The 72,089-nt window shown below is 33.8% G+C and overlaps 1 protein-coding gene across 1 annotated transcript; it reads left to right on the top strand.

Annotated features, from left to right (window-relative positions):
- The first annotated feature begins 23,573 nt into the window (after positions 1-23,573).
- LOC138305993 (probable serine/threonine-protein kinase kinX) lies at positions 23,574-49,460 on the top strand. Its single transcript, XM_069246303.1, has 11 exons — positions 23,574-24,009; positions 32,584-32,618; positions 33,637-33,682; positions 34,261-34,359; positions 34,714-34,898; positions 39,982-40,107; positions 44,925-45,032; positions 45,287-45,506; positions 45,750-45,845; positions 46,240-46,566; positions 46,999-49,460. Exons 1-11 carry the CDS (start codon positions 23,916-23,918, stop codon positions 47,034-47,036), a joined length of 1,374 nt encoding a protein of 457 aa, XP_069102404.1. The 5' UTR covers positions 23,574-23,915; the 3' UTR covers positions 47,037-49,460.
- The last annotated feature ends 22,629 nt before the right edge of the window (positions 49,461-72,089 follow it).

The following is a 72,089-nucleotide window of genomic DNA, read 5'->3' as shown; positions in this document are numbered from 1 at the left end:
ATGTCAATACAGCATACTGCCTACATACACGAAATAGACTTTAATAGTCGTCTAAAACTCACCATCGAGGCGGTAACATGATTGGTCGATTTGAAAAGTTACCAGAACTTGACTTCTATTAAGATGTTGTTGAATTCTCTATGAAACGAAGTGAGAAAAAGGATATGGTTTTTAATCAAATTGGTGACATAATAACATGACTTTACTATACAGGAAAATAATGTAACACCTATTGTACGCAATCACACGTAAAGACGGCGATTACCATGTAAGTAGCTTCAACAGTGCCTAAAACATCCGTCGGATATTTTTGGTTCATCTTGAGAGGTTGATTTAAAATATGAAGTTGACACGTCATCTCATTTGGTAGTTTTTATGGTTGAATATATCAACATTCCATTAATAGCTGGAGTTATCTTATGATACCTTTCCGTGTATATGATGTACTGAGTGTGGCATGCGAGGTGTGTGGTTTAGAAGACTGCGCTAAGCTCGTCGTAAAAGTAGATTTTTAGGAGAAATCTATACAAAGCAATGTAAATATGGTAAAACAGTAGAAACCTAGCTCGATTGGTGATGTTTCCGTCTACTGAGATAACCATGCGACGCCATATTTTTATCATGACGGCAAAACTACATGTAACGTCAAAATAGTGTTATTACACATTTGCTTAAGATATTTATGATGTTGCTGTATGACATGGCTGGGCAGGTCAATTACATCATAAAGCGTGTTGGGCGACCGCGGTCGATTTTCCCGTTCAGTATAATGTAACCGGATAGGCTGTGTTTGTACTAGGTGTTTGGCCGTATAATTCAGTAAAATAGCACTATACAAAAGGAAGGCAAGCTAGTGTTCCGCTATCACAAGGAGCAACAATAAGGACAAACGACAGTCTCCCAAAACATAAGTCATTTACATACCACAACACATTGCACGCATGCGAGGCCGTTCGCCACTCACAACATGTCTACTGCGTTTGAAAATCGCCTGAAGTAGCCTTAACGCCTAATAGGAGGCCGATACAATTGTACACTAAAAGTATATGGCATTTTGTTTTTTTCAATAGTGCAATTCAAATCCGGGTTGGATGGCCTAAATTCTTTGTTATTATTGGTAACACATTCCCTGTGTCATAAAGCAAAATATAATGTCGTGATGGTAATAATATGCCATAAATTTATCCTTTGATCATCAACAATAAGAACCGTGATGGCAAGTACACGTTAATTGTACCCAATGTCATGATGGAACTCGACACTTATTTGAAACTGTGAGAACATTTGTAGACTATCTATTGACGTCAAACAATCTATATTTACCTGTGATATCGATCACAATGATTGGTACATTACTGGGATGTTTAAAGTGCGTTGAAGTATATTCTTGCCTTTTTTAAAGCTATTGAAAAAATAAGGTACGGTACCAAATAATTGAATACGCTTGAGTTTCTTCTGAGATAGAGTATAGTTATATTTTTCTAAATAAATATCACGCATATAAATCAATACATTTTAATGTAACTAGCAACGGTATGCATGAAAAGATTCTTTAAACGAAAAAAAAATAAAGTCACATGATATGTTCGACTGTGATTTCGCCCTTTTATGTCACACTGGTAAAAAAACGAAAGTTATTGACTTATTTAGCCTATTGTTAATGTATAGTTGTTAATATTCGCAGGGGTTGTGATTTCATTTAATTCGCGGATGATCCAAATCATCATCATCATCATCATCATCATCATAATCATCATCATCATCAAAACCACCATCGTCATCATCATCATCATCATCATCATCATCATAAGCATCATCATCATCATCATCATCATCATCATCGTCATCACCATTATAATCATCATCATCATCATCATTATCATCATCATTACCATTGGCATCTTCATCATCATCATCATCATAAGCAGCAGTAGCATCTATCTAAGCTTGCTAAAACAAACACCACAAAACACCAAAAACGATAATGTTGTCGGTAAATGAGTCTAGCTGATGACGAATGTTCTTTAGCAAAAAACCACTAGATCCATACACACATAGAGGAACATTATATAAACGTAAAACGGACATAACAAACGATCAGGATAGCAATGATAGCAATAAATACCCGCAGGGTAAACTGTAAAACAATAGGATAGAATTCTATAAATTTATCGGATGATTATCATCTTCTTACAGTATAAACCGGTCATCGTGTGGGAGTTGTTGTCCGTTATCGACCCCATATTTGACCTTTCTGTATACAACATAGTGCCAGTTATAGCATTTCTTGCGATAACAATTGGTGTCTGCTTGTATTTGCAATTCAAATTTTTCAAAGATGTGATATGTATTTGATTCTTTGTCAATAAAGCACCTCTTTGAAATGGATCAATTATTCTCTTTCAAAGAAACGCTTCCCGCCCACACTCCGTGTATATCATTTGAAGTATATTCAGCAAGACAATAAAACATCCCTCAAAGACAAGCTTTTCAATAACTGTATATATAATGAACATCTACCTAAAGTGACATTTGCGAATAATTAAGTTTCCTTATATAAGAAGACTGGATCAATATACAATATAATAAGTATAGTTTTCCATCTTCAAAAGGAATCGTCTCGCGCTATCTGGCAAATAATTGTGTAAATGTCCTCTATATGAATTGATTGAGTCCATAAAGTAATAATATTTCCCTCTTCAAAAGAGAACGTCTAGTTTTGTCTAAATGAACAGAAAAAAGCAAAATCATTTGAACAGAATAAAGCAAAATAATTTATATCAAAGAGGGCAAGCATCGTTGACCATTGGTGATTGCTATATTACAAAATTGCTATATATTGACCATAAATGTGAATAGGACGTAAATAAAATCACCCACCAACAAAAACCGACTTCGAACATAGAAGTTACAAATAGTTAGTACTTTTTAGATTCATTTCAATCATGTAACAACATCGTGTATCATAATTTGCTGTTTATATATCACATTTTGTGCGAAACGGAATTCTAGCTTCTCCGCTTGTCATCTTATCATGGTCGTCAAGGTTTCCACTCAGAATTTTTTTTATTATTATTCGTTGATTAATTCAGTTATTGTATAATTTAAATGTAAACTGCTTGTAAAGTCGAATTTGATTCGTGAATGCGGCAGCAGAATAATTTCTAATAGAAAATAGTCCATTAATATAATTGAAATTGCAAGTGAAACTATTAAATTGTAAGGATTAGCTTGAATATATTTTTGATTTATGGTGATATAACATAAAAATGTGAACTATCAAAAACAGTTTTTTCCTGCAAAAACACATCTAAATACCACATGCTCAAATCAATGATCGAAGCGCTTAAGTATCGTTCGGCAAAATAAACAATTTAGTATTTTGTTGTAAACAAAGTCTATAAATGCATGACATTTTCATATCATTATCAGCCAATTATGAACTGCGTTTTTTTAACATATGGTATGTACTTAATATATGTGGATGCATTTCTACCAATGGTATGTTTTTAAGGTTTAAGAACCCGTTTTTGGCCAAGATCAAACACAACTCGATGTTAACGCCTTTGTAAAAATCGAATGCGGACAAACCATCGGTCCTTCAACATGCTAAAAACACTAGTAAACATAACGGCATGCTTATTTGGTGACATACACAAAGTAAATATGTACTGAACCCTGTGATCTTGCAAAATTGAAATATAAAATTTGTTTTTCATATTTGCCAAACATTTACAAACAACACAACAATCTACAAGTCAACAATAACATATAAGGTTAGAACGGATATATAGACACTTTATATCAATTGAGTTATGATCAAGTACACCTAAGAAGTGATATAGAGGTATACAAAAAATCACTAGTTTAAACAGGGGGTTAAACTTTAATATATTTCTATTGACGTAGTATTGTAGTTTTGTTTATTTTTTATCTTCAGAAGATTGACGTAATTCACCCAACAAGCTTATAAATACACAAATAATTATACAGTGAATTTACCTATTTTAACGATTATCATATTTTGCGCAAGAGGTTTTACGCTAAAAATATATACGATATTGCTTGTAGAGATGCTACCCTATATGACAAATGATATGTTTTCTCTATCAAAAATTCTGTATTTGCATATTACAATTGTCTGTCCTTTTACGTAGGTATTAATTGCGACGTCACGTATTTGCGAACGTAATGATGCCATTCTTTCCCGAGAAAACGACGTAAATTTCGCTCTCAAAATAATGAAGTCAGAAAAGTTACCTACCCGCAAGGGAGCAAACGCTGTAACATGCAAATACGGAATGGGAGAAGACGAATTTTTTTTCTCTTATGTTACTTACTTCGCATCATTACCAACATTGAACAGTTTGACCTTCTTATTTCACTTCAAGATCAAAAAATCATTAATCATTAATTGCGTCCAGATAAATTCATTGCAATATTTAATATACGGAATTAAAATCTGATTGTGCATACACCAAAAGGTAAAAATATGTTATGTGTTAATTACTTATATAAACACGATTAAACACCAATTACTGTTCATTTGTTCATTATAGCGTATGATATGTCGGCGGTGAGGCATCTCTAAACTATGAAATTTACCATTTCCCTTATTGGATAAAATAAATCAAGACGTAAAAGTGATTATGCTCTAAGATTAAAATGGATATTAATTATGTTTAACATATAATTATTATAATAATTACACGAAGAAACGAATCTTTGCTACCACGAAGATTTAAAGCACCTTAATTATTAAAATGAACCGGAATATTGTATAAACGGTTATTGTCACGTGTCAAAGGTTTTGAAATATAGACTTGATAGAAGAACATTACCTTTCAGCAGATATTTAACGTCTCACGAACTGGCTATACCAAACATTTATTCTATATAATTTTCAAAATTTCACGGATTCATTTGGCTTTCGCAATTGAAGCAATGCTGCAAAAATCGCAAAAATGTTTTCAACAACTTTTTTTCCTTGAATTTATCGACCGACTTTATTTATTCAAGATTCATAAACGAAACTGTATTCGTTTCCATTTAAACATGTGTCGTGTAAACATGTGTCGTGGTACGTGGAACTAGACAGAGTGAAATCTCAAAATCAATTCAATTCGGTGTTATCAAGTTCAATGTATTTTGGTTTTATGGCATTGTACATACTGCCTTATCCATGTTATGTTGATGGAAATGTCTCGTTACTTCACCCATATATATGTATCAACTGCTTTTTATTTTAAGAATAACAAAAGTGTTAAGCAAACTTAACGCTGATGAAACTTTATGACCGGAAGTCAATATATATTTAAGAGAACGACAAATGGAATCAGTTCCATTAAGAACTTTAATGCTGTAAGTTTCTGAGTGGTGCCAACACAATAAATAAACTCCAAAACATATGTTTTCGCACCCGATCATCGATATCGTGTGGCAATGTATGTTTATTTATTGTTTAACCATTAGTTGTACATGGTTAATGGGAAAATCCAGACCTCGGGATATATTTCTAAAATAAACCCACTGTACCTATTTCATAAATAAGAATCCATATTACCATCCAAACCCATTTCTGATGTTTAATGATGTTTAAAATTGTTTTTAAGTGTTCCCCAGTGTTGTATGACTCAGATAATGAACGTATAATGACTTATATTTATTATTTGCAGTGACTTATAAAATATTGCAAAAATATGTACCAAAAAATATTCGTGTAAATTATTTTCCTTGTTTACGTCAAAATAGTTTGTAAATTGAAACACTAAACTATTATTCCACTACTAAAACCCCTTACAAGCATAATTTAAAAAAATATGTTCACGGTTCACGTTATCCATACAACTTAACCAAAATCTGAATAAATAGTTTTTACACAATATGCATATTATTTCCGATACTGGCATAATGTCCCAATCTAGTTCATTAATTGTGAAATATTTTATTGATTTGATTGAAGTATTATCAACACTTTTCAATGCAAGTATTAATTTGAATGTTGACATAAAAAGAAATGTTGTGCATTATTTTGATAAGCTATGTAACAACAACCGTGATGTTTGATTATAATGGAATAGTGTCATTTATTACATTGTTATACACTATTGTGATTTTCTAGTATGTACGTTATGTATTAAAGACAGGTGCTGCTTTAAAATTCTATTGCAAAAGATTGACCTTTCAATAATCATTGATATCGATGAGTTGAACATTTCCTTATAAACCAAAACGTATTAGCTAATTGTTTTGTTGCGAAATATTTGTATGTGATAGTGCTATGAAAAGCTCTAGAATCTTACCATTAATTGGAGAACCAACACGAATATAGAGAGCCGCTCAAACCATACATATCCACACACGCAAAATATTGTATACATGGACGGCCGTCAACAAATGAACCTAGCTATTATCAGGACTTTAGTCTGATCCTCCCATCACCAAAGATCATGCATGACCCTCTTGAATATTTTTCTAATACTGGCCATAGTCATTTTGTTTACGCCAAATCTTGTTTTACCTCACAACAAGCACTTTTAAATCATGTTCAAACATATATATTTAAGATAAACTCACATTTTTTTATGTTTATTTTCAATTATTGTATATTTTATATTATTTCAAATTACAGTGTTGACGTGAATGTCACTGAAATCGACATTCTGTTTCCAAAAACAAAAATTGATTATAGCTAATGTATATCGTTACTTCCACACAAAGGCCGATGATATTGGCCCTGCTTATAATCTGTATTCCCGTGACGCTTGACCTTATATGTGACTCGTAAATTACAAGCGCTTAACGAAACAGACAATATCCAGGCTATCTTTGTATTTGTATTATCGATATGACTTAGGCGCCAGGAACACATAAAATCAATTTTTTGTTGACCTTACCGTTGTCGAATAGTTTTGTTCTCAAAACAATACAAAAAAATATGATTGATCTCGATATCGATAACTTATCACCTTTTTTCAAACTATTTGTTTCTCATTTCCGATGGAAATGCTAAAGCACCCATATTATCTTTCAATCCAAATCGAAACAAAGCGTAATAGCTATGCTTACATTATACGGTAAACACTTGATACATTCAGGATATGCCCTGATGTTAGGGCGTGAGCATTGTACCTGCTGCCTAATTGTATGGTCCTAAAGGCGACCGCAGATGGTAGTTTCATGATAAGGGAGACAACTCTTTATGCAGACACCTGAGTTATGAAAGATACATCAAGCTCTTCAATACCCTGAATGACCATGATTAATTTGATAAACTTCTTCTCAACATGTTGCTGTTTTAGGTTATTAATATATCATTTTCATAAGTTTTGAAAATAAACTTAATAATACAATCAAACATACATTGTTATTTTATGTTATACATATTCAACAATGTTATTTATTTTAGTATAAACGACATTAATATCCAGGTTAAATAATTACTAAAAAATGCTGTTACGTTGTGCAATGAGGATAGAAAAGCGAATTATTAATTAATAATAATAGCTTTTGTGGTGGTAAAAATCTAAAAATAGAAAAAGTGATTCAATTTTCTTGAAAGTTGGCTTGATAGAATCAATACATGTCATATCATGTATTTATTCTGTTATTTCTTTGTAACATCACAATTCTGATATAATTTTTCGTCCATTACATGGAAAATAACACTTTTTTATTTGAAAAGACATTGATAAAACATATATAGCACATCTATTAAACCGTGTATAAAGCATAAACATGTTGATTAAGATTCTCCACCGCTGTCAAATGGTAATTTTCTCTATAAAAACAGAAGCAGACTAATTAGTAATTTTACAGAAATAAAATAGACCTTTATATATAGACATGTATACAATTAAAACTAATTATTGTTCTAATGATCAGTATCGTTTATGTTCTGTTGGCGTCAGAACATATTTAAGAATTACATTTAAGAGGAGAATTCAATCCATATCAAAACATGGCTGTGATGTCATCTATTGTTATAGCTTGAGTTATAGTCAGAGCAAAGTCTACTATTATCACCTACTACTGTGGAATAGTTACCTTTTGTTGTGGAATAGTTTGTTGACTATCCCACGGGAAACGGTAACTATTCCACAGTTGGAGGTGAATGTAGCGTCTAGTGAACATAACTTAGCATGTAGTCATAAATACATCACCATTCATTAAATCATCGGCGAGATAGATTCAAGATTATCCTAGGTACTTGTCAGCGTTGTTGTGCTGTATTTGTAAACTTATTTTCATAATACCGATATACCTATATATCACTAAAGGAGACTAAATATCATGAGACTAAACCTGAACTTTCTGCCAAAAGAAAATTACAGATCCTTGACATGCCTTTTTTCCATATTTTGTATATCCAAATCACTTCATATTCCATAAAAATGGCATATATCAAACAAATTTACATTCCAACACCTTTTACTATTTTGTGTATATATCCAAAACATCGGGAAATATTTTGTTGGTTTTTTTTTCTTCTAAAATTTGCAAAATTAGCTCCCTCTAAGGCCCATGCTGCATAGGGGGATTTATATAAAAAAAATCATCACTACTGCATATACAGAGCTACATATTTATGGTCCTCCATGTTGAACAGTGACAACTAAACTGAGTAAATGTTTCAGTGTGAGTACCATATAGTACCTGTGCATGGATCTTTCAAAAATCATACAAATTATGATTCTTGTTCTCCCAGTGAGGTAAAAAATGAATCACAAATAGGTCGACAAGGTTTATATAGGTAGTAAAGTTTTACCTGGAGCTGTGGAATAGTTAAATACACCTAGTGTAATAGTGGAGAGCACCAGTGACTTCCAGTGCCATGTTTTAAGTATGAGAAACAACTCAAACTTTGGAATTGTCAAGGTAATAAATAGTTCTCGGCCCTTACGGAGCTCGAACAATTCATTATCTTGACAATTCCACAGTTTGAGGTGTTGCTTCTATACTGAATGTCAGTTTTCTATGTTCAGAAAATTGTTGAAAACAGACAAACTTAGGATATTGATCTAGAACAAATGACAGGTTCAATGTCGGCAGGAGATTTACAACGACATCGTTACTTGATAAAAAGAACATTGAACTACAGGATATTGTGGGGTATGTGACACTAACTCCTTAATTTGGTATATTATCATTGATTTTCTTCCTAACGTATTTTCTTCTTCCAAATATTTCCTAGCACCTTTGGCCTTGAGTTGAGCGATCGCTTCTGTAATGAAAACTGATAACTGTTCTAAACCAAAACACACTTTTGTTTGCTCCTTTGTCGTGTTTTTTCCAAAATTATTTTATTCAATAAATCATGTAACTAACATATTTCCCTTTCGCAGATGTGCTCTTACACCATTTCCTATTTGATCATTTTTAGAATTAAACAGTACAAAACACAAGCTTACACCGCTCTTTCTTTATTACACATACATATATATGTGTGTGTGTGTAACATGCAAAGACTGTTTAGGAGAAAACGGATTAGTCCTATATAAGTGTCCTGCACTCTGAGATATGTTTCCGATCACCACTCACATTGCGTCTGTACATACGACGCCGTTTGGAATTATTATCACTCATCAAATGGCGTTATGCAAAATCAAACTACAGGTACCAAGTGTGAACGAACTAAAGGCAACATGATGTTTTCAGAGGGCTGGCTGATATGATTTCTCTTCGGAACACGACCTACATGCACTGTCTGAATATTGTTACCAATCCAAGGGCTTCATCTTTCAGTTGACACATGTGGCCTAATTGCGTTGTATTCTTTCTCAGACGGAACAACGTCGACAATTTTCTAAGATGGCAGCTGATAATTGCGACAGTCAATATTGTAAATATAGAGTCAGCGGCGGATTATAACGGTGTGAGATGCTAGACAGCGGTATTATAGCCGGTGTTTTCTTCTTTTAGCCATTTTCTCGTCATCCTGTTATATTCCATCCTAAATTCTGAAACTCTCCCTGTAATGCTCAATATCTTATTGAAATTTAGAACAAGACAAATATTCTACGTGAAAAAAGAATATTCAGAATGTTTTCTTTCACCGAGTGTAATTTCTTCCTTATTGAATGGCAAATCACAATAAATTAAAGTTTCATAAAAAGGTAAAAAAAAACATTAGGGAAAGTGATGTTATTTCTATATATACCATGTTATTTTATATGTCCCTTGATTGAGACACACCAAAGTCTATAAAAGTGGTAGTTTTTGCCCCTGCTTAGCACTCAGCATACCTGAATTGGAACGACTTGTTCGCCCTTTGTATACTAATGTGACTAGTGTTGCTTTCTGTCTTCATAGGCTTTCTTCAGTGATATAGCACTAAAAAAGGGTAAGCGTTTCACTAGACAAAACACACAACACGAATCAAATATACCGCAGTCTCCCAAAACACGCACCTCGCACTACAAACGCGTCAAACACATCATACATGAGAGGCCGTCCTTACATGACCCTGAATGTTAATAGGACATTAATGAATCAAACAAACAAGCATATGTAGTCATTTTATGACATTTTACACATCTGTTATTTATTATGTCATAAAATAGTGCAGCAAATCATTTTACTTAGTTTTACAATTATAAATATACGGAAATAGGAAATATTTTTTAATGTTTATAATAAAAATGTGCTTAAGTGCTACTTTTTATGATCATAGTGGATATGAATGATTATAATGATATAAGATTAAAAATTTAATGATAGGGAAATATGAATGTCCCTATCATTAAATCTTTAATCTTATATCATAATCATTATCAACAGGCCATGAGAGAAAATTGCTCTTTCATACATAAGTATGTGGTTATGAAGACTAGGGATATTTTACCTTCAGAATCACAAAAAGTAGTAAAACCCTAGGGTTGCCGAAAGTTTCACTACATTTTGTGTCAAGCCTCGAGTTTTGCTACAACCTAGAATATCCATACTTTCATATCCACTATGCTTTGTATCCAAGAGCTTTGTAGTACTATAATCATGGAAATTTACGCTATGGATACATTAACGCTAATTATGCAAATGTCTTTTTAACGCAAAAAAATCCCCTTCGCGCAAAATTTTGTATCAGTACAGCATTACATTATGTATGTTGCAAATGTTAAGTTATATTTTATTTATCGCGAAAATAAAAACGTTACCAAATACTTGCGCATGCAAATCTCGAAATTAAACGCTCGCGATTATACCCACGTTAACAGTATTGTCACTGTTGTTGTTGATAAACCAGACTAGGATGTGTTATTGCTGCAGAAGAGGTGGCAAGGTCAGTATTTATGCCATCTGAGAGAGCTGACCTTTAGAAGCCTGGGCCTCCCACTGCTATTTACGACTGACAGGCTTTCCGGGCGTGTTTAGCTAATTATAGACAACATGGCTGAAATGCCATGGTATTATACCCTTCCTGGAAACAGACCGAGAGAGTCTGGAATAATGTTAATTGAGAATGTGTTCGAGAGTGTTGTAAGGTCAGGATTCTGAACAGGACCAAGAAGACATGAAACATAAAGACGGGCTGAAATACATTAAATACTCTAAAGATGTCACATGCGTTGTGTGATTGGTTGCTTAAATCGGGTTTAATGTCCTATTAACAGCTAATATTATGTAAGGACGGTCTAATATCATCCAGGGGTTACTATCACTGACGTTATATCAATCCTTGTACTATCTCATAGTAAAACTGTAGAAAACAGAAGTCACAGAAATTTGATCCATTGATTTCAGTTAAAGGAATTTCTAGTATGAAACACTTTGGTTGACTGCTTAACTGATTAATTTTAATTATTTCAAGTCGGACACAAAATGTTAATCTATAATCATTATATATAATTATACCATTATTCATGTTTTGTGTTTTGTTCCGTTTAATTCTAAATAACGTTCTCTTAATTATTTTAACGAGTATTTTAAATTATATTAACGGCGCAATTAAATTATAGAAAAAATAGTTTCTCGATATAGTCAAAAGTTTACAATTTTGCGTATTCTGTACTTATATATGTTACACAATTTTCATTGTTGCACATAAAAAATCTGCAAGGGAGGTGACTCTGTAATATCAAAAGTAAACGAAGCGAGAAAAACGATATGATTTTCACATGAATGACTTTAGCATTGCTTATCTTGTGAAACGTACCACAAAACTAGAGTGTACTTTCAGCATAATTGTTAGCGGGGAAACTACTAATTATAATGTCTTGTTTACAGGATCATCTTTCCGCGGCTTTTCTTGTTTGCAATGGCCATCGTCTGGGAAAACATGAATGTTTTGGGAGGCTGTGATATATTAATGTTGTTTCTTCATATAATATTGTGACTGTTTCCATTTGTAAAGTGCTATGTCACCGATGCATTCCGCACATCCCATTCGATAACATTAAACTCCATCCCTGATATTTTATAATCTACATGTATTGAATTTCTGTCACCCTGCTTGTTCTGTCGTACCACACGAAGCCATGCAAATGAACCAATCATAATTTTGCTGAGCGTTAATTTATCAATACATCTCCCACCAAGGCACCCAGGGAGCCCAAACCAATATTCCAGCATACCGTGTCGCATGTACTACACATGAAGAATATTAACCCCTCTTAGCGAAATCTCGTTTTGTAATTGGCTCAATACCGATTTGGTAATAATAGTGTGTGAATATGAACAAGAAATTATCTCATAGAGAGTGTTATATATTGATGGCAGGGACTATGAAAGGCAACTCAATCTAAAGTCATACATGAACTTACCGAAAGTTTGTATAATGGTGACAACAGTGAAGCTTACGTTGGCGTGTATTCTTACATGATTCCATTTGCGCTAAACTTCGACAATATAATCCCGTCCTTCTTGTAACGAGTAATTCCATTGGCTAAAAATTCATGTTATCTTCTCATAACGTCAAAACGTAAGGTCGCATTTGATTTGCTGAGCCATTGCGTAATTCCAATAATATGGCGTAATTTCCAATAAATAATGAGTCCCTACATACACGTATATACTGAAAGTCAAAGTATTGTAACTTAAGCCCCGTTAACATTTAATATTCACAATTATTTTATTAATGATCTATCTTCTTTAAGTCTTAACGATTTTATTTCTATGTGCGAGTTGATTTAGTGAGATGTCACATAAGAAGGGAGCATATTACTACTGTAAAGGAAAACACAACACAGAACCTATATGCAGTCTCCGAACACATTCTACCACGTTTGGTTGTTTGTATTGATTAATTAATTTAACGTCCTATGTAAATCCAGATTAAGTAAGTGGCCCTCGATAATCCGACACTTCGTTCCCAGCCTAAACAGTCGGATTGACGAGTTTTCCGGTCCGGAAACAAACCCGTGTTCTTATCAAAGTAAATTGTCAGTACGAGTTACTCCCTTACCTTGTAATCTGATAGGCTTTTTATGTATATAATGTATCTAATTAATACGTCTTTTGTTAGGTTATAGTAATTTTATATCATTAACGTTAAAAATATTGAATAAACGTATTTCTTCTTCAAAATACGGAAACCTTAAAGCCATTGTTAATTGTGTACTATTGTATGCATAGTAACCGTATCCCCTATGCTGCAATAGAACAGAACTAAATTTTCATTAATTGTTGGTATATACCCTGGCTAACTGTCAGTCTTACTGTTGATAAGTAATTTTGTGAAGCTGCTTGTAAATTTTCAGTAAAATAAAGAGAAAAAGTGTATATTTCTGGAGAAGACATAGAACTCGTGTGAATTGCATTGATGGCACCAAATAAACATGCTATCGTGTTCAGTAGTGGACTATGCCAGGTACTCCAACAGTTTGTTTGGCAAAATCGGACCAGCGAATAGCGCAGGAGCCTATTGTTGTAAATGCAAATGGCTGCTTTAATATGGCGGATCACAAATTTAGCATATAAGAAGACATTTTAATTGATACAAAGTGCTTCTTATATACACTATAAGGTACTCTGAACATGACAAGAAGAATATTTACGAAAAAAAATAGTTAAAATGTTGGACTTTGAGGCTCTTTCCGGAAATTTGCATTTTTCGCCCCCAAACAGATTGTTTGAACTATTTTTTTCGTGAGAGTCTTCTTGTTATGTTCAGAGTACCTTATGGTGTCTATAAAAACGTTTGTATCATTGAGATGTCTTCCTTAAATGCACGATATTTTCGATCCGCACATTTATAGTCAGCCATTTGATTGCATTTACTACACTAGGCTCCTGCGCTATGTTGCTGGTCCGATTTTGCCCAAACAAAATGTTGGAGTACCTGCGCATTATTCACAACTGAACACAGATGGCATTGATTATTTGGTTCCATCAATGCAATTCACACGAGTTCTATGTCTTCTCCAGAAATATACAATTTTTCTCATATTTTAGCTGTATTTTACATACGCAGCTTCACAAATTACATCAATCAACAGAGAAGGACTGGACAGTTAGCACAGGATTATATACCCACACATCTAATGAAAATTAGTTCTGTATCCAATTGCAGCACAGTAATGAAGTTTTAGGCTTGCAAAATATCACTGTTTTTAAAGCCATTACATGAACCTTAAAAGCGTGTGGCTAAACATATATTGCTATCCTCAATATACAACACTGAAGTTTGATCTCCTAGAGAAAACCAATGAACCGTTACATGACTGCATGTATACCCTTGTGAAAGGTGTTTCAGGTAAACGCCGTCTATGACCCAGCGTATTATGACAACACACATCAGTGTCATGTGATTGCGTGTACACATGTGTGGCGGATTTTCTGGTGCATTGTTCGATTTTTGCGGAGAAAATGAATTCCGACGCGCGGATACCGAATTTCCGTAGTGAGTATAATAACTTACGGCAATCCTTCCCTGTATTGTGGAACTGTTGCCCTATTCTTTGATATCCTATTAACACTATGTGTTATATATGTGTTGCAGTATGTGTGCGAGGTGCATGTTAGAGACTGCGGGTTTCTTCTAAGCATGCTTGCCGAAGACACCAAGCAAAGCACACCCCACCCGATACACATTATACTGACAACGGGCGAACCAGTCGTCCCACTCCCTGTATGCTGAACGCTAAACAGGAGTAGAAACTATCACTTTCATAGACTTTGGTGTCTCGGCCAGGGGACAGAACCCAGAGTCTTCTTCATAGGGGCGAACGCTCAACCAAGCCCAAAAATGAGGTGGTGTCAAGGGAGACCTTAGGAAGAAGTAATTTAGGAAGAAGAAAAGATATCAATGACTCAAGTAATATGATGTTACGACAAGTAAACAAATTCAAGATTTCCTGCGTAATCTATATGAACAGTGATGATTCATATAGCTGTTTTGCCGTCTAGAGCAGGAATAGTCAACTAACGGGTGGTATTTAGGACGACGACAAGAGACATAATACGACCCACGTTATGAAATTTTAAATACGTGTATTTGATTTATTCGATTTAAATTGTTCAGAATGTGATTTTTAATTAAGTATTAACGGTAAGCTTATATAATTTGCGACTCTGCGAATTTATCAATTTCGTGTTACATTCCGGATCCCATTTTGAAAAAAATAAAAGCAAAGCCGTTGTGGAGAGTTAGCGGGGTCTTTAACCATAATATCAGTTATATCACAATGGTTATAAAACTGTCTAAATAGATAATCAGTCATTACCTATCAGTTTGAAATCGTCGATAATTGCTGACATTCGACAAACATTAAATCTCATGGTCACGATGTCGTGAGTAACTTATCATGCAGTAACAGTCAGTACACCAATCTGAAAGATAAAGGGCGCTGCAAACAACATATCAACATAATTAAATTTAATATACCTCTACTTTATTTACACTATATAAAAGATACTTTGTTAAATTTACTAGCTCCCTGTTTTTTCCAAAAACCTCTCTCAGCTGTGTGTTAGTCATCGAACTAGCACACCCCTTGAAGCTAGCACACCCTTGCACTCGGGTATTTCCGTTTAACCAATCAGATTTGAGGTGGGCGGGACTTGTTTCCGATCACGCCATCAGTTGCTAGGTGACGTAACAATTGAACGGAGCTAGTTTCGGATCACGCCATCTCCGTTGACGTATTCAGACGACGTTAGTATCGATCGGAAACTGTTACCGAACACGTCGTCATGTTTATCTTGTGAGAGGCTTATGAAAAAATGTAATGGGGTCAGAGGACAATACCTTTTACATGTACGTACAGTTGTTATGTATATATTTAGGCTACCTGTAAGTGGTTAACGTCTCGGAATTTCAACAATATTTATATACAAATTTAGTATTATGCCTAGTGGTATAAATGTTGAAATATCGAGAAATCATAGCGGAATCAAATTTTAACCTGCGGTTTGAATAGAAGCAAAACAAAACGGACATAGAATCACAGTTATCATCTCAGAATATTTTGTATGTTTGAAGATAAAATTACGTAGATCGATTACAATGTAAAATTATCTCAATCTCCAATGGCCATTGCCGTACGCGACAGGAATAGAGAACGTTAGCGTATGAAAGAAATATATTTTTAGTCTTATAGCTTTTGTATGTATCGGTATATTAAAACAGTTAAAGTATGGGATTGAGTGATATATCAAGTTTCCGGTTTCCCTCGAACCTGCCTATTTCCCTCGGCTCCGCCTCGGGAAATAGACAAGTCTCGGAAAACCAGAAACTTGCTCTATCCCTCAACCCCATACGTTAACTGTATATAAACAATTTACGGCAGTATAGATAGCTTTTGAAAAACAGTTCTAATTTTTCATATATACATTTATGTTTTGTTTCAGCTGGAAAAATAAATCATGTTTTATTAGTATTTAATTACTGAAATAGTCGCTTAATTCCCTCATCAACTGTTTGATTGAATTAACAAAATTATACAAACAGTGTAATAGATGCTGCATGCGTGCTAAAAGAGACATTTTTTGAACGCAATTTAACCACTAGAATAAACAATGTATTGAATTTGAACTTGAATTTTGTTTATCATCCCGTTGATCGAAATACATGTTTTTGTTTGTAAAATATGGTCAAAAATATGTGTAAATAGCTTTTCTTATTAAAAAACCGTTTCCTAAAGAACCTGACCACTCATCTTTATACTGTTCGTCATTTCAAATAAATTTTTCGCTTCTGAAAAATATTTGTTGTCAAAACATGTAGCTATATTGTGCTCTATGCCCGAAATGATTACAAGTATACAATGATTCTAGCAGCCGATGCAAAGAAGTCAAGAAATTAAAAGGCAGTAATATAATTAATTTGAAAGGTCACCAGAACTTGACCTCTGAAAGGATATTGTCATATTCTCTATGAAATGGAGTTATGATAATGATCTGCATTTAATAAGATTAAATGTAATATGAATATTAGATTAATAAAGTCAAATTGTCAATGATCCAAATTTTTAGAGCAGAAGAGCAAAGATTCAATTACAACCATGGACATCTGAAATGGATGTTACTGTTCCGGAATTGTCATATAACTGTTCCATATGATGGTTAATATAAGATAAAACAAAAATATATAATGATGCCCTCTTGGTGCCCAACCTGACAACGCCTACTGTGATTTTACCATTAGGTGGTTCATCCATCATTGACATTCGACATATGATACCATGAAAGTTCCTAAGATTAATCAGATAGATAATATGTATACCATATGATACATGGAAATGGATTCGTTGTGGCAAAGGTAGTTATACATAATAATATATATGATACATGAAGATAACTGCGGAATTGGTTATTGTGCGATAACATTTATGACATAAAATGTATCGTATTATCACTGTAAATTCTGTTATATCCCGTAATTCTCGGGTACTGATGATCCCTGATCTTGCGATATGTACAGTGCAGGTTTGTAACGAGAGTGACATATACTCCACGTTATACAATGTACATATATTGGGGCCGCGGTAGCCGAGTGGTTGCGGGTTCGAATCCCATGTGGGGCATTTGCCAGGTACTGACCGGTGAATGGTGGTTTTTCCCCGGGTACTCCAGTTTTCATCCACCAACATACCTGGCGTGTCTTTAAATGACCCTGATTGTTACTAGGACGTGAAACTAATAAAATCAAACCAACACCAAAGTACATTTATATTACAGATATCTGACGGGGAAAATACTACGCTATAGCCCTGAATTCGCTGTAAGTGTGTTCGTTATATGCATTTGTTACTGTACAGTGATTTTGCTAGTTGTGTAGCGGGATTAAGCTGGGTCGATCATCGGTGACCAGGTAGCGCAGTCGGTAGAGTACTCGTTTAGTGTTCACGTGTTCGAATCCCGGTCTGGCAGCTTCATTTTCTCCTCTCCTGTTACACTTGAAATAAATCATACAACATCTAATACCGTTCAGCTTAGCAAAAGGGGATGATGGACCTAGTGATAAACCCCAATGGGGTATTTTGAAATTGATTTCATACTACAACAGTTCCAATTCAAATTGAAATGGTGAATGATACAGTTCACATTCCGGAGACGGATATGTATAAAAGCATGAAAACGGAAAGGTATTTTTTAAAACATCCAAATGGTTTATTAAATTGCAATAAGTAAAGAATTTTGATCCTCAATATTTGTTTGGTAATTTTAGTTCTAAAGACAGAAATCTGTATTTGTAAAAGATTCGAGAACGATGTATCTCTTTATTACATTTGTAACTTGTTAAAGTTGCTAAATACATTTTGGTATTAACGCAAAAGTCCTAAGTATGCATATCAGGAAGTAGAAGGAAATGCCATATATTTGCGGATAATAGAAAATAGGCAGGAATAAGTTACAAAGCGTACATGATGTAGGGATGGCCTTTGTTTACATGCTTCAATGGTAGAGCTATAAAACAGACACAAATACAACTATTACAAGGAGTATATACCGCAACCTAGTACATCATACACACATCAACACACCACAACACATTGGCCCTAGCTGTTTATGAACACGTCAATCTCATAAACCAAACCAAACTATCATTTAATAAAACATACGAAAATAAACCCAAAACATTTTTCACAATAAAACGTTTGTGTTCATACCTGCACCTTGTCGCATTCCTTTCCTCATTTGTATTTGACTACAACTGTTGTCGTGAAATGTAGCTCTTCTCCTTTAACAAAATCTGTCTACTCTGTCCACAGTTTACATTACGACTTGAAACAAAAACAACACAGAAAAATTGTTTAAGCCCCATTAACAGATATAGATAGTACAACACGTGCGGCGATTCTATTGTTACGGGAATAGACTCTGGCATAGCAAAGTGGGGTTATGACCCCACTTTTGGTGGGAACATATGAATGACTCGATTCATATTAACTGTTCAATCGAATTCGTTGACGATGACCGGAGAGATTTATCATGGTTATTTTGATAAAAAAATATGCAACTGTCGCGAGAACAAATAATATTCAATTACGTAAAAAACTGTAAATATAGAAATACATTTTTATTTTGTTGAGGTTATGAGTAGGGTTCGCCGGGGTTACATAATTTACTCGTGCTTCATTATCATTACACACTCATAACCTCAACAAAATACAAGTCTATTCCTTAAGTATACTATTTTAACAGTAAATTGTGAAATTATATCGCCACGACAACTCGTTTGTAATTACAAAGCGAAAATAATATCATAGTGCATTAAGTCTATGATGTGTCAGGTCAGCGTTATCGAGTTCAAGCTATGGCGTTGTTTCTTGGCAGATTCCTTTATAGAAAACCGATGATTTGGTTACAACGGTATCATCGACCGCCGATCACATTACTGGCTGAAAATGTAACACAAAAGTGCATTGTAATTATCAGTCATGACGTCATAGTTTTATTTTCGAACACAAAATCAATAACAAGCAAGTGAAAAACGGGACTAATAGTTTCCATTGATTGACAGGTAAACATCATTTATCAACATTTAGTTTATACCAGGAATTTTTATTGTAGATCTGACTCCATCCCACTGAATTTGTAAACAAAATTTCACATATAATGAACTATAGAGCATACATGTGATTACAGTTTTCCCTCTTTATATTAGAAAATGAAATTTCAAAATGTGGCTACTTTTGAAGATTTGATACATATTCTGATATTGTTTTGAATAACTGACGGTAGAATCAGCAAAATAATCGTGTTAGTCGCCTAATGGCCAATGTCTTATATTATACCATGTATCTTGGCGTGAGTTCAGAAAAACAAAAGTGGTGAGCCAATTTTACTTTCTGACCCTAGCCAAAAATACAGCTTATATTTTCAGACAGTGACCATGTGTACTTTTTATACATTCATAACATACATATTTTGCTGACAGATACCAACGTTGTTGCAAATATGTCAAACATCTTTCGAATCATTCGAATCGATGTACGTGATGCAATTCTATATTACTGTTTACATGTATTTCCGTCAGTGCCGAATACATCATCACAAAGGGAAAGGTTATGACAACAAACCGACAACACCAATGCTGGCTGCAGGATAAAACGTTATTTCATGACGTGAATATTTTAAGATTCGTTTATCAATAGCATACACAACTATATATAAATATTTTTGTTAACGTATGTCACTTTGTTAACTTTACAAACGAGTCATTGACAAAATTAGGACATATTATCTTCTGCGTTCGAATTTCTTCCCTTGCTTTTGACAAAAGAAAGGTCTGTGAATCTAGTTTAAGTTACATCTGTCGTATTTTTCATACTCACGAATCAAGATAAGCTTTGAAAATGTCATTTATCACCAAAAGTTATCAACATTTTAAGAATTGCATTACTTTCAATGCATTGGTTTTAATTTTACAAATAAGAGCAGGAAATTATTTTGACAGTTCTGCCAACAATCTGTATATTATATCTATAGTGACCTGAAATGAGTACATACAGTCAAATCATGAAGCCAAATTGTGGTCTACAGTTTCATTTCACATTTTTACAATGATAATAGTAATCGTAAAATGATCGATGAGAGGGTTTTTCCATCTAAGCATACATAAGGCTTAAAACAAAAAAAATTACATTACATAATTTCTGTGTTGTATCTAACGTTCATAAGGCATCCGAAGCCATTTGAATGACTTTCACGGCTTAATTCCTCAAACCGTATGGTTTTCAATAGATTAAAGTTGTATGGTCTATCACTTTCGCTCTTTTTGTCATAGTGAAAACTGTTTAAGTGTTATACATATTTATCTCTGTCTGTGTTTTTAACTTTCAAATTTTACCAATTTTTATAGAGTGGCAGCACTGGAAGTATTTTTAATTAAAAAAGTAAAAATATTTTTTAACGTGTACACGTGAAAAATAGGCTCGAAAGATGCCGAATCATTCCGAACTCTTCCGAACATTATCGCGACAATCTTTAAGTAAAACGAGAGTAGTGAAACCCAGAGAATATGTCAACAATTTTTCATAAAGAAAACATGTGTTCGACCTCAGCAGACTCTATCTACAAAGAAAATAATGCTCGCACATTACAATATTTGATACACACAATATATTACGGCAATGTGTAAATAGGATGTTTCAAATACTCAATCTGTGGACATATACCAGCATAATTTGCTGATGTTAGCCAGAAGGAAAACGTAAACAAACACATATGCGTTTACGCTTGTTACCTGGCTCACCACGTGCAGGTCATGTCGAATGTCAGCCACGTGATACGATTCGGAATCCGACAAACCGGAATTCACTGAACATGGCGTTGATTGAAGGCGTTTTATTCAAAACTAGGAATATATGAATCCTAGATTTCGGCTCTCTTATAGGCCGACATAATGCTTTTGGGGAGCTAAATCATCAAGTTACATGTCAATGTTTAAATATCAAATGTTAAAGTTACCTATCGTAACAGTGAAATTAGCAGCAATATAACTTTAATGAAGAAAAATAGCATCAGTTACGACATAAATAACTTTTAAGGTATACTATATTACGATCTATCGATTACAACTACAGTACACTGTATGACTTGTATAGATTTGGCTGTATTTGAACAAACTCAAATTTTTGAAGATTTGACTCAAAGTTTTAATTTTGTTTCTGCAAACACAAATAGGTAATTATTGACTGTGATGTTTATCTTTCAACCAAATCACGGCTGTTAAATACGGTACACCTTTATATATTTTAGCAGTGATATAATTTAGCACTTGCCACACTACAAATGCTCCGCTAAAGATTGTGCTAATTTTTGGTGTTCTGTACATGACTTGTCTTGTTTGCGCGAATTCGCAACAGCGCTAACCTGTCCAATATATCATTTTCTGCGGAAAATAACAAGTATGTTTACTATACACCAAATATATTTTGATAATACTGCGCTGTCAAAAATGTTTGATTATTCTTACATGTAATACATTTTAGTATGTTGTTGAAATGTCCATCGGGTAAAAGTAAAAAAAATTGACTCTTTAAAGATTATGCACAAATGACAGATTTGTATTTCGTCTCAATCAAAAACAACAGCAGAAGAATTGGTATTCATCTTCAATTACAAAGGTGTCTTTGTTTACACCATAATCACCATTGGAAATTTTGAGCTTCAAATTTTAATTCTAGATAAGAATATTTAAAATAATTACCTGTGTCCCGAAAACAATACCGTCGCTGTATGTCCTGTATGGAATTAAGTACTGATTATTGTGCATGCACTTATAGCAAAATAAAGGCGGTGGGGCATCTTTAAAAAGACATAATGAAATTATACAATTAATGAAATTATACAATTAATAGAACCGGAGTATCATGGACGGATTCCTAAACGAATTTGTGTAAGACAATTCTAGTAAAATGGTAATGGATGAGTACATATAGCCATGCAGTTATTACTAAGTCAATAGCAGGAATATGTGGAGGAACTAATTAACCTTTGGACAAATTGACAAATGACGTTGTCTATGGTATGAATATCGATGTGACGTCAATCGCTAATTAATCATTTATATACCGGAAATGTCATCTACATACGGGTCATCACACTGACAAATGTCCAGTTTGATAAAACCAGATAAAAAAACAATAGAAAAGTTTTGCAAATTTGACTGCATCTCATAAAGTGCATCTCGGTTTTTTTATAAAAAAGTTAAAGTTGTTGAAAATGGAATCGGTGATTCTGCTGACCGCAGGCTAATCCCCATTAATGTCAATGTTATTACCCGGAAACGCCTCAACATGACACTTTCAAGAGATCGAGTGACCCTGATTCTGATAACGACCACTCAAAGCCTTAACGATAATCTGACACAAAACAGTTCACGCCTCTAAAACTATACACACCACAATTATCTGTAGTGCGTGTCGTTAGGAGCAAGAACAATGCAAGATGACAACGACTTTATCACTCAGCCGAGTGTCAACAAATCAATATAAAATATGGGCACGTTGCTATGGTAACGCGATGCAAAATTAGCTCTGACGTCATAAGATATAAATGTGTAGGATAGGTTGGTAACTCGCGCTGCTGGCTGATCGCTGTGATAGCCAAGTTCTACGTTCCAGTCAGAATTATCGATTTTTGCCCCTTCCACTTCCCACGCAATTTGAATCTGCCAAGCACGAGCTCAAGCTTGGCATCCTCAGAAACAAAGAGCATTAGGAACAGTACGGACGTGCTCGGTAGTGGTCAAACGGTCAGACGAGCTGCGAACAATTAACTGGACAACAAAACGAATTGACCATAAAGAAGATATAGCCGACACTGAGGAACAAAACTAAAAAACAAAACATTACGGATAAACTTTTTTTTACATTTGAAAAACATTAGTCAAGCTTGCTTAAAGGAACTATATAACCTACCCAAGGCGCACTTGCTTAACAGCTGTTGCTCTCCAAGAAGTTTTCGTCTCGGTTGTTTTCCTGTTTTTTGACAGTTTTTTCGAACACTTTTGTATTGAACAGTTGTGCAACATGTGTTACCATTCAGAGGTGATGTGTGCCGTGTTGTTGATGTGTGTGTTAGCGGCGATAGCAGTTCCAATTAAAACGGCAACGTCAACAAAAGGTAAGCAAACAACCATTTTCTTCAACATGTGTTGGCATCAACGTGTAATCCATTTTTTTCAAAATTTCCGGAGTTTCCATCTGTGTTGGCAAATTAAACATGAAGAAAAAGATAGCATAATAAAAGTTAGAAGTTAGTCGGGAGACCAATTCATGATACCGCAGTTTGGTTAGCTTTTTGTTTAGTTTTTCGTATTCTTTAAAAGTTTAAACCTTTTTATTCTATCGTTGATTAACGTCTTATTTGTAATATAATTCAACATTGTGAACTAGTGTTTTTCATTCGATAGATCTTGTGTTGTTACGATATAACTAGTTTAAAATATGAACGTATGAAACAATAATTCATATATATTTCATCATCAATGTCACCTCTACATGTAAAAGAATTTTCTTCTACTCGATGTTATCATTGATAAAATTATACTTTGCTCAATGTGTACTTGTTTATGTTTACTATTGCCTTTAAACGTGTTTATTTGTTCAATATGTGTCTATTGTTCCTTGGCTATTGTGTTCAATGTAGAACTGAAATTGTATTGTTGTCGTTGTGTTCGATTTCTGTTGGATACATATTTAAACCGCTTTCAGTTGTATTGAACATATTGTTTTATTACCTTTGATTATTATTTGGCAAAATATGAATTAAAAAATCGGCAGGGTTTTTCGATTTAACAAAACGTGGGGCAAATAGTAGCATATTGATCAATTTTGTTGATTTGAAAGTAATGCTGATATACATAATGTATATATACTGCATTGTAACATATAGTATTATTTAATCATGTTTACAAATATTCAAATTTGCTTTTATTTCGTTTCATATAGTTTTGTCAATGTTTTGTTATAATATTTCAGTTTAAAATTAAAATGATTTTGTTGATTTTAAATTTCCATAATCATTTTTGCTGCTTTTAAAAGGCTGGTTAATTTTCATACTATGACTCTTTAGGCAAGATAGACATGGTTGCTCGACTGTATGTTTGCATTTTATAGACAACAAAATCATTTTGTCATTTTTGATAGTATATTTCAATAGGTTGTTAGGAGTTTAAGCCGCTATTTCACGTAACCTCTTTACTCTATTTTTTGCCCTGGTGGAATTTTCACTTCAACTATGAATAAAAACGCAAAGGATTATGTATGTTCTTAAGTTATTATAATATACACATGGTTATCGGTTAGACACCAAAGTTATGAGTTGTTGGCCGCGTTGATGGAGTGTAGAAGATGTCCCAACAAATTACTACAAAAACTCCACCTCTAGGTGACGAGGTCGAAACCCAGGTGGAACATTTGCCAGGAACTGACAGTTTGTTGGTGGTATACAAGTACTCAGGACTTACTCTACCAACAAAACCAGACAGGTCCTTAACTGATAGTAACTGTTGAAATAAACAATTAATAAAATATATGAGCTCCGCTATCACAGGAAGACACAATACAAATATACCGCAGCCTACCAAAATGCACATATATTCATACACAAAAGAACATTGTACTGAAATGACCTTAACTCTCATTAATCATAGTACGATGTTTAATCCCAAATATTTTATGGCCTAATAACTTAAGCAAAGTAAGATACCATATAGCCGGCTATTTTCGCGGGGATGATATTTTCGCAATTTCACCGGACATTGCTAGGATACCGAAATTTTTATCCGCGAAATATTAAAAAAGAATGATATCTACCGAAAAATACATATCTTGGAAATTTAAAATCGCTAATATATGATTTTCACTTTATTTAGATCAAATCGCGAAAATTTACTCTGCAAAAATAACCGACTATGCAGATAAAATATTGATCGGGAACCAAAAACACGAGCTTTACACACAGCTGCACCTCATTCTCTGATAACCAAATAATCATGATAACGGATTTTAATTAAATATAGATATATAGTTACTAATTCTTCCATATACAGAAGCAATGTTTCATTTATATATATAAATTTACAAAAATAGCATTCATGGCGCGAGAGAGAAAAAACTTACATAAGCGCATCCTGTCGATATAAGTACAGGAAGGTACAGTCGTCTGCAGCGGACAAAGGCGTGAGACTGGAAAACCGAATTTATTGCGAATTACTTCATTCGTCTTATATCATCTCCCACGCGTCAGCTGTTTCAATAACTAGAATCGCCGAGTCCGCAGAAATGTATTACGTCACAGTCTGCATTTCTTTTGAGAAATTATGGGATGTATGTGACCTGACTGCCATATTGGAACTGAACACTTATGTCGGTCATTTGTAGAAGTGAGTGAGGCGTCATTTCAATTGAAGTGTCAAGGACAAATGGTTCGGATAATTCACGTAGACAAAACCACTGTCGGTGACTAATAGAAACGTTATTTATTTTTACATGTACTCTTTAAATCTTTAAATAATTATTGTTGTGTCTCATTGCAATTGCGGGAATTTCCGCAAATGTAAGGAACTGTCCCAGTCATATTATGAAAGTTAAACTCCTCAACCGTGCTAGTTTATTGAAACACAACAATAGATAAAAATGTGGAAAAAAAGACAAACCAAAAAACAAAATATGAAATATTGTCGATTTCTCAATTTTCTCGCCGCAGCAGATGCGTTGTGGATTATACCGGAAGTTGAAGTAGACATCCTTAGTAGTGTAAATTATGCAAACTGGATATATATTTCTTTTTGATCTATGAAATGATAGATCCGTCAAATTAAAAAAATATAAACCACTTTTATCAACTTAAAACGAAAAAAAAAATGTTTATATTTATTTTTGATAAATATTAATACGGGCACTTTGGACGTGATAAATACCAGTTTCTATGTAATGAATTGCACGATTCCCAGCTAGTCCAAATATCGAGCAATATGTAGATAATGTTCAACAAATAATGTAAGATTACATATTAATTGTGATATTTTGTTTTTATATTTTTTTGAAAATAACACCGAGAAATAATAATGGAATTCTTGTGTATGTAAATATTTGTGTAGAATATATCAAAGGTGTATATCATTTAACGTTACAATCAAATTGTTTTCAAATGTTTGGCCTTTAATATCCATGGTTTTTTTTTCTTATTTTATATCATATTTCCTATCCACACAATTGTCTAAACACAATCTGAACCCCCGAAAAAATTGACGTTTAGACATCGCTACCATTATTGATATTCCAATGAATGTTGTCCACAGATTTTCATAACCGTAGCACCATTGGTTCCATACTTATTATATATTCGTCCCGACGTTTCCATTTCCAATCAAACACGTGATTATTTTATAGATCTATAGACAATATACACGAGTTTATACTACTGTCAATATCTGAAATGACGCATTAACACCACTGTACAAAACATCACAAAGATTTGTCATCTTCGGGTATAAAACAAAACAAATTGTTTCATTGAATAGCTTCACCAGAAAACATAACTTATTGATAACCTGTTATATATAACGTAATACTAACACATAAAAGAACAATATAATACCAATTTAGAAATTTTAAAATGATTCAATCGAAATTTGTTTTATTAAAAAATGTAAAAAGATATGTGAAGCTAACCATGCTATTTGCTCTCCTAAGATGAAAGGATTGATTAACTGTTCGGCAGCACTTGATCTTCCATAATAATGGCCGAACCAACCGGATTATCTTTTGTTTACCCGGAAATAAACCTGTCCTCATGCTGACTCGAGCTCCGAGTGGCCTGATATGGTATTGATTCCATGTAGATAAGTCACCAAATATTAATTTCTCTGAAGTTTTAACACTGTGCCTAGTTTTAATGTAAATGTCAATTCTAACAAAAAACTGAAGAACTCGTTATTATCTCCACTAAGTGTTTGTTGTCGGTATGTTTCAGTGAGATACCACTATAAACGTGGTTTCAACAATATAATACTGAGACACAACACAACAGGAATATACTTCAGCCTCCAAAAAAACTTATAGAAATTCACACAAATCGACACCTTACGGGTGCCATACGAATACCATAAAGACAGCAGTTTCCACTGGTCTGAAAATTTCCAATAAATTTTGCCTATGATAACAATTGATCGATCAATATATATCAATACAATCGGCTATATGTTATATGCTTTTCACATACTTGTTTTACTTTTTTATTTATTTTTATTTATTTATTTATTTACTTATTTATTTATTATATATATTTTTATTTATTTATTTATTATATATTTTTATCTATTTATTTATTGTATAGAGTGCTTCTTCTAAAATGAGACGTTCAATAAAACTAGCTATGTTGATAACGCACCAGAGAACGTTTTAGCGCATTTATAGACAACAGAAAATAAGGATTGGCGTCACGTGATGTCTAGAGGACTAAAATAGATCCTTCTCGATATGATCATATTTATTATCGCTTTCCATTTTTGGTTTTACGACAAGAGGATAGACGTGTGCACTATTCTTGGAAAGTCGGCTGTTGTTCCTTTTTATGATGAAATAGTATACCTTAATGAAAGGCTGAAAGACGAAAATGGCTCTTATGTTGTATCACACGCTGCTGAGTCAGGACAAAATATATTTATGTCATTTTGTTCAGATCTTTACAGCTATTATACATTTATTTAAATTTTTAATGCCAAAAAAACATCTCGCCTGTCCGCAGTATTCGATGCGGTACATCAGAAGGTAAAAGGTGCTTTTGTATGTCTAGACCTTAAGTAAAAAAACTACTGGACTTATAGTCTAAACTGTCTATGAGCACCTCCAACGAGAAAAGGAACATATCTCTATTCAGCAGTAGTCAATATATGTTGAAATTCGCTATTTTAAAAGTGGTTTTGAAATTGTGCCAGATTGCGTTGACGTTGATATATATGACTTTAATGAATGGTCGCTTTAAACAAATGGCCTATACATAGAAGGGAAGTAACTTTGAGATATCAGTATGCATCGTAACCTACTTTGTAAATTCGGCATATATTCAGAATGCCTGTACGTTGGTACCTAACTCATACAATTAGCGAAATCAGTTATTGTAACAATGATTTTAATTTTATTAAATTGATTTTAAACATTCTATTCTTTAACATGATTATCTTTTCAATATTTAATCTCAATTCATGATTATCTTTTCAATATTTAATCTCAATCCATAATTCAGATTTTTTTTACCTCGCGTAATAAGCATGTTTAAAGATGATGAAACGATCACTAATGTAACTCCAATACAAATCATGACCACTTATCATGATTAAGCTATTTTCATTTTTTTACAAAAAGCAAATATTTGGATATAACTAGATAACCTAATGGCATTATCATCGCAAATTAGTTTATATTTCGCAAATTTCCAGTAATATTTAATCTGATAAAACGTCACAGATGATGAGCTTAGTGTTTGCTCTCTCTCCTCTCCCTTCCGATGGAGATTGCCACAGGCATTGATTTTTTTCTGATCCAGTAATTTACCTGAGGCTACGAACATGGGGATTAAAAGCCTTTGTTTACATAAACAACGATTCATTCTCCTCTATCTTGTACATCTACCGGGAGAAAATCACAACAGGGACGTCAACGAAATTCAATTATAAATCGACAATATCACGAGAACCGTCATTCATTCCTGTCACTTATGTAGTTTGAATTTGCCCTTCCTAGTAAGGCCGCTTACACAAATAAAGGCAAACTTCATGTATTGTGCCATTCGTCCGATAATTGGTTTCTAAATAAGGCTTCTTCGTATCGAAAAACTTGATTTAATTGAAACGGCTTCACCATAAGCATAGAGTTTTCCGCCAGTCGATATAACAACCTAGCCGAGCACGTGCTCTGATTTTAGGTTATGCACTTTATTAAAACTTCTATTAAAGAAAATTAAACGCGTTGTATTAAATGTCAGTAAATATCATTTTGAACGGGAATTCGTTGTGTTCTATATGAGGTTTAATCTATCTCAGCTAGTGATGATAGCAATGATAAAAACATGAATATACCACCTGTTAGATATGGGAGCAAAATTTTCAGGTATCGAAAATATCAAAAGTTCATCATTCAGTTATGTTTATCTCTGTATGGAGTAGGGTTAGAGTTACATATCATTACTTGATCTTTTGTTTTCTAATTTAAATTTAAATTTAAAATTCACCCATAATTTTCTGTGATATAGCTCTATAAAATGAGTAAGACCTTACACTTTACGCTATAAAACGAACATACTGCAGCCTCCCAAAACATACAGACATTTACACACACAGCACGAACATATTGCAGCCTCCCAAAACATACAGACATTCACACACACAGCACGAACATACTGCAGCCTCCCAAAACATACAGACATTCACACACACAACAAGAACATACTGCAGCCTCCCAAAACATACAGACATTCACACACACACAACAATAACATACTGCAGCCTCCCAAAACATACAGACATTCACACACATTGCATACAGGGGGCAGTATTAAATTATCTTAGTTATCAACACCAGAAGTTAAGCTCAACAAATCCGAACTATATGAGATACGTTCAATACAAAAATACGTTGAACGTTAACATTTTGTTCTAGAGTCTATCGTATCTTTTATTGTATCGGACAGTCGAGATGGTTGTTTCTCGTTAATAGAGAATTTTCTTTATAACTTACTTTATTGTGTTTCCTATTAACCATCTTTATTACGTTCAGCGCGATAAGCTGCTGTTAGGATTAAATATTTATTACAGACAAATTCCGAGCCTCGGACTAATGGGATAAGTAGGATATCAAAGCAACGGTCCGTCTGGATGATCAATGCTACAGATTCGATTTAACATCAAAAGAAAATAAAATAGAATAACTGAACTTGTCGTTAACTCAGGCAAACTTGGTTAATCATTTGATAAGGGCGAGGAGCGCGGGCAAGTGGTCATAACGTAAATCCAAGACTTGACAAGATTATTTACACAAAAAAAACACTTTTAAGGTTTTGTGTTAATTGGAACTATCCAAAGATGCTCCACGCTGACAAATAGTATTAGACACACACACACATATATATACATTATTTATCACTAACTAGTGTTCAAATGATGAGTATCGTTTATGCTCTGTCGGTCGTGGAACAACTTTAAATAGAAAATGTATTTATTATGTTTCTTTAAATATTTTTTATTTAATTCCGTATTAGATATTTTGTATATAGTGCGGTTTTGCTGAAGTAAACTACGCCAAGTAAGTCACATACAGTCAAACATGTATAAATAATACCTCCATATAACGAACACGTGTCTATAAAAGACTCATGAACCCCATTGACTGTAATTTACTGTACAATTTACCCCTGTATAAAGAATACCTCATTGTAACGGACACTTGTCTATAAAGGACAGACTCATTAATTTACTATTAATTTTACCCCTGCATAAAGAACACCTGTATATTAAGGACTGTTTATGTCACCTTCGGTGTACTTTATAGACAGGCGTGACTATATTAGAATATATTTTAGATGCTACGTTGTGTTAAGTTTGACAATGTTTAAATATAAACGAAATATTTCCGACTATACATGTATAAGGATATTACGTAAGATTCCAAATGTGAACATTTTACTTTGTCGTAAACGTACAGTATATTATTACTCAAAACATACATAACAAGTTAAACTTGATAATAGAGCACACACAAATAGAAACTTAAATAAAAGGGATCATTCTAGCGATATTCCCATCCGCCTACATTTTTAGTATTTAGGCAAGTTTAGAAAGTCTGAAGCCTCGAATAATCGTGAATAAGATTTCTAGAATTATCTGATTACTCTGTGTCTGGGAATACCGTCTGTGATGTTAGACTGAGGAGATATCAGGGGAGTAACTGTTGGAATGTTGTAGAAAAAACTATACACAGTTAAGCATTGTCCTATAAAGGTTGAACCCACTAGAGTGCAATTTTCGTGAAATGTCTGTCAATTTGGCAGGATAGGTACAGGGCACCCGGGATCAGTAACAAAGAAATCATTCACAGATCGTCCAGAGAAAAAAATGCGTGGGAATAATAAAACAAAAGCTACATAATAAAAGAAAAAAAATATATACATGATATTGTTAAATCCATGCACATTTATTAATGAACATCATACCTTTAATGCATTTTACCGAGTAACATATGAAATTATTCATCCAAGAAAAAATATACATGTGTTTCTCGAGAACGAATATACTGTGATGACCTAATCAAATCTATGAATACAGCCATTTATTAGAACGATGCAAAATATTTTTAGCCAACACGCATGCGCCGTGAATGATAAAAACACTGATTGCAGATATTTGAACACCAGATATTTTATAACAAATCGCGATACGTTAATTCGAAAGTTCATAGATCTATGAACGGCACATTTGCGACATCAAAATCTACGTACAATTTTCAATTTTGTTTTAACATTTCTTCAGCATTGACCAAGCCCCAATTTTTCAAAAATAACACTTAAGTTTGCTATATGCCATTTTATTTAATCAATATTTTTTTTCTGTTTTTTTCTATTTTTCTTCATTTTAGAAAGGTTATTCATGATCATTTATAAAATGTTTTACAGTTTTCTATTTTTTTCTATATTTTTCAGAAGACAAGAAATCATCAGAAGCACCGGCAGCAAGGGTAAGTATAGTTTCATAGTTTATATAACTTTCGATACTTTCTGACACCTAGGAATGCAAGACAAAGATTAACCACCCCTGAGCCCGTACCAACAATGTCCGCATCAATTGTCTCCATGCTGACAAACCCATATTTTTGAAATTTCACAACTCCGCGAATGCTGGTACCACAAATTGATATTTTGTAACCGTAAAGGTTCATTGAGATATAAAAAAAATAATTGTATTTGGAATATGCCTCTGATGTCAGTATTCTCAGGAAATGTTTTCTGAAATATGTTTTTGACTGAATGAAAAATAATGCTGGTAGGTAGCTTGTAGTGTCGACAGAAATGTTAAAATAGCCTTTAAATTGATTTTGCCGGCGATGTTCGACTGTCAAGACCATTCAATATTTTCGAAAACAAATTCTGGTTATTGTAGCTTCTTCATCACAAAATATCGGTATCAAGTAACCAAAACAAATTGATGTTAACATGTAAAACCTTGTTTGTTTTGTGTTATTTTCTCTTGTCTAGAAAACGCCCGTTCTTCCCAGCGCAACTGAACAAAAGATACAATGTTCTTTTCAATGGTTTCACAGTCAGCTATTTTTACCAGAACCGTGCCTTAGACAGACAAAACTACATTGTTGTTGTTGAATACTTACGCTTCTCCAGTTATGTAACACTTGATAGTGTGTGGAATCCGTCACATAAGTAGCGCTCCACCATAATGTATTGAACTGGATGCTGTCAAAATGGGATTATCGAAGTCACAGTTCGGGTTTCAAAAATATGTTTTGAATTAAGTACATTAATCACAGAAACGTAATGTTATATCATAACATATACTGATCATTAGCGGTTGGGATATTTTTGATAATATTACTTGGTTTAATGTACTTTTTGCAACGATTGATTTTCACAATTTCATATCACCTGCGAAATGATGCAAAAAATATCCGCCAGCAAAAATGAGTTTACTTACAGTAATCTTCTACCAATGTATAACATTTACCTTCATTTTTATTCTACCAGGTAAACGATCAGGAATTAGCATTGGAAGAGTTAGCTAATCTCGCAGGTAAGAAATAAGGTCCGATAATGTTACATCATCCTTGACCTGACATCTGTTTCGTCACGTGTTGGTTCATAACAGTTCAAACGCATGATCGTACAATCCAACACAATTTAAGTGACCGAGAATATAGTTATTAGCATAGACATAAGGGCGAATATATTTTAATCAGCCAATCAAATTGATCGTTTATGTGAATTGTCAGAACGATGCAAAATAGTGTTTCTTGAGAGCGAATATATTTTGATGAGCAAATCAAATGTATTGGTGCGCATGCCCATCCATTCCATCACTGTTTAAGAGAATAAGAATCTTGTTATAACAGTATCGGTATTAAAGCGAATTTGCTTGATATGTTGATATTAAAAGATTTTTTGTTGTTAGCATGGACAAAGGTTCTATACATTAGTCAAAATATAAATTATATATTCAATTTTCTAGATTTGTTGTTTGATACCTCTCATTACCGTTTAAATAATTTACAGTAGTTTTAATTAAATATAAGTATAAAACATTTTAATATATGCAAATATTTTTATTCAACTTTTTTCTCAAATGACATAAAATCACGTTTTATTTTTCAGCAAAAAGCCATAAAAATGTCGCAGTTCAGAAAGAAAAAACTTACCATTATACAAATGTTAACGGAAAAATAAACACAGATTCAACAGCCGAAGAAAAAAGTGAGTAATGAAAAAAGAAATTAACGACATACTAATGTTTTTAGAAGTCTTTTTATCAGGATGCTTAATCGAATGTGTATCAAACTGCAAGTATTTAAGTTTATATTTTCTTTAAACATTTTTGTTTTATAATTAAAAACTCAAAAAGTTAAGAATTAAAATCGAGAAGGCGAACCAAAATCATTTTTCAGCCATATTTATGGTTATCCACTTAATAGATTAATACAAGTGTATGATTCTGTAATATATCCGATTCGGGTTTTTTTTTTTTTTTTTTTTTATTATTTTAGTTGTTTTTTTTTTTCAAAATAATCAGTCCTTCATTTTTAAGTATGCCTGTATTTGTTTGTTTAGTTTTAGATCCAGAAAAGCAAGAATTGGTTTTAGATTTAAAACAAATGACGAAAAGTGATAATACAAAGGAAGGGCCTCATACAGTCACAGTTGATAGAATAGATATGCCTTCAGCAGGAGTGCACAAAAGTATTGTAACCAATGGCGACGACACAGAAATCAATGACGTCACAGATGAGAGCGAGGTATGTATAACAAATATTACCACATATGGAAATAAACTAAGAACGCTGTTGTGCAGCTTTTATCAGCATTAAGCTGCTTCTTCAATATTTAAAATCACATGCCATTTTTTTAAAAATCTAATGTATGTTATATTTTTAACAAAATATATATAACATCCAGAATATATTACATTAATACAATTTATCACTTTTGAAAGGTTAAGACCTATTGTGAAATGTACAGTTGGATGCTTGAGATTTACATTTTCTACACAATGTGCTATTATTAAATAACGTCACGTGACGTCAAATATAATTCTTTAAAATTTTGAATATCACTACCAACCCTATAATGAAAAATCACATAGGAGATGAAAAAACACGTCAATTCCTTCACAATTCCTTCGCACCTCAAATTTATTTCAGTTATAATTAAACAGTTCTGCCAACGATAGGAATTATTTAGTTTCATAGTCTTATTTTATTCAGGTATGAAATAGTCATCTAATATGGCTATAACCCATAATATTGTATGTCACAATTCTTCTAAAAACTATTTTTAGAAGTAAGTAGTTACTAATTAAGGCTATAGATGTTTGTTTGCTTGTTGTTGTTTTTTTGTTTGTTTTTTTGTTTGTTTGTTTTTTTTTCTTTGTTTTTTTGTTTGTTTGTTTTTTTTTCTTGGCGTCCGCGCAATAGTAACATATAGGTACCAATAATAAACAAGAAAAACATCAGCTTTTTAAAGACAAGTGTAAAGAAAACATCATGCTTCATACCGTCTTCAAATATGGCGAATCTACAAACCTCTTGTCAATTTTGTTTTAAATGCACATAACCGTACGTCAAACTTTTAGTATTCAGGGAAATGTTGTGTTTATTTTCTTGTATTTTATTTGTCTTGCTATGGTAGCTGGTAGGTTTCAGAAAAGTGTAGTTACATTTCGTAATCACATATAATTTATATCTAGTATGAACTAGAGATATCTTATTTCATGTTTGCACTAATTTAGGGCATCTGAGTCCTTGGAGGGGGTTATATATACATCAAGGCTTTATTGCTATAGATAACTACACGCGCGAGAGGTTTTACGTCGGGTTGTTAATTCCAAGCACAAAGTATATCCTCCCCCTCAATATTTCTATTTACTCTCTCCTCTGCGAGCACTGTTGTCTCACGAGAAACACATTCCATCAATTTACCATTCATGCGAAAATAAGCGGCTAGCTCTACGAGCATTCTAATCACCCACTTGACGCCTACGCGAACAGAAAATAATCCCTGTAAAAAGTGTCAAATAATCGATAATCTGTGACTAGGTGGCAATTTAGCAGACTACAGGAAGTCGTCTGTGCCTGAATGTGCTTGATAGATTTGTGATAAGATTATACAGGTTAATTACCATGATAACACAACAGATTCACGCTGTTAGTACCACCACGAGGCTTGTTTAATTGCCAAGAGGCACGAAAATCTACATAAATAAACACCAAAGAACTGAAATAGCTAAATGGTAAAGGTAATGGCTGTTGTTTTCGGGCGCCAGAACGACAATTACATAGGTTTCTGAACGAATGATACAGCAATTATATAATTCAAAGAGACAATGGATCCTAGAGCTTCCGGCTTATCACATGGAATAGTGTTATTGTACGTTATACAAAATATGTAAAAGAACAGTGTTTTGTATCAAAATAAGCCTTATCTCTTATAGTATATAGTGTATTGTATTTCAAATTGTTAAAAAAATCAAAGTAACTGATATTGGGTTTTAAACTACTTCCCTTCCTCCGTTAACTCCCGACCCTTACCTCACACTATGTCTTTCTGTTTGAAAGATTGTATAAAAGCCGATAAATTGTAATTTGAAGAAAAAAAGTTCGATTTGTAGGAATGTATGTGTAAGTGGTGATGTTATGTCTAAATATCATTAAATAGAATAACATTTTTTGTATAATATTCTAGTATTTTCCATATGACGTCATGATCGACGCCATAGAATCTGCCCGACGTTATCTGCACAGGTTTTCTTCGAAAAGGAAATGCAGAATTGCGTTTTCAGTCAAATTTAATAATCAATGAAAATTAATTAAAAACAATGCATCCAAAAATTACCTAATTTCTGTTTTGTCTTGTTTTTATATTAGGAAAGGTTGAAACCATCTTCAATTATAAATGTTCCGTAACACAGTAAAATTATGAGATTTTTTTTAGTAAAAAGACGAAGATATTAATGTCTATAATGTATTGTTATTGTCCAGTGATTGACACATATAGGGATCTTATCGATTCCGTTTTGCATAATGAATTGATACTGAACAAACACTGAACAGCTTAAAATACAGTATGGATAAATTCTGCTACTGATAATGCGATTTTTATATGAAAGGATAAGGATAAAAATCCCACGATTATCTAATTTGAGGAATAATAAAATATGATGAAGTTATATTATTTGTCAACATTACAAAAAAATCATACAACTAGATGAGCGAGTTTATTGAATATCGGTCTGGAAACACGTAATGGTATATTCTCATAGTTCATATAGCAAATATTTGTTTTACACTAGCTATTGTTACGTGTGATCGGGATAACAAGTTCACTAAAGTTGAACTACATAAATGTAATTGGATATTAAATGCCTACAGCCTAATATTAACTAATGATCAAATTGGCTCGGATAATACATTTGATTAGGTCTCGAGTTGTGTGGGTGGAGTTACCCTATGTCACGTACAAAGACACCGCGGCAATCTCCGGTATCGATCACAGCGTTAACTAGTAGTGCTAGCATTGCATTAATGAAAGACGATACATATTTTGAGATCATCTTTTAGGCATTTCCCGCAGTGGAAATGTCATATCTGTCCAATGACGCACGCGACGAAGCGTATTGGTGACGCAGCAATAGCGCCCTCTAGTGGCCCACAATCACGCAACCTAGATCACAAACATGTTTGCCGTGTTAGCCATGAGGTCTGTGGCATTATCGAGTATTCGAGACATGTTTCTTTGAACATTAGATACTCTCATTGCATAAAGACTTTCACTTTGACTTTGCATATTTTCACGGGCATTCTAATATATTCAGAAATAGATAATATCTCTACCCGTGATAAGCATTAAGTATATGACGAATGCGCCAACTTGTTTTCACGTTCTAAGTATATTTTAAGTATATTTTGCAATGTTTCTTTGGTTGCTGTTTTCATAAAAGGAAGAAAAAATAAAATAAGGGGAGTTAACTAAATGCTATCACACGGGGACACATTCATCGGGAATACAACTAATATGTTGTAATTTAATTCGTTTCCAGAAAGGCATGTATGCAATATCAAATGTTTGATATAGAAAAAAAAAGTTTTGCGAGATAAAAGTTATTTGGTTTAAATTAAATATGTCTTTCGTTACCTCAGATGTGATAGTTGTAAGAATATGTAAGAAAAGCAAACATTTTCTTCTCCAGACAACCTTATTACGCCTTAACTGCGTATAAGAAAATGAATAGTTATTGAAATGTTGAATGTCTATAGTCGTATTTTAAGAAATTGAATGTAACACTTTCTTCTTCGAGACGGACAACACACAGATTCGATGAATTGACACTTTTCGAGGGGTTGTATCCCCGGTGGCAAATAGGTGTTATCAAAATAGTCCTTTTATTTCAAAATGAATGTCACAATCGAGGTCAATGTGAGACGGATATATCCGAGGAGTTCCGATTGACAAATTAAAGGGAAATAACAACAAGTGATTAAACACATATAAAGTGTATTACTGTAAGATTTACAAATGCACCAACATTTTCTCACTCTCAATTAGTATCAAGAAGGAGTACGCTATTTTTTCCTTCGCGGAAATTTAACAACTATGCAGTTTATATAAATTCCGATAATGTCATGAAGGCAACACAAATATGTTTGAAAGTAATGGATTAAAGATACCAAGATAACAACATCATTGGTGGGTGTAGTACGGTTTAAGTTGTATTGGGAAAATAATTTAAACATGAAATAACTGAAGGCCGACGAAGCCTTACAAAATCACCATCTTTTATTGATATCAAATAATAAGCAATATTTTCATTTGCGATCTGTCTTCTGTATGCCTGAAAATAGCTCTTTATTCCGTGACATCGTCAAATGCTTCAAGAACCCAATTAACAACAAAAAAGCCAAAAGAAATATTTCAGCAATAGATTTTCCTAAAGTGGAATACTTGATGACGTCATAAGCTCGCTCTTCTTCTCCTGTGGGATTATTCAAAGCCCATACTGATCAAAAGCAGTCGAAATCGATACAATCAAAGATTGAAAGAGAGCTTCTTTCTTTTACTCTTATTCCCAAATCTGCATAAATAACCGATCGGTCAAGCGCTTCTGATCTAATGCCAGACTAATGTCACGAAAGGTCAACCCGAAGGGAATTCGAAAATCTGTTTTCTATACTTTGGTGGATTCCTCTCGTAGACGTCCAATTATCTCATATAATACAATACACGCCAAATAGTATCCCCAAGACTCAGGTCCGGAAACAAAATACCGTATATGATTGAGGCGATTGATTTGGTGATTTTTCCTAGCTGTATTCACACCTCTTTGCCGACAAACATATTGTACCGTGGCCATCTAATAGATATTTAGGTTTTTAGGTAATTATATGCGAATTCAATTTCAAGTATAAGTCTCACATTGTTCTCTATCAAAATATATCGTTTATCTTTAGCAACATATGGAAATATCAATTTACTTACATGATTACGACAGCACTACATGGATGAGGATACAATTTCAGGAACAGCAATTCAAACAACAAAAATAGAATCTTTCATCTAATGTGCCATTTTTCTACTTTGATTTACGGGACGGAATACGCATAAAGGAAAACAACAACTTTATTTATTATTTGATTACTTGGATAGAATATACTTTCAATGCCCAAAACACAACATTAGTATATTGCTTTTACATATGTAGTATGTTCCTGTGTCATTCATTTGTCATTCATCTTAACATTATTTTCCACATTGTAAGCATTTATCAAAAACAGAAACTATTTTAGAGGCAACAGTTACAATTTTAATGTTATGTTTTGTTTTCAGCAAATATCCTCGAAGGAAAGTGATATCATCAATTTTACACCTGAAGCAGTAGCGGAATTTCTTCTAGAAACTGGAGAGTTTGAGGAATTTGACCAGGCACTGAAGGAACTAGAAAATACATCAGGGGTATGTTGATTTCAATTATTGTTTAGCTTTTTAGGCCTTTAATTTGTGTGTTTTTTTATATTAGATTTAATTAATGGAACTAGGAATTTCATCAGGGGTATTGATTTTTTTTAGATTTTAAGGTCTTTAATTGGTGCGCGATTCATATGGGGTTTAATTAAAGGAACTAAAAATTCATCGGGGTATGTTGATATCCATAATTTCAAATTATTTTTATTGATCTATTATTTATACTCAATTTATATAAGGTTTAATTAAAGGAATACGTCAGCGTATTATCAATTATTTTTATAGATTTCTAAGATCAGTAATTGGTGCGCAATCCATATGGGTTTAATTAAAGAAACTGGATAAATACAAGTTAGTAGATAACCTTATTGATATGTCCATGCTTTTATGTATTGGCTGTTATATAAAGAAAGGCGAAATAAGCAGAAAACAATTAAAGCAGCGAATAAGTTTTACAGCTTTTACAGCATTGATATAATAAGATGTAATAGTTCTAAACATCTCTAGACAGATAAAGCGACGTCTTTAGAAAAGAAGTAAAATATTGTAGATTGGTTACGTATCTTCGTTACACATTGTCATCCATTTAGTAAACACAGATAGGGACATGCGTGATTTGAGAGAGCATGTGCATATATTTCGAGGCTATGAACTATATTACTGCACTGTGAGAACAATACAACTTTGAATCCATTATACTACATAGTAGTTTTATTCGCGATGATTTACTTTCGCTATTTTCACAATCAAGTTCTTTTCATGCGAATTAATACACCAGCGAATAAAATGGAAAGATTGATAGCCGATGTATATGATATGTAACCGCTTAAGAAGTTCCCTCTATTATCAATAAGGTTCACAAACCATGCCCGTCACTAAATCACCCCTGAAATTCCATATTGGACTGACCTAGTCTTTGATTTAGAAGAGTCTAAATATGTCTTAAGGGATGAATGTGTTAATGTATCTTTCGTTTCATGCTTCCTTTATTTCTGGATCTAGTTCCTTCCTAGGACTTATCATTTGATCCTGAAGTTAAATGGTTAACCAACGCAGATTCTAAACGCGAAAAAAGTTTTCCTGTTGAACGGGAATATTTTTACAACCAATTAAGTACAAGAAGGAAAATTGATGCCGTGATTATATCTCGATCGATGGTTGTCTCAAGACGAATACAATTAAGCAGAAATCGGTTCCTATAAATAGCACTGTTGTATTTTATCAGAAATAGGATCTCGTTAAAACCAAATCAACTAAATGGAAACTAATAATATGGTAGTTAGATTCTATTAAAGGGGTTGAATGTCTGATGATACGATAGTTTAAGAATATAAAACATTTACCGTAAATGAGACGAAAGTTGTAAACGAGTGAATAGTTTTCATTGGATAGTAATAGAAACTTAAAGAAGATAGGAAATGTCTCCAGTATTATCAATTATAGACCTCAACTGAGGTTCATATGGTGTAATAACGTCCTGTTAGAATTAAATATTTTAGATTATACCAAAATATTAAACCGCACTAGTAAAATTAGATTTCTTCCATTCTAACAGGGAGATATAACACTATATGGACCGAATAAAAGGTCCTTACTTTTATATTAGATATGTAGTTCCTTTGACAAATGTCAAAAGATTTATCCTATGTATATATTAATAACAAGAAGAACGATGACATTACCCTGAGTAACTCCAACTTTAGGCAATGACGGCAGAGAAGTAATATTGACTCGATGTTTCTAAAAAATGGAAACGATATGTTATCTATTGAACCCCACCTGACTTTATTAGCTAATCAGAGGGTATACTATATAAAATAAAAATTGAGCTACATGAAAACAGACAAGCACGAAGACCTTGGTCATAATGTAATTCTACCGGGGCAGTATAACACCATATGGACCTGAGCAAAAGTCCATAAATACACACATATGTAAATATTATTATTAAAGGGGCACCGTCTGTATCCTTACATGGCATATCATCGGTAATAAACGTCACTTTGATAACACTGCTAGAAATGTTAATCAAAGTTATAAATTTCAATGATTTGTTTTAAATCATTCCAAAGCAACAACAGGATTTCTTTTATACCTTATTTCGAACACGCTATTCCTAGTGAACTAGGAAAATGAATGCATTATTCAAACGTTTAAACATCGTGTCATACGAACGTCATCAAGTCTGAAATCGATAAGACTCTTTGGGATACTACGCCTACGCTAGCCATGCAATTTCTCTCATTCATAAATATTATTGATTTAACAGAGAGGAAACAAGTTTATTTTTATCTGCATGTTATACAAGTATTCTGGTAGTTCTGTTCGTGGAAACACATTACCGTTACAAAACTCAATTGGCGTCCATTCATTGATGAATGCTATCAACTTAGAACCGGGAGCGTTCATGATCAATATACGTTGTACTATTACACGATAACATCTGCGGAACAAACAAATTAAAGTATGATTGATGGATTACTTCCCTTGATTGAAACTCTTCTGTGTATGATTTGTTTAAACATCAAACCCTATAAACAAAAGTTCTCCCAATATCAGTCAGCCGCGTGTTTATAATGTAGCAAATTACACCTCCATCAAGAAGAGTTCACAAGAGAGGTGATAACTGCTATCGCAATCGCAACTCCAATATTTCTCTCTCTATTCAATTAGATGCTGTTTTTATGCAAGCTCCATTGAACGACCATGTTTAACTTATCGCTTATTCTGGCCGATCGTGACAAAGTCTTTCAGATTCGGATAATAATTGCACTCTCATTGGTTTCCGCTTACAATTACTTTTGGCACGTGGAGTTCGTTGCGTTGACAACCATCCCAATCACTCGGTAATACCGTGTCAGAACGTCATTCCTTCCTAATGTTAGCTTATCGGTTATAATCCGATTAAAAGCCATAAAATGTTGAGCAAATTATTATTTTTATCTTTTATATAATGAACTTTTTGGAAAAATCATCATCAGACTGATCTCTCTTTGTTTGTTTCTGTTTGTTTTTGTTTTTTTTAAATCGTTATTTTAAGAATGTGTGTGTTTTTCCATCTTTAAACTTGAGAAATTAATCACGTGATTTTACTGTTACTTATAACTGGTTATGTACGACGGTCAAAATTAAAATAGAGCAAAAAATATTTGATTTTAGCTATTTTGAATTTCCACAATTTGAATTTCAGAGTCTATAGAACCGAATTGCGTTTTTTCAAATTAATGCGATCATATCAATCTGCCGTCATTTAATGATTCTGTAAACATTTGAGAGCGCTAAGTCATCACATTCGATTCAACCTCAACATATCTCAAATAAACAGCAAATAAACAATGATTGGTGTTTACTTGTGTAAATTTAAGTCTAATTACCTCAAAACAGTTTAAAATTACTTGTTTTGCTTTTGGTGGATGCTGAATAGGATTTCATTTCATATAGGGCGTAGTGTTATGGACTTAATGGTTTAAAGTAAGTACTTATTTAACTCAAGAAAATACTAATTCGTCTGCTTCTTCTGCTTCTACCATTCTACCATTCATCAGCGGTGTAGCTTCTTTAAAAATGGCAGAAGTTAACAATGCAATGTATCACAGGTTCGAAGCTCATTCCTTTCTTTGAAAATGGATTGGAAGCGAGGCAAACAACCAGTAGATGCGGGTCTTCATTCATAGATTCTGCCGATATCCTGGCCACATTGGATTGGTCAAGAGTTTTTTATATACATATCCTCAGATAAGTTTTCCCCGAAGGCTAAGAATATACAGATAACGATGCGCTATTCTAAATATGGATCGACGCTTCCTGTGCCTTGGACAGAGAAATAAATTCAATGTCCTTTACTATCATAATGATGAGTTCCTGACACCCAATGACGTCATTGATATTGATTTTTCTGTTTATTTCCGGCGGATGGCTCTGTCCATAGGTATTTATTGCCTATCTTAATCAGCTTCAGATGGTGATAGACTTTTTTAGATTTACGTTGTTATATAAATAGTTTGATTACAAGAGTTTCGTTTCTATTTCGATTTGGTTGTTTATTGAACGTACCTTTATCGTTTATTTATGGATGAACTTTCCAATGAAGATTACTGATCCTAATTTGAGGCACATGAATGTCTTAATCAATTTTTTACTACAATGACTGTGCCGGTTTTCAAATTTTCCGCTTGGAGGTTCTTCATTTTTGATGTCACAAATATTTTGGTCGAAAAATTACCAATAGAAATGAGTGTAGCCTATGAAATAAAATTATTTATTTATCTATTTTTTGTTTTATTTCTTATTTAGTATTTATTTTCTTTATTCATTTTATTTTCATTTTCATTTCATGGTTTTGTTTTAATATCTCGATATAATTGACAACTTATAATTGTAATAAGGTATACGGGTAATCGTGCTTATTTCCGTTTCTGGGAGTTTAAGTTCGCTGAATTTAACCGAGAAAATAGCAAAAAATGGTCACCCATTCATAAAGGTAATACCAATAACGTGATGACAGACAATACTTCGTAATCAATTGATAACTCTTTTAATCCAGTCCATCAAGCAAGAATATCAACAAATTATTTCTACTCAAATAGATGGCGTCAGAAAAGGTGCACCCATTTCTATAAAAGAAAACAGGAATCGTCACATTAAACATGCAGACATTCATAGCTGGCCGCCCATAAATGACCATAGCTATTCATCTGAACGTGATGCAATAAACTTTATACCACTACATATTCATATAATATTGTAAAAAGTAACAGTAAGCTGTGAAGGTAAAGTTTAACAGGAACGGCGTTGTTGTTCTTTTCCAGATGACTCATGAGCAGGCTGAAGAATACAAAAATAGTGTCAGAGAGGCATACAACAAGCTGTACGAGGAAGCTGAAGCGCAGGCGCAAACCGAGACAGTCCTTGAAGAGGTAGGTCACGTGATTATGTCAGTAGTCCTTCCTTCAAGAATTTCTACCATGTCACATTCATAGTAGGGTACAAACCAATTTTAAATGGGCACCATCTAATATTTGAATAGCTGACATAGAAAAGATGCCAAAAGGGACTATACTTCGAAGACAATTTCTATAACGTTCATGAAGATATTTTGTATTATAAACATTACGTTTTTATTGCTTTATCAATGTTTTAATATCAGCACCTGTTTGTTTGTGTTCCACAGTCGTTTTTCCCGGAGACGGTAGAAGACATTCCCTCATCCTATGACTCTCTGCCAGCAAGCTTCTACAATATGTACAATGATGATAACGAAATCCCTACCCTCGACATGGCACAACTCCAGAACGAGGCTGTAATCCCTGACGTCATTTCCGAAAGAGAAACATTAAATACACTTATCGAGGATTTGATGGATGAATGGCTCTCCCGGGCAGTACTCACAGGTATGTCAGACTTACAACGTGCGTTCTATTGAGGTCAAGTTGTGTTTGGGTTTCACCTATTCTGATTGGTTGTCTTCGCTTTTATTATAAAAAAGAACCGCAATTTAAATCGTTCTATTTTTTTAGTCTTTTTTTAAACATCATATCTCATCACGTGACTCTTAACTTTTAATATATTGTTCAGAAATTATAACAATGTTATAGATACATCAATGCATTTAGCATTTGTTACTTTATTTCCAGGTGATCAGAAAGCCGGAGCCATGCTAAATAACATTATGTCTGTTGTTTCGAAAGACCAGGATCCTGATGATTTCAGACAGGTCCGACAGATCCTTGGTAAGTTTTGGAACTCTAGTCTACTTGATTTAAAGACATATGTCTTATTTTTTACCCAACGTTACCCAACAATTTTTAATAGATTAATTAAATTTTCATAACGCGGTTCGTCTTATGTTTTCGGCGTTATCCTAAATAGCGTGGAGGAGTTGATTATCACAATGATACGCGACAAAAGAGAAAAATATGCCATTTTAAACAGAATTATACATTGAATCTCTCGAATACAGGTATTCTGGCATTATATTTGCTAATGTTAAACTTTTATTTTTTGTTCTGGAAACTTAGTAGAAAAGTCAAATACACATATAAAAACTATACTAAAGCATGTATACGCATAAAGTATTAAAATATTAATATAGTTTAGTAGAGTAACATTTCTATTTTTTAACAGCTGATCTTGTTGCCGATGAAGTTCTGCAAGGACTGCAAGCAAGACCGGAAGTACCTATGGAATACGAGGAGATGCTTGGAAACCAGTTCCTGCCATCCATGCCACAAGAAATGGTCAACATTCCAGAGGCTCAGCCAATCGTTAACGACCTTCAAGAGACCCAACCAATCATAAACGACCTTCCAGAAATCAACCAGAATGTAGAAGAGCCTCAGTCAGTGATTGAACAGACAAAAGACAAGAAAAGTATTGATACGGAGGAGACGAATGAGCCAGAGAAGACAGAAGAAAACAGCGAACAGAAAGAAAAATCTAACACACAAGCAGGTATGCATCTGCCAGTTTACAGATAAAATAAACATATCAAGTTCCCTAAAATAGCATTGTGATACTCTTGTTACAAGAGAAATGAAAATGTAGACCGGGGTTCGAATCCAACTACCCGAAAGTCAGCCGGATTCTTCATGGTAGTTTGAAATTGATCGGCCAAGTCCAGTCCTAATATGTAGCTTTCTTAAAATTTATAGAATCCTTTAACTTAAAATCCTCCATAGGACAGCATTACAGATTTTAAGGGAGCGCTCCTTAACTTAAGATTCCCCCTAACTTCACAATGCTTTCCTATTGAGAATTGGAAGTTAAGAAAGTCTTTTAAGTTAGGGAATGTTCCTGAGACCAGGACCAATGGTACGGGTTTATTTTGTACTTGCACATTTTGAACTGCTTGGCATTAATCTATTCTTTATTCTGTATTTGCAGAACCACCAAAGGAAGAGATGGAAAAACTCAAGATGTAGATATTTCAGATCGGCATCGTCAAAAAATACGACATCAGAATCCAGCGCATCTTAAGAGCTTACCAAATTTACTGCAGGGATTGTCGAATTTGATTCACACAAAATTAAACCAAGCTTACTATGCCAGAAACCTTTATTAAAAATCCTGATCTATGAGCGCTGGTAAATATTTTAGAATGGTAAAAGTAAAATTCGTCAAAAATAAACATTTGAGAAAATCGTATTACCCATGCAGTAAATCGATGAATACACAGACAGATATGGTTCGTGAGCAATATTTTTGCTTTGTAAAAAGGATATTGATTGGTCAAAATAATGTCACGTGATACCAACTTTTAACTTGTATGTCATGTGTTGTGTATATCAGATATATGAGGAGTTGAAACATCAACCTTATTTTATTTATGTTTATCGCGGGATATAATTATGAAAAAGTCAAATTATTTATGTTAAGAAAGATATAACAAAGAAAAAACAACATGTCCTAATTATAAACAAAAATAATCTATTAAAATATAGACAAATAATTAAAAAAAACGTAAATTATAATATCGTTTATGAAAGAAAATCTGTGATATATAGATAGTGCTATTCTGGAAAACCTCGGTCACGCTGTAAAAATAAACAAAGTTAATTTTTTACAATACCATGTTTTATTATGTGCATATCATAGCACAGGAAAGTCACGCATAAGACACTAAAACATAATTTGGTACTTAAAATTGCGAATTTATCCTGAACCTATATTTCAGTGTTTACAAAAACATATCAAGTTGTATTTCATAAACGACAAACTTCAAATTTCAAGAACTTTTTCTTTCAAAATTTATAGTTTTCTTATGGCATTTGAGAGAGAAACAGTCCTAAAATACCCTTAACTTCACGTAAATATAGTAGTTTACTATTTATAACTTGGTAAACCATGTTCTTTAAAACTTTTAAGCATTTCGACCGTGCCGAATTTGTAAGTAAATTGAAGTGTTTTCATATGAAAGTACTATTATATTTGTTTTCATACAGAAAATTCAATGAAATTGACACTAATAAGAAAACAATATATTTCCAATCGCATCCATCAACTAATCATACCTACAGAAGTATTGTGTATAAGTTTATTTCAATTATTTCAAAATGTTCAAACAACTTGAAACCATGTGTAAAAATATTTTGAATATTGGCATTAGCGAATTTCAATCTAAATCGAACAAAGACTTATACAATGTAGTTAATCCTGTTACGATGTGACTTGACAGTTATCTAATATACAAGAGAAATGTAAGGAAATAAACACATTATACCTTTGAACTAGGGCAAATTACGCTATGTATATTCATCAAGTATATAGGTCAACTTACATTTGAAATGTAAAACGTAATATATATTTACTTGTACTGTCATTATTTTTATTCATTCTTCTATAAAGAAATGTAATATCATCATTATGCTCAAAAAGATTCGCTCAAAATATATTTTAAGAATTCATATATAGATAAAGATAATACTTCTATGATTATTTCTTCATACAAAATTCAAATCTAAATATTTAATTCAGAACGTTGTGTAATTCAAATTCATATCAATTTGATGAAAAACATGTTTAATTAAAAAACCGGAAGATACGCCCTGTAATTAGAGCAATTTAAATAGGTTTACGATGAAGATCAATATTTGTCATAAGTTGATGAAATTATTATATTCAGCTGATCTTTATTAGGTGATATAAAAATCTTCGTTCGGTACAAATTTTATAGAAATATCAACAACCATTCATCGTATCTACCTTTTTTTTCATTTCATTCTTTGTATAAGAATGTATTGTTCCTCTTTAATATCCACCAGTCTATGTTTAACAAAACTCCACAGCCAGGTGCATTTAAGTTTCAATAATCGCTGAAATATAATTTCATTCCTTCTCCACGATGAAAGAAGAAAACGAAATATTATTTGAGCTGTAAACACCTTATTTACGTTAAATATGAAATTTATACCAATCACACAAAATTTTATTTTAGTTGGAATTTTAAATTGATTAAACATCTCCATCATGATTAATTTTATCATCCGGGTTATTTCTCCGGTATCCGTTTTTAGATCCTATTTGACAAAAAGTATTTACTACTATTATCTTTTCTTAATTTTCAGTAATATATTTTTTTCAATATCAACTCGTGCCTGTGGTCCGATTTATTAAAAAGTAGAATGTTTGACTTAGAGATCAGACCGTTACACTAGGGCGCGTTCATGCCCTTGGACTTGCTAGCGTTGTAAAACTACTGTGATCATGTACATAAAAAACACAACTAAAATGTTATTATTTTTATATGTAAATACGGTAAAATTATCAAAAGCTTGTATTAGAAGTCAGAGAAATCAGAACAAAAACAGTTTCATCATCATCTTCAAAATAAAACGTTCTTAAATATTTGCTTTGATGTTTTGCCTCTTTGTTGTACTCCTTCCAGCTTTATCGATACTCGTTTTCATCACGTAGTCGTCCAGTAAATTCGCAAATGCGATATATTTGCATATGTAACTAGTGGTAATCGACCTGGAGCGTCTCGCATTTGCTGTGCTTGACAGGAAATCCATTGTGACGTCATGATCCATTGTGACGTCATGATCCATTGTGACGTCATGATATGACGTTTTTAAATAACTATGTGTTGTCAGGGTTCGAGAACATTTGGACAAATGGCGTTCTCTGCTGTTGGACTCTTTTGAAGGTGTGTGGGTTTTTCTTTTTTTTTTTAATTTGGTTGGAATTTCTTAACTTAAAATTACTCATAGGAAAGCACTTCAGATGTTAAGGAGCCTTCTTTAAATTTGTTATACTCGAGAGAATGATACGGAGGATTAAAGTAAAGAAATTCCTTAAAGTTTGGGAATGTAAGTGAAACTGATCGAATGCCGCTGGTTAGGACGACATCGCCTGTGTCGTGTAAATTATATATGTGGTGTGACAAATAACAGCATATCGATGTTGTGTCTCCTTGTAATATTGAAATCTTTACCATTTTATTGTTTGTTATACATAAAACATACTTTAATATACCAAATTTATAGTTCTGGGTCACCGTATTCTGACAATGGGTAAGTCATTTGTCCTTTTCCCGTTATCCTGAGCACCAAGCGATAGCAATATCCGTTATCCTGAGCACCAAGCGATGGCAATATCGTGGATTTTGTTTCGTCTGTTTTACATTAGGGTGTCAAATATGACGCACAGTGCCATTTACATGACAATGGAGTATACTCTGACCATCCATCGAATCTAAAATACGCACCATAGTGAACACGACATGTCCATTTATAGTTTTAGGGATGGTGGATAGCATTTAGATTATTATATTAATAACTGCATACTAAGACGTCAGTTAAAGAATAGACATGGAACATACACCAGTTATAATGGAGGAGTGTGATTACCCATTGAAAACAAATGTATTAATGTCACAAGATTCACATTGGTAAAACAGACACTCTAGCTATGGACAGTTTTTGAAGTAGCTGGTGAACAACCAACGACGAGCATTCAGTACCTGGCAACTGACCCAAACTGGATTCGATCTTACGACACAACAGTAAAGGATTTTCGAAATAGTGTGAGAAAACCACGCGATCAATATAATAGTACAGAATGTCCCAAAAAACATGTCCCAACTGTGACAGGTAATAACTTTTGCAATACTAATATTTTTTTATGAAAATTCAAAATTATCTGGAAAGCAGGAGAAACCAAATTTAACACAATTGGGTACAAATGTACATATTACATCAACAATTCTGTGATGACGTCATAATAAAAATGAAGACATCATCGATGATGTCACATTTTGATGACTTTCTAGCACCATAAAGATTCAGGCTGAAGATATTGAACTCTACAATGCGGTTGGAAAATCTCCTACTTTAGTAAATGAAATGTAACCCAGGTATGCAGTCCATCTCCAAGAGGTAGATTAATGCTAGGTTTACACTATGTTCCCGGCGACCACGGTAGCCCCGTTTGCCCGAAACGTGGTGCGCCGTGGAATTTTGGCTATGTTTGTCTCTGTATTCAAGTTAAGCTGGTCTTGTGAAGTTTTGCCACGGTCTTTTACGGATTACGTGGTGGACCGTGGGTATAGGGAAAAGTGCTGTTCCCGGAGGTTAAAGGTACACTACGGCTTAAGCACGGTCTATCAAGGATACCACTACGTTCTCTCTAGGCCTGTTACGATCTGATGAGGTCTGCTACGTTTTACACGTTTTGATCAAGCTCCGATACGTTTTTCACGGTCCGCCAAGGCTTACTAGGGATGAAAGTCTGATGCCGGGCTTTTTTTGAGCAAATGAAACAATATTTATTGCCGAAAATGTCATTTCAAACACGTTTTAATTACAAAATTATAATTATTATAGCCAAGTGTTTCTTCGCAAATATTTTTTTTTCTGTAATGGTTCTCACTTAATCTGCCTTTTGCAATAATATCTTTGGTGTAATTTGATGGTTTAAATGTGTTTGATAATGACTTTTTCTATTTATTAATACAAATAACTCCATGAAGTAGCAAATATGTACCAGGCCAGGCAATAATACTCCATCATATATTGCTTGTAACGTAAGACCGTAATAAGACGCAACACGCCGTATCACGTCGGACTTTCAACCGCTACTAGCCGTGATGTGCCTTGACAGTACGCATCGAAACGGCTATCATCCACCTTGGTTTGCCGTCAAAACCTTGACAAACCTGGACAAAACGTGCAGCCAATCTGCATCAATCGTGGGAAAACGTGGAAAAAAATCAACAGAACGTCACAAAACTTGAAATCACCGTGAGATTCCGGGGAACGTGCTTGCTGCCCGTTCCACCACGGACCGTCTGGAAGTTTTGTTACGGCCTCGTACGCACTGTTACGGTTTGTTACGTCAATCCCGTTTTATTACGTCCTGTTGCGTTCACCATCTGTACCGTGACTGCCGTGGCAAATTTTTTGACAGTTTAAAAATCTGGCACGGCATCCACGGTATTCACGACCGCCTACGTTTGTCTATCACGTCCTTCTGCGCTGTCTCGCGGTCACCACGTTTTGTCCACGGTTGTCTGAAACGGGGCTGCCGTTGCCGCCGGGAACATAGTGTAAACCTAGCATTACAGAATTGTGAGGTGGTGAGGAATTTCAGGGACGGAATTCTTCATGTCATCGTAAAGAAGGGCGGACACCTTGCGCCCATTCTGTAATGAAAGTTATTGATTTTATGAACAAAACCCAAAATTAGCGAAATATGACTTTCTCTCTCGATTTTCAATATAAGTATTAACAAATAGATATTTGTCTGGATTGTTATATATCGTCGTACAGAGCAGATCACTACCTTTCTAATGATACATAGATCAAATTCTTCCATCTATCATATCATTTTTTATTAAGCGTCGAACTTCGGAAATGTTTTTGGGACACAATGTACACGCCAAATTTGAAGACCCACTTTGAAGAAAAACTGTACGTTTTACTGAACCGACTGTTTTCCCGGGTTTTTTTTTTACGTATCTATGCCATAAAACTATTCATTCTCAAGGTAGTATAATTCTGTGGCCAACTGCAATACTACGGGTCAATGATTTTGACATATTCATAGTTTGGATATTTACCTCATGAACCTGATCTTCGGTCTATATAAGTATCAATACCTCTTAACCTCCTCTTAGACTTGAGTCAATTAATATATCAGTTACGTGTACGTTAGTCTACGAGTATATTCACAGTATCGAAGTTGGCCGAAAAACTACACTGCTTTAAAACAAATCATTATACGTATATGTAACAATATTGCGTGTACGTTCCACCAAACTAGAAAATAATCGATGCAGTAATTTATGGTGGTTTTTTTTTAACCTAAAACGGACCTAAAATGTAGCGTGCATGATACCTTTTGATCATGTGACTTCCCCACCGTGTAATATGTCGAGACATCTTAACCACTCGGCAACGGCGGCACCTAAAGCATTACAGTGCCGTAAAAACGGTTAATATTCGTCGTAAAATATCACATCATCACAATCCTTGGCCAGCCGCAATAACCGAAGTAAGACGATTTAGAGCCGCAGAGCGTGTCTGAAGAATGTTACCTTGTTTCAGAACACGTGAAAATACATCATGTGTCAACCTTCTGAGTCTGCCTTTGCAATAGTCACACGTGAAGACAAAATCCCTGTCACGTGACACAATCTACACACACCTGATCTGAACGCACGTGGAAAATTCACGTTAATAGTTTGGTTGATATCTAGCGAAATCTCGGAAAATCCAACTAACATGACGTTATGTATCTAATCAAGACACGCACACAAACATGAAATTGATGTCATTTAGTTGTTGTTAGATCTATATATGGAACATGTTATAGTTGTTAGATAAAACATGACATATTTCACAATTCGCCTTAATGTTTGTCTCCGTCGTTAGAGAGAGGAGCGGATGACAGGCAAGACAGCCGATTATGGTATTAAGAGAAAATTAGTAAATAGGGAAAGTATTATTGTGACTACGTACGTTCATCATAGGTGTTTGTACATGTAGATATAGTTGCCACTTGGCTTTATCATCTATGATATAAAAATCATAACATGGGGCTTCCTAATTAATTACAAATATAACGCTAATCTAAGTCATTTCGTTTTAATTAGTGTTTTAACGTGTTGTTTCCATGACAACAAATAGACTTGTAAGGTATATATAAACGTCGATATACATTAATTACTGAAGTACGTAAAAATCAGAAAGATATTAATTTAGATCAGAACCACATCGTATATTTTTCAGCGTTTCCTCTGCATAATAATAATAAACGTATGGGGAACTGATTTTTCAATTGATCCTCTTGTAAATGAAATGAACATATAAAAATATTGACACATACAAATGCTTTCATCAAGTAAATATGCTAGTATGAAAGAAACTTGCATATGTGTTCAGCTAGAAATACCGTAAATTGTCGGAATCCGCCAATACACTTACATACTTAAATGCAATATGGGTTGCTTTAGAAATTTACAAAATGAAAATATATCTGCAAGATGGAAATTTTATCATATTGATACAGACATAACTGGTTGAGTGGTTCAATCATTTAGATAAATTACCCATTTATACAACAATTTTTTTTCAGTTATGCAAAATATTATTTTGCAATCAAATTCTGTGGCGATAAAATTTATCGAAACGATTAACGGACGATTAGTAATCATGAAAAGTAGTATCCTGAAAAATATCATATTTCTTAGACACTTGAATTAATTTATTTTGGTGTGCAATTCAATTTCAAGGATATTGCGAAATGTGCCACCGTGGACGATGATCAAACAAAGGTGCAATATAACCATGTTGTTATAACAACAATTTAAAACTATAAAAATTGAGTCCTGCAAAATGGATTCAAAAACATTTTTAGATATTTGAATCAATTCATCTTTAAATGTAATTGAATTTTAAGGGTGGATAGAAATCGTGAAAATGCGTCACCATGAAAAATATAAAAACAGTAGAATCATGTTAAAGTAATACATGTAATAATTGAATAACCCGTCAGACGTGAGAAGCCGAAATTGAGTCGCCGTAAAAATAGATTGGTTAATGTCATTTTCGTCTGAAATCTCTTTATAGAATTATGTATGAAGCAATTACGGTTTGGAATTACTTGGATACTGATCTCTGGTCGATAAAGACGACAGTATTATATAGATGAGAATGTAATGGAACAACATTAGTTTGAGTAGCGTCTGCCACCGTGTCTATCGATCAATGGAAAGTAGCCAGGCAGGTTGTGATCATGGCCTTTCAATCATTTTCATTATCAAAAGAAAAAACAACTAAAAACTATAATGATGACACAAATGAAACAAATACTATGAAACCATTTAGAATTGAGACAAACATATATGTGGAGACTCCAAAAAATGTTAGGCTGGCAAAGGAGAAGTTAGTTGTCTGGTTGTACTTTTACCCTGTACTATTTACAGTCAGGATTATCTAACGGCCGTCTCTCTGGTATGCAATGTGCTGTGGTGTGTGAATATCTGTACGTTTCGGAAGGCTGTAGTGGGTTGTCTTATTGTGTATGTAAATCACTCCCCCTTTTTAAAGTCTTGTCTTCTTGAATAGTGGCACTGTAGCCCTTTTTATAGTGCTATATCACTGAAGAATGCTGCCGAAGACACCATTCAATACACACCACCCGGCCACAATATACTGACAACGGGCAAACCAGTCGTCTTACTCACGTTATGTTGGACAGTGCCAGAAACTACAAATTTTAGACTATGGTGTGTTACAGCCGGAGGATAGAGCCACTATTCTTCCTCAAAAAGGATGTGTGACGACATTCGCTCCTGAAATGTTGATAATTCCAATTTCAACGCCGATTGTATACCTATTCTATGAGTGGACCAAAATTGATATTCACACTAAAGTTTTAACCCGGATATGTATTTAAAATGCTTCACTGGCATAAAAAACTTACATCGTGTAACACCATGTCTTCACCATAGACCGAAATCAGCGAAGTAAGAAGTAAAGGTGCCGAGAAAAAATATGACTGTATAGTGATCGTTATACACAGGGAAAATTGAGTTGATATTGACCGTTTGGTACTCTGAGAAAGTGACCTTAATACACCGGTGGTATTTAAATTTAAACATTTACAGATGTGGTTATTTGGGCAGGTGTGACTGAAGATGCTAGATCAAGGCTGATTTACTAGCATTTTAAGGCCGCTTAACGGCCCTATTCCCCTTCTAGCTGCCCCATTTTATAATGTCTGATCGTATTTAAAAGTCCAAACAACTTGTCTGTGAGATGTGTCTCTTCTTTTTTGGGTAAGGATACAAACACATGTTATCTTCTTTAAAAGAATGCTCGCGATCATCCGATTTCTTTTGCGTTTAAATCAGATTGTCCATATTTTATGATTATTTGTACAATTCCATAATCATTTTGTTTTATTGTCTTCCTGCATTATTAAAATGTCATAGTTTTATTGATTTATATTCTTGCGTTTCAAAAGTCTTCTTCTATATTATAAATAGGAGTCACATCAAATACGACTTGACCGGTTAACGACAGTTCACGACCGTCGTAAATGGATCATTATCTTTGTCATTTTTAAAAGTTTTATTCCATGTAATGGTATGATCGGTATTATATACATGTATATTCTTTGTATAATGTCTTTAGTTTTGTACTTAAATCCCCCTCTGTTTAGATTATATGAAAGCATTGCATGTAACTCCAGTACATGTATGAAAGGATTTGATATTACAAGAAACCGAACGCTCAAACCTTTATCTACACAAATTTCTCTAATTATTCTACTCCTGAAAAAAATGTGCACTGTGGAGAAAAAAAAGAAAACCCCCTAGATATTTCTGTAAATAACTTTGTTTTGCGAGATGTATATTTTCGGGTGATTTTGCTACGGAGTTCCAACGGTATTTCATTCCCATTACAATGATTATAAAACGTATATACCAATACATGGGTATATGTAGGAAGTCTTTATCATGAATTTATATAATCGTGAATGCATTTATATTAAATATAACGGAATATTGAATACACGAAAATAAAGCGGTTTGCAGCACTCTGAAGGAAAACAATATATAAAAAAATATTGATTGTAAAGTTTCATATTTTGTAGACGTAAATTCAAACAATTTAATAGTTTGGTTACATTAGTATATGTTTGTGCCAATTATATAAATGTATTTCAATAAAGAGATAACAAGTAAAAGAAAGGAAAGAAGGCTTATCGCAGTACCAGTATCGACTTTCTTCACGTCTTCACATACATGTTTTTAATATTCATAAAATATTGTCGATATGGTTTATGCAGAAAATACTGTCTATTTGCGGGATATTAGATCTAATTAGATCTTTACCATTAGCAAACAATATATTCGCTACGCGCGTGTGAAAATCTCCTAGAACCAGAATTAAATTCCATATACTAAATAGAGTTAACTTTCTTTTAAAAGAAGTCACATGATATTTCATAGTTGATATGTTTTTGTTGCTATTACCAATTCATAGATAGAGGTTTTAGAATATATTCGCTCAAAGTTGATTTTGTTTGTTACTGTTACTGACATCCGCAATAGAAGTCACATATCTTCACCCAACGTTGAAAAACGAGGAAAAGGGTAGTGTTGGAGAGAGAGAAGGAGACAAAAGAGCTTTTGTTTGTTTGTTAGTTTGATTATTTTACGTCCTATTATAACAGCCAGGGTCATGCAAGGACGTCTTCCCATGTATGCAGTGTGTAGCGCATGTGCGGTGCGGTTTGCGTGTTTTCGGAGACCGCGGTATGTTGCGTGTTGTGCCTTCTTGTATAGTGGAACTGTTACCCTTTTTATAGTGCTATATCACTGAAGTATGCCGCCGAAGACACCAAGCAATACGCCCCACCCGGTCACATTATACTGACAACCGAGCGAACCAGTTGTCCAACTCCCGTTATGCGGAGCGCTAAGCAGGAGAAGAAACTACCACTTTTATTGACTTTGGGCAGGAGAGAGCACTGAATGGTATTGTCGTTGTGGTTGTTGTTGTTTATGTTGTTGTTGTTGTTGTCATCGATGTTGTTTTATAGCCTTTGTGATCATACGTATCTTGTGTCTTTGTGAACTTATACACAAAAACAGGTTCAAAATGTAGAGAGAAATATATATGGAGAGAGATAATATTTCTGTAGCTGGTGATATCATTTCTGCTGCCGTGTCTGTTACAATATATATATTATGTGTGTCATTATTGCTTGCTGCCATTGCCCTTTTTTCAAAAGAAAGAAAACCCCAGTTTTAACAGCTCCTGACCAATGTTTCAAAAACGTACCTGTGTTTTAAAAATAAGTTTGCCTTCTAATTGGTCGTAATTGTTACTTCTTTTTCATTACATATATATCAATGATGGACATTTGTTGAGGTATATATCAAGGTATTATACCGCCCGGGTAGAATACATAATAACTAAGGGCATATTATCATAATTCTACAAGGGCGATTGAACACCGTGTGGACCGAAAAAAGGTCCATAATTGATATATATATATTATTTTTTTATTAATTAAAAGAAAGTCGTTGGTCAAAGAATCGCACCCTAAAGAATGGAGCGTTTGTGCAATGAAGTTCATAAAGGAATATTGACATTTAAGGGTACCAATCTTACACTTAGTTGTCATCTGTATGATCTATTCATAATGCACAATTTCACTCAATTAAATATTTTCTCTTCGATTTTATGCGTCGTGTTTTATTGTAATCAAAGCATAACACATGAAGAGCCATACTTTAACTGTGATAAATGAATGTTTTGTTAAACTTTAAATGCACTGTTGTTGTTGTTCACATATGATGTCATATCGATATGAACATCGGTCATAACATAAAAAATATTGTCCATAATGTTGTTGATGTTGTTTAGTTTTATGAATTTGACAATGGTTGTTGTTGATGTTGTTTATTGCCGTTGTGTTGTTCTGTTATTGTTTGGTCATGGTTGTTGTTGTTTTGTTTAATGTTGTACTCTCAGTAACCCCTACACTCCAGATGTCATCTGTTACAGTAGATATGATAACATATCTCTCTGTCTCTCCAGAAGACAAACGACCAATCCAGTCTCTTGTCGCCATATATCTTTATACTCCCTATCCATGTAAAGACTGATTACACTGCTCACTACTGGGTTATTTTCTTACCAAGTTTGGTCTATATTGAACTTTTGACCAATGAAAATCTCAATCATCATTGACTTCAAATGCAATGCAAATCGCATGTCAATGTTATTCATCACGTTGTGGTGTCCAGCTACAAAACCACAAACATAGCTTACTTTTAGCTTAGCCATTCACAGATGATTTGGGATAAATATAACATTATTCTTTTAATTAATTAAGCCACAAACATTGGCATTTTTTACGTTTTATTGATTTTCAGTTTGACATGACATTACAAACATATTTGTGTATGATTATTACATTTTCCGAGATTTTGATACGGATGTGTATTTTTTATCAATTCGATATTTTAATTTAAATATCTGATGTTTTAAACATTATTGGAAGACACGGACGGTTCTTGTTCTTATCAAACTCATATTTATGTACAAAATGATGTTGTTCCTAAACCGCATCTTGTCTAAGAACACACTGTGGAAAGAGCTGGCTTAGACGTGAAAGATGGCCTGAGGTGACATCGCGACGGTAAATTCTCTAGAGTGTGGGAGTGTGTCATCATCTTCCCCTGAAGGATGCTACAGTAGAGAGTTAGCCATTTCCATGTGATATGTCAGCGACAGAGGCTACAAGTTAGCTCTGGGAAAACAAAGCATACGTGTCAGTGAAGACAGAGAGATAAATACTATAGCAACACTAAATACATAAATCAATGTGCTACAAAACAATGTATATTGTTATACCCCTATCAAATAGTTTCTAATAATCTCTATTGACAAAAATGCCAACAAATGAACTGTTCCGTTGAGCGGTCTAAAGCACTGTTAAAATCGACTGTTCAAATGTGATGTTGGACCGGAGTGACGTCACAATGGGGTATACCAAAACAGTTATCGACGTGGTTTATTTCGGCCTCGGGCAACAGTTGTCTTCGGGTCCAACAAATCATCTGTTGTCCTCAAAGCCAGTCGACATCTGTATACTGTATACACCTTATTTTGGCGAAATTTAATCCAATCGCATATTTCGTTATTTCTTTATTATTACTTTTATTTTTTGCAAATGAATGCCATATTAAGACGGAGATAAAACAGAATTTGTACTATTATATCTTACTAGATAGCTATCAGAATAGATTAACATTATATAAGCAGGCATTGCCATTTAATGACGTTTCTCATGTGTATACTGTGTGTTGCGTGTATGAAATTCGAACATATTTTGGGAGACTGCAGTATGTGCGTCTTGTGACTCTTGTAACAGTGGAATCTTCGCTCACTTCATAGAGCTATTTCACTGTAACATTCGATGAGAGACACCGACCAGATCACGTCCTGTCTATTACCGTGGTTGTGTTTATGTTAACGGTGTGATTATGCCGATCCTTTATGTTAAATTATATGAAGGTGAGGATTACTTTGTTTATCTTATATGTCCTGTCATAGTTAAAATGCTCCACCGCTGACAAATGGTATTTTTCACTATCAAAAACAGGAGCAGACGATTTAGTATTTTTCTTCAGTTACAAAAGTTTCTTATTTACACCATTACCACCCAGTTTGAGCATCTAATTTTACTTCAAGTTGAAAATATGAAAAATAATTAATTGCATCCCGAAAAAAAATCCGTGGCACTATATTCTATATGGAAGTACTGATTGCACATGCACCACAGGCGAAATAAATTATTTTATATTATTTTTCTGTTAATTAGGCATATTTAGACACGATTTAACACCAATTATTGTTCAAATGATGAATATCATTTGTGCTCTGTCGGCGATGGAGCATCTTAAAGCTGAGAAAGGAAATGGTTCTGAAATAAAATGATGTGGGTTTACAAGATTGACTGTGTATTACGCCTGTTTTGTAAAGATGGTTTCGTGTAACGTCCTATTAACAGCCATGGTCATTTAAGGACGATCTGTATACAATGTGTTGGATATGTTAATGTCGTTATGTTTTGTGTGGCTTCGGTATATCCGTGTAGTGTTTCCTTGTATAGCGGAACTCTTTTCCTGTTTGTTTAACTATCTCACTGACGTATCCCTCCAAAGACACCGAGGAACACACTCAGGCGATCACAGTATACTGATCAACTGACAAACCAGTCGTCCCACTCCCTTTATGCTTAGTTCTCAGAAGGAGCAGGAATTGTCCCGTTTTTAGAGTAAGATATCTCTTGGCCCAAGGAGACTTTAGAGACCTAGACACTTTATCACATTGCTCAAATTAGTTCCTAATTGGGTATTTTTAGACACTGCAAACATTTCATACAACAAAACTTGTGGTAAAACTTAATTAATCAAAAATTATTTGATCGTTTTATGAAATTACATATCTATTCTGATATGTATCCGTAGCTTATTGTACACTTTTGAATGGCAACATCAAATGTTTTAAAATACAGGTCTCTTGGAACTTTTAAGTTCGCTAAAGGTGTCTTACAGGTTCTCTGTGATAGTACTTAAAAGCAGCTAGGATTTGGTTGGTGGGCAAAATTAAATGGTAGCTGATCAATTCTTTTACACTAAATCAAATTTATCTCCGCGGAGATGTTCATACTATCACATTGCTTCACGCGATGACAGATTTTTTCTTTTCTATGCCAAACGACTTGCTGAATGCGATTGACAGTATGCGATAAATGGTCTGCTATATAAATCAACGTATTTTTGCGAGCGATTTAATTTTGAGCATTTCGCTGTGAACTACGTGCCGCGAAAATAAATCGTCGCGAAATAATTCAGTTACAAGTACAAAAAGTTGTTTATCCCTAAATTCCGAAATAAAATCGCCATGCAAATGTCATTTGACATAAAAACGCGAAATAAATGGCCGCGACAATACGGTGGTTATAGTATTTCCTGGGAATGACTATCACCCGCGAAAATACTGTATAATTGCTGATATTTGTGGGGGTTTTAATTTCGCTAAATTCGATTGTTCACCCAAAATCGCTAAATTTATCAAAATCATGGTTTCACATGTTATACCCTGTCATAGGAATGGGCTTTAAAAGGCTAGATTGATAATTTGAGAACATAAAACACCGCGAATCAGTTCAAAACAGCAAATCGTGAAATTTTACACCCACAAAATTTAACAACTACACGGTAAACCCGTTTAAAACGAAATACTGTTTTGGGGAAAAAAATCAAAATCTTGATATAAATCAAGTTAAGTGTGTAACTACCTTCGATTTACACATCCTACGATATTAACGATCAACAAATCAGATGCCGTTAAAATATATCGACAAAGCGTGGCTGTACTTAAAACATAATTCACACTAGAATGGGCCGCTTTTCCCGAGATGTTGACAAATTGGATTCTATATCAGGCATGTGAAGGCACCACTATGTTCGAGTTCATTTGGTTCAGTTTACAAAATAAATCGATTAGAAATAAAGTTACGTGCGCGTTTAGAATGCGTCGTGGTATGTCAAGAATACGGGAGGGGGTTTTAAAGCATTGTGGTCTTTTAGAGCGCTTTCCAAAACACATCCTGGTAACTTGGTCAGTCGTCTATGGAATGATATATTATCAGAAATTGTCAATATTTGATGATTTAAAATCCGTATTTAGATGTTTTATCATAGGAAGTATATATTGTGTGTTTCATTTCATATTTGTAACGAATATTGATAATTGAGACAATCCAGAAAATGGGTTGAAAAATAAACAATTACAAAACAAAATGTTTTTTTTCAATTGTGTGAAATGAACGTTGGGAAGTCATGTGTGTATTTCCAAATGTAAAATTTTTGAACCGGTATTAAACCATAAATAGGTGTCTGACGCTATAATATAAATAGGCCATGGGCTAGGAGGGTCCAACATGCACCCCCCCCCCCCCAACCTCCGAACCAATATTTTTCTGAACCCTTATGACCCACTGATCACAAATCCAAATGTTAACATTGCATAAGTTGGGATGAACTTCCGGTTATGACGTCATCAAGATGGCCGCCATCTCGAATTTCACTAAAAATTGAAAAATAGTCATAACATTAACATTTTCAACCGAAGTAGACAAATGAGGTATCAAAATGACCACAATAGAAAAACAAATACATATCAGGACCAAAAAATCCAATATATGTGGTGATTTCTACGCAGGAAATGAAAACATCGGATTTAAAGCTCAAAAATGGTGATTTTTCAGCAAATTTTTTTATATTTTGTTTGATGCAGCAAAAATGTTTCCCAACAACAATCTATTATTTCTAATAAGTTTTTTGACCACTTATCAATCAGTTTAAAACAACAACAACAAAAAAAACCAATGTTAACATGGTATAGGTTCCGGTTATGACGTCATCAAGATGGCCACCATCTCGAATTTCACTAAAAAAGAAGAATAGTTATAACACTAATATTTTTCAACTAAAGTAGACAAATGTGGTATCAAAATGACCATAATAGAACGACAAATACATATCAGGACCAAATAATCCAATATGTGTAGTGATTTGTACGGAAGAAATAAAAATATAAGCTTTTAAGCTCAAAAATGGTGATTTTTTAGCAAATTTTTCATACTTGGCTTGACGCAGCAGAAATGTTTCCCAACAACAAATTATTACTCGTAATCTGTTATTTAAACTCCTATCAATCAGTAAAAACAAAAACAACAACAAAAATATATAGAAATGCAAAAAAAGAAGTATTGTTATTCCCTCAATTTTGTAGATTAGCAGCGTCTCAAAAATAACACAACACCTACTGATAGCGTAACAAATGTAACCTAAGCTAAGCCTGTGTTTTCGTTAACATCATTAACAGTTCCCAAAGCGTTTGTGTCTTTGAAAATGAGCACATTCATTGTTTATTTCCTATGCATAGCATAAGCAAAATGCCATATGGTTACTACAATGTCACTTATATGTCTTTCACTGGTTCTCAATGATAACCATTATCATTGTGCGTGCTTTCTCGCCTCACTGACCTATCCACTGAAGAGACTCGGCATATCTGGTAGCTGGTACATGCAGTCCGAATCAGAGTACTCGAGATATCAGTATCCAATTCGTCGAAAGCCAGATCGACGTCTTCGATGTCGATGAGCTCATGTGACACTGCATTACCAGTGTTGTTCTAGCCTTTTATGACCCATCCATGACCAGAGTTCATATCAGGAACAACAGGTTCAGGGATGTGGGATCTCTTTCAGATTCTAACATATCGTACGTATATGCTGTTTCAGACTTCTCCGGCATAATGGAAATTACACCAGATGCACATTCTTCCAATGGTGGAATTGGTTCTCTTTAGCACATAACTCCATAATTCGTATGAAGTACTATTCATCAATCTTGTGGACCCTCGTGTAACCATAAATGGCACAGGTGATATCATCGAGGTCATTAATGAGGGCATAAATGTTAAATGTTTTTCATTGGTCTGACTTTTCCCACTCCATTGAAAGTGCTGGTTGTGTCACATCTGGTGTATGCGCAAAGAAACCACTGAAGACTCTCCAGTAAAAAGTTCTCTAAAGTGCTTTCAAGACTTGGCAAAGAGTGAAACTTCACTGCAGACCTCATTTATGACCTCAAAGAATCCACCTGTGCCACCTATGGTCACTGAGGTTCACAAGAATGAGGAATTGTGCTTCATACGAATTAAGGAGAACCAACTCAACCCTCCGCAGAATGTTGATCTGGTGTCTTTTCCATCATGCCGGGGAAGTCTGGAACATTACATACGATATGTGAATCTAGGTTAAACTAGGTTGGAAACAGGAAGAGCTCCCACATCCCTGAAGCCGATTTTTCTGATCTTAACTCTGACCATGAACAGTTGACAGGTAAGAACCACGATGGTAACCCGGTAATGTAATGTCACATCAGGTCACCGAGGTCGAAGACGACACTCTGGCGAGAAAGCACGCACAACGAAAATGATTAGCATTAAGAACTAGTGAAAGAAATATGTGACACTGTAGTAACCATCTTATATTTCCTTGCGTTATACACAGGAAATAAACAATGGATGTGCTCATTCTAAAAGACACAATATGCTTCGAAAAGTGTCATGGTATTAACGGAACTTTACTTTGATATCCTATAGCTATTAGTTAGCGTTTTCCTGTAATAATTCAGTTTTGAGAGGCTACTAGTCTACAAAATTTCGAACATGAAAATGGATTATTTTGAAGTCCCACTTAGATATTCAGCCAACTTTAAATTCAAATTTGTTAAGATATAAATCGTCAATAGCCAATGTTATATTCAGGAAATTCCAAGACACCAGGAAACTGTAGTGTTAGCGGTTTGGAAAAAATAGCAATCATATGCCGCATCCGGTGATGTTTTGTAAACCAAATGATGGTATAACAATTCTCTTTTGAATTTCTATATATTTTTGTTGTTGTTGTTTTTAACAGATTGATAAGAGGTCAAATAACTGATTGTGAATAATAATATGTTGTTGGGAAACAATTTTGCTGCGTCAAGCCAAATATGAAAAAATGCTGAAAAATTACCATTTTTGAGCTTAAAGTATTATTTTTTTCATTTCCTGCATTCAAATCACTACATATATTGGCTTATTTGGTCCTGACATGTCTTTGTTGTTCTATTGTGGTCATTTTGATACCTCATTTGTCTACTTCAGTTGAAAAATGTCATTAGTTATGACTATTTTTCATTTTTCAGTGAAATTCGTGATGGTGGCCATCTTGATGACGTCATAACCGGAACTTATACGATGTTAACATTGGTTTTGGTTATTTTTGTTGCTTAAACTGATTGACAACTGGTCAAAAAACTTATTAGAAATAATAGATTGCTGTTGGGAAATATTTTTGCTGCGTCAAACAAAATATGAAAAATTTGCTGAAAAATCACCATTTTTGAGCTTTAAATCCGATTTTTTCATTTCCTGCGTACAAATCACTACATATATTGGATGTTTTGGTCATGATATGTATTTGTTTTTCTATTGTGGTCATTTTGATACCTTATTTGTCTACTTCGGTTGAAAAATGTCAATGTTATGACTATTTTTCAATTTTTAGTGAAATTCGAGATGGCGGTCATCTTGATGACGTCATAACCGGAAGTTCATCCCAACTTATGCAATGTTAACATTTGGATTTGTGATCAGTGGGTCATAAGGGTTCAGAAAAATATTGGTTCGGAGGTTTGGGGGGGTGCATGTGGGACCCTCCTAGCCCATGGCCTAAAACAATAGCCTCATCTTATTACGTCCCTTGCTATATTATCTCCCCTCTTACTATTGTGACGTCATGATACAGTAACTATGATATGACTTTCTTATATAATAAGTAGCTTAGACGCCTTGAAGATGCCCAGGGGACTGAAAACGTTAGCGACGAAACACTTTTGTCGTGAAGGTTTTTTTCATCTGTATATATATGCCTTATTTTGATAATGGTTCGTTTCAGGTTTCAATCAGTACATTTCATCAATATGTAACTCCGTTATCATAATCATATTAATGTAATTGGGTTCTTAATCTTCGACGAAAACTTTTGTCGTGAAGGTTTTTTTCTTGAAGAAATACATCTGTATATATATGCCTTATTTTGATAATGGTTTCGTTTCAGGTTTCAATCAGTACATTTCATCAATATGTAACTCCGTTATCATAATCATATTAATGTAATTGGGTTCTTAATCTATTTAGGTTAATCCGGATTATCTGCTACCAGAAAGTTGGACAATCGGCGTGATCAAACCCATTTATAAAAATAAAGGAAATCCTGATGACCCCGATAATTACAGAGCCATTACTTTGATAAGCTGTTTAGGAAAACTATTTACACGTATAATTAATAACAGAATTAACAAATACTCCGATACTGTTAGTTTACTATCTAAAAATCAAGCAGGGTTTCGGAAAAACCACTCAACCATGGACAACATTTTTATTTTGCATACTTTAATATCTCTTTATACATCAAGCGGTAAAAAACTTTATTGCACATTCGTTGATTTTAAGGCGTTCGATACTATCTGGCGAACAGGACTTTGGAAGAAAATGATTAAAAGTGGTATAAAGGGTAAATATTTCAAAATAGTATACAATATGTACGATAATATCAAATCCTGTGTTAAATTCCATTCGGAAACCACCGACTTTTTCCCTTGTCAAGTTGGGGTACGCCAAGGTGAAAATCTCTCTCCATTTTTGTTTTCTGTGTTTCTTAATGATCTGGAGGAATTTTTGATATCTAAAGGTAGTACTTCTCTCCAAAATCTTAATGAGATTATAACCAGAGAATTACGTATTTTATTAGAAGTATTTGAACTATTATATGCTGATGATACTGTTATTTTTTCGGAAAGTGTTGAAGGTATGCATGCTGCACTGAATAATTTCAGCGAATATTGTAAAGTGTGGAAGATAGAAGTAAATGTTAATAAAACTAAAGTAATGATATTTAGCAAGATAAAGTGTAGACGGCAAAACAACTTTATACTCGATAATGAAAAATTGGAAATTGTAGACTGCTTTACATATCTCGGAATTACTTTTAAATTTAACGGAAATTTTGTGGCGGCTAGACAGAAGCTTATAGAACAGGCACAAAAATCTATATTTTCAATTTTTTTTAAAAATCAGGCAATACCAGTAGATCTACAACTTAAGCTATTTGACTCATTAGTTGAACCGATTCTGTTATATGGGTCAGAAATCTGGGGTTACGAAGACTTAAAGATTTTAGAACAAACCCATCTTAAATTTTGCAAAATAATTTTAAATGTTAGGGCTAGCACGCCTGGGTATATGATTTATGGTGAATTGGGAAGATATCCGTTAGAAATAAAGGTAAAGCTGAGAATATTAAATTTTTGGAACAACCTTTTGTTAAATGAAAATAAATTAAGTAATATTTTATATAGACTAATGACGAGTTTAAGTCGCAATGGACAAATACGGTTTAAATGATTAGATCGTGTTAAACAAATTTTAATGATACTGGATTCACATATATATTTGATAATGAAATACCTATGAATGCAAATTTTTATAAGCATGAAGTTGCACAACGTCTACGTGACGCTTTTATACAAAAATGGTTCGCAGACATAGAATCCTCGTCCAAAGGTCTGTTTTATTCAAAATTTAAAAAAGAATTTATTTTCGAAAGTTATTTAACAAAGTTATCGGAACAAAACAGAATTACTATTACAAAATTTCGTACCTCAAATATAAAGTTCCCTATATTGAAACTGAACGATGGCTCGGTATCCCAAAAGAAAATAGAATATGTAATTTATGTCAAGTTGATATCGGAGATGAATTTCACTATCTTTTCAAATGCCAAAAAAGGGAAATTAAAGCTATTAGAGAAACATATTTTGCTCAGTACTACACCAAATATCCTACTTTTTTTTAAATTAGAACGTCTATTGAATATCTGCAGTATTCAAGTTTTAAACAAATTCGCAATTTTTCTAAGAAAGAAAATGAAATTACTTTAAACATTATACGATTATAACTCTATGTATTTGTATATCTTGTACATGTATATTTTGTGTCCATCTTGCCATGTATATGTCTATGTATATCATAATGTCCTCATGTAACACATTTTCATGTGTCTGAGAGTAACAAATAAAATCTTGAAAAAAAATAAAATCTTGAAATCTTGCTACACATGTAACATTTCCATTTCTAATTGATCTGATTTAATCATTTTAGCCTTGCCATCCCTTGCATTTACGCACCACATACTAGATCATGTTGATGTATATATTATCTTTTGATATTTAATTCATGCTCTAAGCATAAATATAATATATATACATCAGTGAATGTATATGATGTATAATTTTAAACCGTAAAAATGTATGTGGAGTGTGGGATGAATATATCAGAATGCATCAAATATGATTTTTTTAATATAATACATTTATTATGTCTTTTGTATACATGTGTCAAATATAGGAAACTATTTTCTGTATGTATGTATGTGTTTGAGAGCCTATTTAGTGTATCTGTATAGTGTATTGAATGAAAATCCTGCATTGAAAGATGATTATAAAAAATCATACTAGATTAAGTTTCATAATGTAATATTAACCACCACATTTAAAAAAATTAAATTACGTGTTAAGTGACCGCTAAATCAAACACTTCGTAATATTCAAACATTTTATGAACAACTCTACACGTACAACATAAAATTGCTGTCGTTGGTGCTGAGGCCCCACATATTTAACATTAAAACGGGATTTGTATATTGCTTTAGATAAATTACCACTAGGAAAGATGAACAGCTTTTGGAAATCAAAATCATTTGAAATACCCAAACCGCGAACGAAATATTCACTATTTTTTCATGTAATAATATAAGTTAAACAGAGTTGATGTTTCAAGGTAATGATTGTTTACCACATAATCCGCCTTATATCTGTTGACTTCATTCATAATCATGAATCATAAATCAAGTTTAGCTTCACATTGTTGAGGAAACTCCGAAACGGTAATTAAATGTGTTTTCATAATTATATTGTAGCAAAACACTCAGAACATTGTTTCTTCATTTCTCAGTTCGTTCTTTATAAACAAATTTTGATGATACAATTTGCATTTTATCATAATTTACATAATCACAGTTTGATCAATTCACATAGAGATTGAACACTGGTTTGATTGCGTTGAAGGTGCAATTTGATACAGACATGTTCGATGTAACGTGCGTGTAAAAATATTTGCCACTCACAACTGTATACATTTGTGTAAAAATACATGTAGATTGGTCTCTTAGGACCCAAACAAAACTTAACTAAAAGCATGTCTTTACGTGCTAAGTTTTAGATTGAATTGTAAGCGCCGACCGTCTGTGTTAATTCAATGACGGAAAGTTTTAGCGGTTATTTCTATGTAAATGTGCCTCGTAATTGCATTACCCCATAACCCCGCGAGCAAAGTGAAATACTGTGCGAATCATCGATAGACTCGAGATTCCGGTCCAATGTCAACTTCATTCGCAATACAATAGCTCGATTTATTGGTAACAATCACATTCAATCATCTGCGTTAGATTCTCTCCCCAAATCAAGTTATCCCGCCTTCGCTTTGGTAAATTGTATTGTACCAACGATACGTAACTGAATTCCTTGAAACGTAGGCGATTTCAAACTCAATGTTCACTGTCACATTTCTATCACATTACAGACAAATCAGTCTCAAACAAATAACACGACTTTGATGTCCGTTGTACTAGAACATTCAGAGGGCATCATTTCTCCCATAATGTCGGCGACGTCATTAATTTTGACACAATGCAATGATGGCGGCGTTTTAAAAATGTGTCTACTGTACATGACTGCATTTTCATAATGTTTCGTTAAAGTATGGAGAAAAAAATCAAACATGGGTCTGTCAGGTGGTCAGGGATATCTCAAACCTCATAAATGATTTTTGGCCGTCATGTCAAAATCTTTCACTAGGGTTGAGATATCCCTGTCCACTTGACAGACCCATGTAAGATTCTATTATCCTCCCATACCTGACAGGTTGCTAGGGAAAGGATAACTACCGTCTTTTACCGGGGTAGGGAAGAGACGACTGACAATTGCAAGCGCATGACAATGGCGGTTAATCACCGATACATGCGAAGACTATTGTCGATGACGTCAGTATCTTTGATGTCTTTATGATATGACAATATGAAATTTTTTTTTTTTTCAAATACGAGAGAAAAATAATCAACATGGGTCTGTCAATCAAGTGAACAGGAATATCTTTACCCTCGTGAAATATTTTCGCCACCAACCCTCGGCAAGCCCTAGGTTTACCAGCCAAAATCTCCCACTCAGATTGAGATATCTCTGTCCTCTTGACAGCCCCATGTAAGATTCTGTTAATTTCCTCCTTTCGCTGTAAGATAATGATGTAAATGGTGAAACATGGGTTAGCAATCACGCGTACTGACTCGGAGCAACGACATGTCATGTTTGTAAGGGTGCTGTTCTATGGGGAGTCGATGTCCTAGATGACGACAGAATAAGAGGATACGGCAACTTGTAATCATACAAACGGAAAGGACGCTCAACTAGCGTAGAACAGCGATATTCACATAGTATAGTGTTGTTTACACAGACTAGTGATACTCACATAGACTAGTGATATTCACATAGAACAGTGATATTCACATAGAACAGCGATATTCACATAGTATAGTGTTGTTTACACAGACTAGTGATACTCACATAGACTAGTGATACTCACATAGACTAGTGATACTCACATAAAAAAATGAAATTCACATAGTGCAGTGTTGTTTACATAGACTAGTGATATTCACATAGAACAGTGATATGTACATAGAATAATGATATTCACATGTAATAGCGATATTCAGATAGAATAGAAATATCACCATGGATCATCAATATTCATCTAGAACATTGATATTCACATATGATTGTGATATTCACATTGTATAGTGATATTCACTTTGTATAGTGATATTCACTTTGTATAGTGATATTCACATATAACATTTATATTCACGTAGAATAGTGACATTCATCTAGAATAGTGATATTCACATATTGGTGATCCACACGGCCAAATTATCAGGTATAATGTTGTTGGGTTAAGTCTGGTTTGATATAATAGGTTGAATGCCATATTTACAGTCATGAGCATCTACTGTATGTATTGGATTTCAGTTTGTGAATGTCTGTATGATTTGGAGGGCTGCAGTATTTTCACCGCATGATGGGATTCATAATATATACCATAGGTATAGTGCCCTATGGTGATAGATATATATATATATATATATATATCGATTTTCCATGCATGAGTTCCATTTGTATGCTTTGCCAAAAACACAATTGTCCAAAAGAGTTGAGTTGACCAATTCCAAGAATTTTAACGGGTTATTTCTAAATCAGTACAGATCTTTGTCTTATACATAGTATTACTTAATATGGGACAAGGAGAGGTAATTCCAACCGTGTGGACAAAACAAAATTGTCAAATTTTCGAGGCGATCTGCCCCTTTATCAAGACATACAAAACGAACACGATTACATAATAGGATATTACTTAATCACATTCTTCAGTGTGGATCTAGTGCATATCGCCAGTTCTAAATCAGTTACCGTACATCATAGGTAGGAGCGACATGGCATGTTCATACAGAGGTCATTGTTCGCATACTGGCCAGAGTAATGGCTCTCGGAGAACAATAGATGTGGACAAAACAAAGAGATGAACGTCAAACACCGAGGCATGTTAATGATTTACCAGGAACATCGACCTATATGTTTACAAGTCCGCGCTGTATATTGACACCTGCAGGGTATCTTATTGGTCACGTCTAGTCTCTCTTGATTCCAATTGGATTCA

The sequence above is a fragment of the Argopecten irradians genome, chromosome 13 (genome assembly GCF_041381155.1).
Source record: "Argopecten irradians isolate NY chromosome 13, Ai_NY, whole genome shotgun sequence".
Lineage (NCBI taxonomy): Eukaryota > Metazoa > Mollusca > Bivalvia > Pectinida > Pectinidae > Argopecten > Argopecten irradians.
The sequence above is the reverse complement of the archived record's forward strand: the minus strand, read 5'-3'. Positions and strand labels throughout refer to the sequence as shown.

What these genes read in the sequence shown, in the direction of transcription:
- LOC138305993 (XM_069246303.1), top strand. Translation starts at nt 23,916, where the DNA reads ATGTGTTACCATTCAGAGGTGATGTGTGCCGTGTTGTTGATGTGTGTG. An exon ending in AGAGTTAGCTAATCTCGCAG is followed by an intron (nt 33,683 to 34,260) that starts GTAAGAAATAAG and finishes TTTATTTTTCAG; the next exon opens with CAAAAAGCCATAAAAATGTC. An exon ending in AAAATCTAACACACAAGCAG is followed by an intron (nt 46,567 to 46,998) that starts GTATGCATCTGC and finishes CTGTATTTGCAG; the next exon opens with AACCACCAAAGGAAGAGATG.